Raw genomic sequence first — 72,089 nt, 5'->3', positions numbered from 1 at the left:
GATAAAGGGGGAAAGTTTGACATTTGACTTCACTCTGGAATGCAGGTAAAGGTTTGAAATATAAACTCTGAGATGAACAGATTTGATTAAGATATAATTTTAAACTACTGTCCTTTTCCTTATTTATTTGTAACTTTGAAAGGAAGATAAATAGCCTTATCTTTGTCATTGGACCAAAAAAAAAAAAATGCAAGCTGGCAGCTTTCACTGAGAAAATTTGAGTGACTTTGATGGCTGCCATGAAAGCACCATGGTCTGTTTGATCTTTTGTTGACTAACTGCAGGTTTGGGGGATGTTACAATGCATGTTTACATAATGCAGGCTAGCTGCAAAGCCTCACCTCAGCTGAAAAGACACAGCTGGTTTTAAAAGCAAGCTAGGCTGGGACATAAAGTAAAAAAAGTTATGTAACACGTTATGAAATTTCAAAGGTAACGCGTGAGCTGCACAGCGAGCATGAAAAAAGACAAAAAGATACTACACTACTGGAAAGGAGTGCAAATAGACTGGGATTTTGGGGAATCCCTTGTAGTTCAAAGCCAACTTAGTGTTCAGAATAGAGCCAAAAACTATTCCCTTTGAGGGTTATTTGTTAAAGCTAATTTAAACATCATCACCAAAGTCCTACACTAATCCTCCTCCTCCTCAGGAAAATTTGCTTTTACAGTTCCTTTCTTATTGCACTGTCCCAGATCCAGGCTGCTCCCACCAGCCAGATTTTCTAAAGCTGATGCTGAGAGTGGAACCATTTGTGTCACAGGGTGTAACCAGCTCATGTCCTGTCTCTGCCCCCTGATCATTCAATTCCAGTGTCCGGTCACCCTGTGCCTCTGCTGTGCTCAGCTGTGACCAGCAGTGCATTAACACATGGATTTAGAGCAGATGACCATTAGGTGCTTTTGCTGCTTCAGGTAAGTCAGATTTTCACCTAACTGAGGTACAGGGATCTGCAGGAAGCTAAGAGCTGGATCACAGGATCCATAAAGAAAATGAAGTAAAACTCTTCCAGAAGAAAATGGCAAAGACAGAGTTAGACCTTCAGCCCTGCCCACTGTAGTCTGTGACTAATGCAAAGGGGCAAAACTCTTAATTAAGCTTCTACAAGATTGTTCCTACAATAGCTTAACAGAAATGGGTTGGATTACTGTCTCCAAGGAGTTGTTGCTGAGGTTCTAACATGCACACATGACGTGGTTCAGGGGTTATTTCCACTGATATGTGGTATGGTTTCCTGCACAGAAGGTGCCATCAGGAACATGGGTTAAAGTAGTGTCCAGAGGTTGTAGTTTGGGAGCCTCACATCCCTGCAAGAGAACTCTGGGGTGTGCTGTACCAGAGGCTTGGATTTTGTCTCCCATAAAAGGAACCTGAGACCACTGTGTGAACTGAGCAACCTCTGTGAACTCTGTGGCAAAGGGAGCCATGGGGGGTTGCTTCCAAAGAGCACAACTCTTCCAAACCAAAATCCTCATCTAACGTGGCCAGCACTTACAGAAAGGGAGAGGGGCCAACCCACTTCTCTTCAAAACACAGAATGTCCCTCAAAACCACAGTGGTGAGGCTTCTTGCCAAAGACTATGAGTTTAGGTTTCCCCCCTGGCCTGCAGGGGGTTGGACTTGAATTTTCTTGTGAGTCCCTTCCAGTTTTGATATTCTGTGATCTTGGTATCAAACTGCACTGGAGGTAAGTGTTGTTATCTCCATGCACTGGTCCATGGCTGGAAGCTGTGGGAGTCAGTTCATGCCATTCTACTTCACATCAGCTTTACTGCATTGTTATTATTTCTTAAACAGCTGGTGCCAGAGAAGAGCACCTAATGGGCCACTGGGTCTTCTTGATGGTTCTGAAATACTCACATCCTTTTGCTGTTGAAGATTCACACTTTTCCATTGCCTCTAGAAGGCTGTGGGATTTGGGCTTCACTTACTGAAATAACCAAGAAAGGATACTCTGATTTTTGCAGCGTTGATTATAAGACAACTGTTTATTCCTTGAAATCTTATCATAACTGGTAAAATCTTGTCAGTGTCTTTGTGCTTCATTGAATATATTGTGGATTCAAGCTGCCTGTTGGTGTGTTCTTAAAAACAATTAAATTTAACTGTGTTCTTTAGAGGAAAAGCGACATTTCAGAGACATATAGTTTGTCCATGATTCATCCTGAAAACTTGTTATGCAAGTGGTGACAAACTATGCTGGTAAACAAAGAGGGAACAATTTTCCAGTTTTGATGTGGGTTATTTTCAAATTTACTGTATGAAAATGAACCCTGCTCTTATCTCAATGGAGATGGCTGCCCTCCAGCTGAAACATTCATTAAGCTCCATATGGACACTGCCTTATTTGGGTTTGGAGAAACCCATCTAGGAGCTCATTGGAATGACAGCTGCACAGTTCCTACTAAAATATCAGCTTGATCCATGGGCCAGTACAGCGTATCCCTTTTCAGAGCTCTCTCTTTAAATTGTGCTTTAATTTTTTTGTTGAACCTCAAAGGAAGCAGCCTGATAGCAAAAGCTCCTACAAAATCTGTTGTGGAAGCACTTGTGCTTCAGCCTTGGAGGCAGGTGGTGTGGAGAAATGGGGATGTGCTCACAGTTTGGTATTCCTGACAGCAAAGGCTGAGCATGGAGGGATCTGGGGGACAGGTGAGAGCAGGAAATCTGGGAACACTTTGCAATGAGTGTTGGTTCTTGTTTCCTTGGTGGACTGAGTTTTAGTGTTACTCAGTCAATTTTTTGACATGGTACCATTCTCATTAAGGACTTGGAGTACTGGTTAAAACAAAGGGAATACACCTGAAATCCCTGTGAGAAGTTTCAGTAGACAACTTGAAGAGCAAGCACAAAATGAACACTCAGCAAAAACCTTGAGAATTATTTAGTTAAACTGATAGAGGTATTTTAAATTGAGAAATGAGTAGAAATACCCATATATCTTTAAGTAATGGGGGAACAGGCAAGAGACCTTTGTTAAATACAGAGAATTCCTTAACTTTACCAGAATTTATTTAATATAAAATCCTTGACAGTGTTGTAACTGCAAAACATTTCAGAGTGCCTTGGCTCTGCTTTCCCATCACTATGCCTGGCTGAATGTGGAAAATACACTGGGAGCAAGGATTTCTCTGACTAAACACATTTGTGTGAATTTTCTCCCATCTATAACTAGTTTTCAGAGTGAAAATTGAATTCCTTTTCATGAAACAAAGTCCTGTTGCCTCAGGGATAAAGGCAGTTTTCAGATTGCATTTCATAATTCAGTCTGCAGCAGACTGGGTTTGACCATGAGGACCCTCCTGGGGACCATTTTCGTCTCTACAGCCTGTGGGCTCTCTTCTCTGGGCAGCAACTATTTATTCAATTTCTGAAATAAGTGAGGAAGGAGGGGATGGGACCAGTGTCCCTGAGCTGAAAATGCCCAGCTGATGCATTGTGAACAGGAGAATTAATTTCTGCACACTGCTCTCACTGGATTCCCAGAGGGCTGCCTTGCCTGAAATGTAATACAGTCATAGCAATTGTAAAAAAACGTGTCAGAAAACACCATTTAAATTAGGCTCAGTTATGGCTTTGAAAGTAAAACACATCCTGCAGTAGCTCCTGGGTAGTCTCCTGTTCTTTGCAAAGTGCAGGCTGTGTGAGGGCTCTGATATGCAGGGTTTTTACAGCAGATTTACCCCCAAACCCTCCCTCTAATATCAGTAGATTTACTGTGCTGAGCATCTCCTTTAATGGCCTGAACCAAAGCCTGTTGGAATCAATGAGGAACCTCTCCTGCCTCAGTCAGCTGTGGTAGAAGGCCTAAGAGAGACATCATGGGAGTTCCTGAGCATTTCAGGTGTTATTTACAGTGGTCTGCTGCTAGGGGAGTGCTAAATCACAGAGTTATTAATCTGCAGGGGAATTTAAATGGCAGCTTGCTCTGCTGCTCACACAGCTACAATAGCTTTCCTGTTGCAATGATTCATGACAGGTCAAGGGAGAATTTGCAGTGGAAATACACTTCATTGTGTTTTATCACTTGTCAAGTCTTATAAACTCAGGGGTTGGGGATTTTTTTATTTTATTTTGGGGTATTCTCATTTTATTCTGGCTGATAGCTATGTGGAGAGCTAGAGTGTATCTTCATGTGAAAAAATAATGCTGGATGCTCTTCTCATCTTAAAATTTAGTATATTTTTCATTTGAAGTCTGTTTCTGCTTACCTCTCTGAGTCCTGGTGTCTCTGGGAATTATGCTTGAGAAAGGAATGCAGCACAAACCTTTCCAGGTCCCAGTGGCCAAACTGCTATGGAATGGGACTGGGACAATCAGCCTTGCCAAAGAACATGTTTAACTGAAAAAAGGGCCAGATTTAGGCTCCAAGAGCAGAAATTTTCCATCCGTGGGGTGTTTCTACACCACTCCTGCTGTGCTGCTATCCATTGAGCCATTTTCAATGTTCCCAAAGTATTTTCTCACTCCTGATTCCTACCTTTGGACAGTTGCCTGACCCTCTGCTTACAGCTGCCTTTCCCCAGGGAGAAAGGTCACCACAAGCTGCTCCTCAGGCAGGATTTGCTTTGTCCTTCATCATCTGCTTAACCTGGATGGGAGCATGGTGCACTCCTGTCCCCTGGGCTAGAAACTGGTGTGAGGAACATCATTGTCTGTCAGCAAGAGAACACCTTGTTTGCCAGGAACAGGGTGGCAGTGAGGATCTCCACGCGCTCTGCAGGGCACTGCTGTGCACCAGCTTCATCAGTTTTAAATTCCTCTTGGTCAGCAGCAACCCATGGCTGTCTCTGCTGAGATTCCCCTGCAGCACCACGAGTTGCAGCACAGTTCATGTGTCACCAGCTACAGTTGGTGCTGCACCTTAGGGTCTGGTGAGAGCACAAGGTACCACATGATGATAAAACTATAGTCAGACACCCTCAGCATGGACTCCAGGTTGAACTTAATGCCAGACTTTTTTCTGGAGTCACCTCACAAAGGTGGAGCCCTTTAGAAACTCAAACAATGCAGCAAAAAGCCACAATCATTTTCTTAAAAACTTAAAAACGAAGTTGCTTTTCTCCACAAAGCTTACTGTCAATCTCCAGTCCATATGGAAAAATTCAGGCATAAGGCTTTAATTGATTTGTTTTCACCTGCCTCACATAATCTATTCTACCCCAGTTTTATGAGAAAATGGTTTGGATCTTTCTAAAATGGAGGAAAAAAAGAAAGCCAGACCCACTGGGTTGTTAGCAGTCTTGTGGCTGTCAGACTCAGCCAGAGGATTGTCAGCTCCCTCTCGTGGGTAGTGGAGCCCTGAGCAGAACTGGCTGGAAAGGTTTCTGAGGCAGCTGCAGTCCCACATCAGGACTAATTTATTGTGCAATGGTTCATTTCTGTGTGTGACAGCACCCACGGGGCAGGGGGAGATACCTCTTAGCACACACATTTGTGCTGAATGCACATACACAGTTATATCCACAGTGATATCCTGGTGGGCAAGGCAAGCAGAACTCAGCTCTCAGCTGAAAAATCAGTCTCTTCCACTTTGCTTTGGGCAGATCTCTTCCACCCTTCTGGCTTTGGGCAGATCATCATAGCTTGCTTTTAGAGCTCATCTCAGCGATGGACAGTGGAGCAGCACTGCCCTGGATGCTGTGGCCTTCATCAGAATATCTGCCAGTGTCATAATTCCTACAGCATCTCAGAACCTAGGAATACTTTTTGTGTTGAGAAACATGGAGATAAGCAGTGAGTTCAAGGATGAGGAGATGGAGCCTTAAATTCGCTATGACCACACATTAGAAAAAATGAAAGTTATTACAGCACACAATATTAACTCATATACTACCAAAAGTTGTAACACCTGAAATATCAATGGACCTAATATAGAGCTTGGTCAAAGGAACTTGTACCAGAGATGCTCTGATTTTTCTTACTCTTCGAGTGAGGTGGTAAATTTGGGGTAAGCATAAAAAAAAAAAGTGCCAAAAAGACCCTCTTAAACAAATGCTCTTAACTTCTATTGACATGAGGGGAAATTAGGAGGCACAACAGGGTGTCTGAGGTGCAAAAGATTTTTCAGAAGGTTTGTATGAAGAAGTGGAAAATGCTCCTTTGGAAATCATGGTCAAACATAATGGGGTTTCAAGGTCCATAGGTTCCTTCATTGTTATATTGTGGATTTATGCCCAAAGCCTGTGCTTGTGCCTTGCCAGCTCTTAAGCCAGGCAAGGAATGTGCTGCAGATGCTAGTGACATATTTCTACTGAAGCAAAACTTAGAAATAATGTTTCTCTGACAGGTGATCAAAACATCTCGGTGACTATCAACCCTGTTTCCTACTATCAGAAGGAACTGCCTTATCTAGACTGGGAGCTATTAACACAGTGTTATTGCACTGCCATTCACAGAGCCCAAGGGAGGAGGGAGGGTTTTTTTTTCCCTTAAATTGCAATCCATCAGGTGTGAATGAAGATCTTTATCTGCTGAAAGATAACAGCTGATGTCTTCCCTCCTGCTCTCAGACAGGGAAAGTAATATCTTACATAATGGAACAAGGGAGCTGTAGTAGCTCCGGTGAGAATAAAGAGAAGGGAGTGGATTGTGTTTCAGGTGTAGGTGTTGAGCTATTATGTTTCACGGAATAATGATGTCCTATCCTGTAAGACAGAGTAGAAAGAGGTTTTTATTCTGCCCTCGGGGGCACGGCGGGGCTGTCATGACATTCCCATTGTGTAGAGGGGCCAGGGGATGCAGCAGCCACAATCTGTTTTCCTGCTCAGCTTATCTACGAGAAGGGGAAAAGTTAACACTCTGATAGTCAAGATGAGCCTCTTTGAACGCGGTATTGTTTTGGCTGGGACAAGTAGCCCCAGTTAACTAAAATGACAGAGTTATTAGAGAGCCACAGGAATGGGGTGGGCAGGGCATGTCTTGCTTCAGTCAAGGCTGATCTTTGAATCACCAGCTCCTGTAGTGGTTACGGAGCTGTCTTGAGTTCCGTGATGAGCTCAGGCTGGGCATTCAGTGGAAGAGCTGCTCTGGGGGGCCCTGGCACCGTCTGGCTCCCCATATCCCAGCCCAGGACACAGTCCCAGCCCTGCTGCTGAGCTCATTGTCTTCTTAGTCCTGGGGAAGCAGAAGGAGCTGTGGATTCGGAGCAGAAACTCAGCCCTGCTTTGATCACAGCGTGCAGAGATAGGTTTTGGGGTAGCTCAGGTGTCCTAGGAATGTCACCACAGCAGGTTGGAGGACTGGGAGCTTGCAGTCTTGCTGTTCTGCTTCTTAATTATGCCTTGGTGTCCCTCCTGAGGGGTTGCTCCATGGCCAAGGAAGACAAGTCAGCAGCAATGCGGGGGATGCATGCAGCTGGTGTCACAAAAGTCACAAAAAGTCTCACTGGTTCAGACTGGGGAAGTGTGAGTAAACCTGGGTTATCAGAACTGACTGCAGTATTTTGAGTGTATTTTTCTGCCTTTTTTCTCTGAATCTTGCAAGAAGCTGAAAATGCACTAAATCACTGCTGAAGCACCACTTGTTCACACTCGAAGGCCAAGTTGTATCTGTGCAAATATTAAAAAATTTTTTTGTACGTATTTCTTGCTCTACCTCTGATACCTCTAGCAAATTCTTTCATTGAATAGATATCAAAGAGGAGGTTGTGTTTTTCCTCACAAAGGAAGTGATACAAGAATGAGAATTTGTTCTGCTCTTCCCCACATGATGAAAGGCTGAAGTCAGTTTAGTGCATTACTTCAAAATAGAAAGCTTTCTTTTTGTTTTCTGAAACACTTGACAATTACCTTTTGCTGTAATTTACCTGTAAAAGTACCTTCACCCGTAACTTGAGACCCTTGTTCACCTACCTCGTTCACTTACTGAAACGAGGTGCAGTTAAATGCCTTTCTGAACCGGAGCACAAAAACGCGTTTCTCTGAAGCTGAGAGAGCAAAGGAGTTCAAGGTCATCAAGTGGGTGGCAACACCAATATCCTGCTTTGCAGGCTTTGGCCTTTCATCCATCTTTAACAAAGACCTCAGAAAAACTGATTTGGGTGCTAAGTGTGACCTGAAATAGATGTGGGAGAAATGCACATCCAGGGAGTGATTTGCTCTCTGGGGCTGTGCATGTCACGTTCTCTATTCAACTTTCTCTCTGAGCTGCTTTCTGTCAAAGTAGGTTTAGAGTAGATATTAGCGAGAAATTCTTTCCTATGAGGGTGATGAGGCCCTGGCACAGATTGCCCAGGGAAGTTGTGGCTGCCCCATCCCTAGAAGTTTTCAAGGTTGGACAGGGCTCTGAGCAAGTGGAAGATGTCCCTGTCCATGGCAGGTTGGTTGGATCAATAAGATCTTTAAGGCCCCTTCAAAAGCAAACCATTCTATGATTCTATTGTACTTCAGAGTGTTCTTTTCCATCAGAGCATCCTGAAAATGGTTTGCATCCAGCATGGCCTCTGCAAGACAGGTGCTCTCAGACAAGCACCTGGTGGTGCCTTCAGCCTTTTTGCAAAAAGTAAATGAGCCAAAATGGGGATGTTGGTGACTGTGAGTGCCATGTGGTTCAGTGGTCTCTATTTTTTGTGCCTGCTGTGTTACTCTCACATGTATTATAGTCTACAGTGTAAAAAATAAAAATAAAAAAATCTATGTTTAAAAATCAATCACCTTGACAGATGGTTTTGGAGGCTGCCTTTTATACTATGCTTCTTAAAACTTGTCAGATGCTGCTTCTTCAGTTTCAACCTTCCCACTCTGCTTTGTATCCCCCGTTTACTATCATTAACTCTGTAGTTGAATTGCCAGACATATAAATCCTTTTTTCCATTAAGGTTGCCACATTACCAAATAAGTGCAAGTTTTAAGGAGGGTCATGAATTTAATTTCTGAATACCAGTGAGACAGATGTTTCTCTTATGAGGAATTAGCACTCAGAGCTTCCTTTCTCTTAAAACAAATAGTGGTGTTGCTGGCATTCTTATGTAATTAGTAAGTATCTGCTTGCTCTGTACATTCTTTCTGCTGAAAGTTTTACACATTAGGGGCTCTGTCATTTTTGTTTTTTGGAGCACTGTTTAATAGAGGAGTTGGCTTGCCAATAACTGCTTGTAATTTCTTAAATAAATAAATTATATTAATTTCTTAAGTAAATCCTTGGCTGTTCTAAATGGGGCAAAAAACTCTTCTGAATCCAAAGCACTAGATGATCTAAGGTCTGTGTGGCTGGAGGAATCTGCAGAGTTTTTCAGCTGGCAGATGTAGCCATCTGCTCCAGGGCAGCTGAATCACTTGCCTGCTCATTTGACTGTGCTGGTGGCACCTCTGCCTGGACTCTTGATGCCCTCTCAGACACCTGCACTGCACACCTAAATTAGGTGCAACAGCTGAGCTCTTCCTTAGTGGAATTATTTGGCTGTTTCAGTGAAGGACTTTTGCAGTGCAATGGGGTGCTGAGACCATGCAGGACTAGTGGAGGTGGCAAGGGATGTCCTGGAAACCAGCTGGGCACTGCAGGAGTGTCTCAAGTGACACAAATGCTGAAGTTTGGCAGTGGAATGGAGTGCCAGATGTCCACTGTCAGTGGGAAAAGTTATACTCTGGAGATGCCTCTCTGTTGGCCAGAGTTTAGAAGCCATCTTAGATTAGACTTCTAGCTTTTAGGCTGGTGAAATGAATCACACTTTATGAAAAATTGGAGTACTAATGGATCAAGTGTGTAATTTATATTTACACTGTAGAGACACTTAGCAGCCCAGCCTTCATTTTACAGGGGCTCCCACAAATAAAAAATGAGTGTTTTCTTCATCTAAACAAAAGTTCAAATACATTTTTATATGCATTTGCACACTTAAGAAAAATGAGGAACCATTTTAGTCCTCATCCTAGAGATTCAGAGTTAAAAGAGAATTATGAAGTGGTTTGCTTAGAGTGACATTGAAAACTTTGGACAGAACTAAAAACTTCACCTGTCCTTGATTCTATGCCTTAATCTCAAAAATGTGTTTTCTTGTTTTCAAAGAACAGAGTTCTTAAAGAAAAATCTGCATATAAATCTTCTGTGAGTAAATGCATGTTCTCTACAAATGATATTCAAACATCCGTGTTAGGCTTCTAAGAATAGATAGGTAACAAGAGAGAATTTTCCTTTAGTGGTATTATATGCAACATGGAAAATGCAAAATTGTGCAGAAGTTGCATGTATTTGATCCTGGATTTAAACTGAATGATTTAGATTGAATGAAGAAGAATCTGGCCATGTGCAGGGCCATGGCAATCCATGACAGACAGATTGTATGCAGTTACTAACCTCAAAGAACATGCCCTGAAAATCTTTTGGTAGTTCTGGCAGGATGCTTTACACAGGTTGACCTGGGGTTTTTGAATATTATGTGCAAAAGTGACCTTGAACGTGTGCTAGGTTATTATTTGTTTATTGCAGTAATATTGCAGTCAAGCCCTGTTCCTTGAGGTGCTGATGAATTTTATGGTGCCATTCATTTGAACTCGTGTGAATTCCTTGTGATATCTGAGGCATCACAAAACTTATATCTCTTTAATACTACAAGCTCTGCTCTGCTAGAGTCTGAGTAAGAAAGTTTCAGGCTTGTGAGATTGTGGGGTTTTCTATCATAGGCCACAGAGTTCCTATGATATCTTAATGGATTTTTCAATACTTTGCCCACCAGGTTGTATTTACGTGCAGAAACACATTGGGAAAAGATCTGCAATTATAGAAACTACCTGGCTAAGACTGGAAGTATTTTCCAAGTCTGGAATTGACTGTAACAGACTTAACCCTAATTATTTGTGAATTCTGATGTTAAACCTGAGGTTTACAAAAGTCAGTGTCAGAAGACCATTGATTTTGGTCAGGCTGGATTTTTTTTTTTATTATTTTGGTCCCAGGACTCTCAAGGGAATAATTTCCCCAGTACTATTTATGGTTCAATCAATGATGTGATTAATATCTGTGTTATAGGTGCATGTGTGGGCAGCCCAAAGCTACCCAGACCTGCATTCTTGTTGAGTTGCTTGTTATCACCCCCTTTGTCTCTCTTCCCTTGGTAGCTTTTCTGCTTTCTCCATTCTACTGCTCTAATTTTAAAAACTTTGGAGAATTGCCTCATTTCATTAAAAAACTAAGCATGGCACAAAACCTTTCCTCTAAGAAGATATAATGTTGTCTAGCACATGGAGCCCCTAATGTGCCCTATTTTTAAAATACTGGCATGTATTGCTAAAGGGCTCTTTCTGTATATCCTGGCATGCAGTGGATGCTTAACACTCATTTCCTCTCAAGAATCTAAGCATCAAACCCAGATGATGAAAGTTTAATCCTTTGGCCCAGGTACTGCTCATTGCATCTTTCAACACAATGGAGCCCATTCTCTATGGAGGAGAGGCAGTGAAAAATGCCCTGACCTGGGCTTCAGTACAGGATCTTGGGTTAGAAAAGGTGCAGTTTTGGCAAATAAAGTTCTATTTCCGAAGTACACATCCAGCAGGCCAAGGCATTGCTTAGCAGGAGAGCTATAGTGCCTTAAAGACATCTGCACAATTTCTTACAGCTTCACTTTGCTGATGGATAACAGATGGAGGAGGAAATTTATACGTAAAAGATTAGAGAAACTCTGTTTATAAACAGGAGTACTAATCACTCTGCCTTTGCCCTGGAGACCAGATTTAATCCTGAGGTTTAACTTAATGCAACTGTCTTGTTTCTGCTGCTAACTGAGATCATTCAAGCACTGCCATGATAAGGGATACTCTGGGATGATACAAAGCTAAACATTGCTTAGCAATTGATGACCCAGCATTTAATCAGTGATTGCTCTCAACAAAACATGGTGAAGTAATGGTCTGGGTAGTTTGTGCCTTTAACATTTGTCATCTCCCAGTGTTTAAATCCATTTGCTCAGCAGTTCTCCATTGCATTTATGCTAGTTCAGTAGCACCTGCACTTTGCACCCTCACCTGATTGTTGTATTCAGCACCCACTGAAATGAAAAGTGAGTGAATGAAAACCTTCAAAACCTGAAAGGGCTGCAAGAGAGCCAGAGCTTTTGACAAGGGCAAGGGGGCATGGCTTTAAACTGAAAGAGTATAAATGTAGATTAGATATTAGGAAGAAATTCTTTACTGTGAGGCCCTGGAATAGAAGCTGTGGAATGTCCAGCCCTGGAAGTGTTCAAGGTCAGGTTGGATGAGGCTTTGAGCAATCTGGTCTAGTGGGTGGCACCACTGCCCGCAGCAGAAGGGTTGGAAATGGATGATCTTTAAAGTCCCTTCCAAGCCAAACCATTCTGTGATTCTATGAATAAGTCACAGGGCTGTAGATTTGCAGGATAAGTTATTGGGTAGCAGATTTTCCACTCTCTGTTTTCTATTTTTATACCCCAGTTTCTGTGCTGTGTTCTGGAGTGTCGGTTAAAGGAACACAGACAGTGCAATTAAACCTATGATGAGTATTGATTTTTCAATTTGCTGCCTGAAGTGGAAATGGAAAAGGAAAATAGTCCCAGTCTGACCTGAAATGAAAACATATTAATTTTTCTCATGGAAAAGAAACCAACCACTGTGCCTGCTGCACCCCTGTTAAAACAAAGTACCTCCAGCATAAACAGAAGAATTCCATTCAGAATGGATTTTTTTCAATCTGCAATTGCCTGTATGAGCAATTGGTGAGACATATACTTAAGAAACCTGAACCTTTCTATGCTCCCTAGATTTTAGTATACTTGTTCAACTGATCAAAAGAAAAGGAATTAGTGCAATCTCTGGTTATTCTGTGTATGAATAATAACATGCTGCCATTTTGCTTTTTTGTTTGTTTATTGAAGAAACAAAGGTTTAAGGATCATCCATGCCTGTGTGAGAATGTGGGCATTTAAGTATTTTCAAGATCATTTGTCTAGAACCAAAAGGAGTAGAAACAGAATTCTCTGTGTCATGAAAATATCTGTCCCAGGAGGGGACGTGAGAGCACGACAGGATGCAATGTGAGCATGTTCTTTTACATTTTGCACAACAGGGTTTACACATTTTGAGAAAAAACTCACCACAAAGTGTCAGCAAGACTGTGAATCCTGTTTAACTATTGAAAATCCACTCCAATGTATAAAATAATGGGAAAGCAGATACCAGTAGTTGTGTTGCTCATAGAATGTCTTACTTTAAATAAGATTTGGAACAAATTAGTGTGTTTTGCTTGATTCTTGGAGATTGGCAACACTTAACTGATGGAGAATGGTTCACTAGTTATACTCTCCCTTGGTCATGAGAAACCTTTAAACCTTTATCTGTTTTCTTATTTGTTTCTTAAAGGATTTCAGAATTTCTTAAAGGTTTCAGAATATGGGATATTCCCATATCATATTCAGAATATGGTAGTGGTTTCAGTCTGGGATATCTATGAAAGTAAAAGGCAAGGAAAATCAGATTAAATCTCCATGTTACAAAGTCACAGTACAATCTAGGTTGGAGGTTTGCATGGATTAAAGGAGATCTGCTCTTCCTTGTAAGCAGGAAGTAAATGAGCATATCCTTGATACCTTTCTCTCTAGAAAAATGATGCAATTTCAGCACTTAATATTATAATAGTAAGGGCATATCTCACTGCTAAGGATTTCAAATGTCTCTTTATCAGGTAAGCTTCACATCCAGTGAAGGGAACCTTTGAGGTTTTTCTTTTTCAGGAGAATGAAAATGTATATAAATATGTGACTAAAATATTTCCTTTCTAGACTTGGGGGAAAAAAAGAGGCAAAAAAATTCCCACAAGAACCAAGTATGTCTTTGATAATCATGTTTATACAAAGACTGAACAGTAGTAGTTTTGTAAGAGAGATTTTATTTTACTGGACTTCTTCTGTCTTGCACATTTTCTCCTGTTTCTCTCTGTTTCTTTTAGACATCCTGGTCTCATAAAAGCAGCTTATTTAGAACAGACCTGGCCATCTGGGACTGCTTTGCTATAGGCTAAGCTTAATCTATTAGGTACTGTCATCCAAAGCAAAAACAAAGAAGCTACTAATGCATTTTTCATCTGTTCTGTGTATTTCATGTTCTCTAAGGAAGGGAGGAAGGAAGGAAGGAAGGAAGGAAGGAAGGAAGGAAGGAAGGTGGGGGGAGGAAGGGAGGGATTGGAATGAGTTGTCTGGAATCTTCTCACTTCAGGATGAGCTAAATTCAGTCTGTGGTGCTGCTCAGCTTTGTTGCCTGCTGAGGGGGAAGAGGAAAGGGGGGATGATACGTAAAGTGTCTGCTGAAAGCTCACCCAAAAATGTGGGTACCAAAAGGGTGAGATACCACATCTGCTGAGGCTTGTTTGACTTAAGGAATACTTCTCAACATCTGGAGCAGTAATGGCTGCTTAAAGGAAGCTGTGATGTCCGTTTCAGACAGAAAGCAAATTCTCTTTAGTGCTGCAGCATTTGGATGACATGGAAAAGTGATTGCTACTGGAGCTTGGGCAGCAGAGCTGCCTGTTTTGTTTTTTATGAGTAGTTGCTTCAAGTTGCTTTACATCACCTTGTCCTCTCTGCAAGATCAGTCACAGAGATGTAAAACCCAAATACCCAAGAAAGTACCAATGTGATTTTCCCTAGAGATCCTGGGCATTCCCTCCAGACCCTGCTGGCAAAGCCATAGGCAGAGATGGAGACCAATCACATCAGTTCATTTTTTCTTCTTTTCTTTGCAGGACAATAGTTGTAGCCCTCTTTCTCAATCTACAAGCACTGTTTTACATATTACATCCTCTAGAAACACAGTTATTTCAAAGTAGGAAGAAATAAAGCAGAAAGTATCAGGTTATTCAAGTGGGACTTGCCTGTCACTGACCTGTGCTGGCTGGGCCTGATGCTCTGCTTGTCCTGCCCATGCTGTGGGATAACATCCAGATGATCTGTCCCATGATCTTTCCTGGCACATCAAGGTCACACTGACAGGCCTGTAGTTCCCAGACCCTCCTTCAGGCCCTTCTGGTAGATGAGTGTCACATTTGGTGACCTCCAGTCACCTGGGACCTCCCCAGGGAGCCAGGACTGCTGGTAAACAACAGAGTGGCTCGGTGAGCCCATCCATGACTCCCTCAGTCCTCTTGGGTGGATCCCATCCAGCCCCACAGACCTGTGTGGGTCTAAGTGATGGAGGAGATCTCTGGCCATTTCCCCTTGTGTGGGAATCCAGGGTTCCCTCTGGCTGCCCTGGCAGGTCTGGGACCCTGGCAGGGGTCAGGAACCCCACTGGACAGAGCCCCCAGAGACACTGTCTGTGATCTCTGTCCATGGAAAAGAGTTTTCAGTCTTACAGCATGAATTACAAGCTCTGAGTGTTTGATATGAGTAATAATTAAGTGTGGCACAGGTGCAAAAGTAGAATTTTAGGATTCTAGATAAGGGGTCCAAAGGGGACAATACGTAGGAAATTGGGTGTGTCTTGTCCTTTTTCTCCTTCTTCATGCCCTCCATGTCTCACTGTGGTGTTGGCATTTTTCTGTTGGTTCAGGCTGGGGACACACTGTCCAACGTAGGTGACAGATATTGGCACGTTATTGTAAATGCAGCCCAGGGAGTTTGTGGTATTGAATGTTTGTAACATCCCACTGAAGGCAGAGCCCCACACGCTGCCCTGCAGGACAGAGCTGGGCAGGGCAGCAGAACATGTTAGAGATAAACAGAATAAACAGCTTTGAAGCCAGCACAGGCGAATGATGACTTCTTTGGCAGTGGGGCAGAAAACAGAGACTTTTTACAATCTTGGAATCACCAATACCACGGATTCCGACACCCTTGGATTATGGGGGCTTCATTCTGCTCCCCATCCCTGTCTTCCACCTCAAGGGTCTGAGTACACAGAGAACAACTGGTCTTACTGTGACAGACTGGGGCAAACAAGGCATTAAATATCCAGCCTTTTCTTCATCCCATGTCACTGGCACTCCCCCCCATCCAATAAAGGATGGAGATCCTTCTTAACTCTTCTTTTCTTGCTGATATATTTATGGAATTAGTTTTTTTTGATGTCTTATTGAACACAGGTAATCTGTTTATTGCAAAAGTTTTTTTCCTCTCCTGAACAGCCAGTAGTTTCCTAGATTAAACCTGTGAGACTTTAGAGCTTTTTATTTTTATATTTTTTGCTAACAAAATGGCCTAAGTGTATATTGTTCAGCAAACCACCCAACTTGTTCAACTCTTTACTTTATAACAGACTTTTGGCCTTTGATGTGCTAAAATCAATTATGAGTCACATTAGTGACATGACAGATATTTTAAAAGTGTACAATTTAATGTATTTATAAGGCTATCTGCATTCAGGCACTTTGTACAAACATGGGTGTGAGAATCTGGTCTGAAATATATTTTCCCCTGAATCTTATCAGGATCTCAGACATAAAATTCCTTCATTTCTACTGGGACTTCTCGCTCCTCTCCCACATTCCCTGGAATCATTTCCCAGCAGTTCAAAAATAAGGTACCATTTCCTGCAAAACTGACCTTGGTAAAAAATATCATGTGAGAAAAATTAATTGCTTACCCCTGATGAACCCCCTGGTCTGAACATTCATGGCCTTTAAGAAGTGGGAGGATTGTGGAAGGAAAGAATCTGCTGTTGGTTGCAGCTTAACATGCTATGCCTGAAATAAAACACCGAGGGAAGATTTCTTTTTGCTTTCTCGTTGGGGAGGAAAAGTTTTTGAGAAGGCTAAAGACAATTCTGAGATTAGGCTGCTGTTGTTTCAGCTCAGTGGCAGACGTTGAAGCTTTGGCTGAAAGCCCATTGACAGGACCAGATGTTTTAGTCCTGCACTTCCTTTGCAATGGGAAATAATGAAAATTGAGCCTTGCAAACGAAACGGGACTTTGCTGATTTAATTCATTTCTTGTGTCATTGTGATTCATATAATTAGAAAATCTCCCTGCCAGGGGTTCAGACCAGCAAAACAGGAGCTCATGAGGGAGCTGCTAGTGGGGTTTCACAGGTGCCCTCTCATCTTGTTTTCAGTTCTCCAATGTCATCTTTAGTAACTTTCACCCTGAGAAACCTGTGGGAATCTACCAATTTTTCAAAGGTAATTGCTTTCTGGGAGTTCATTTGGTGTGATGTGTGAGACACAACCCCTTCCATTTTATAGACCAGTCTATAGGAGCTCACAGAGGACTGGAATTCAAAGCACAATGCTCAGAGGAGCTGATGACGTTGCCAGAGCTTTGCCCTGGGTGTGATGAGGAACATCACTGGTGACCTGGGTCACCCTTCACGGATTTTAGCTCCCAGAGCATCCTCTGTGCACAGCACAGAGAAAGATGCCTCCAGGTGGGATTTAGATGTTTTTTGTAGGGAAATCCTCTTTTGGAAGTGTCTGGCTCTGTGTTGGCTGTGTACAGAGTGTGGGCAGCTCAGAGCATAACCACAGAGTGAGATGAACTCAGGGCTAACTCTTCTCAACAAAACACAAGAATTCTTTTTTCCCCTGTTTTGCCCTGCACCTGAATATGAGTAGCTTTCTTCCTCTGGCAGACTGTGCTTTCACACACTGGATTTCTTCATTAAGTGACCTTATGTATGAGAAATTTTTCAGTGGGTTTAATCACTTTTCAAACACAACCAAAGCAAAGAGGTACCTGAAATGGTTGGAAACAGAGTCAGCAGTGCAAAATTTCCTGTATTTCTCCCTCAGAGCAATGTTTGTATTTGTCATGACATCCTGAGCTTTGTTGAAGCTACAGCTGGAAAGAGCCATCACAACCACCTGGCTGGATCCCTCTGCTCTCAGTTTTGCCCAGAGGCTTCTGCTCTGAAACATTTCCCTGCTGGGAGCATCAGCAATGCTGCTTCCAGAACCTTGGTCCCACCAGCCTGAGCCTGCCTGTGATCACCAGTGCTGATGCTCTCCACAAACCCAGAAATTCAGCACAAAAACCTTGTGCACCCTAGAGTAATAGCAGCAAAAGCAACAGAGATAGGGCCATTGTGAATAACTGAAAGGTAACATAAAAGAAAGAGATGACAGAAACTTCATACTTTGCAGCAGGCAAGTAAATTTCCTTTTAAAAAGTCAACATTGGAAACAAGATGAAATTATATTGCTTTATTTCTGTGAAAGATGATTTGTATTTTTTTTTGTTTGATGTTTTAATCACCTATATGTAGTTTTCCTCTATTTCACTGTGTTGTAAAACCATCTTAGCAACAATTCATTCTTTAGAAAGCCAGGCTTCTGCAGGTTGTATTCTCATAACAGAATAAAAAATTACTGCATTTCACCCCTATTAAACACAGTTGGAAATAAATATCTATTTCATGAAGTGAAGAATTGTGCTAAAAGTATGCCTCAGAACATCCAAATTGCTAAAATCTTAAAATAGAGGCAATAAAATGTAAGAGATTTGAAAGAGGGGAGAGGCTGTAAATGAAAACCAGAGAAGTCCTGCAGTAGGAGTATATGAGCACCCCCAAAGCCAAACTCTAGCAAATGTTACCCAGTTCAGTCCAACAGGCTGTCTCTTGTGATTGCAAGCTCGGTAGCTTAGATGAGTTATTGGAGGGTAAGCTCTGATTAGGGTCTGTTTTGTGGCAGATATGAAGAATGGGATTTCTTGCAGTCCTTTAGCTCCCTTCCCTGGAATCCTTCAGCTGGCTTCAGTAGCTGCAGTGCTCAGTGGAGACTGAGGCTTTTGCTGTCTGCACATACCTGGTCACAATGGATATTTTTAAGGTGAGGATGCTAAGGACAATCAGTTATTGAGGCTTTGGAGTTCTCCTATTCTGCATAAAACAGGGGGACAGGTTCACATTAAATACAGCAAATAGTCCTTAGGGTAAAAGGAGGGTGGGATGCAAATTCTTCAGTTAGCTCTGTGTGTGATGATTATATCACTCATTTTATTTGCCTGCTTTCCTAAACATTTATTTCTGCTTGGAGTTTGCTTGTGGGACACTTGGATTCCCTGTGGCATCCCATGAGGTCCAGTGACAAGTAACCCTTTGGAAAAGTGCTTTTCTCCTGCATGTGAACACAGGGGCCTGTAGGCAGAAGCAATTTGGCTGTGTAAAGGTTATCATATTGTTTCCAGCACTTTAGGCACTATCATAATAAAAGTTAAATAATAATAATAAACAGCAGCATAGATTTTGGTAAATCAGCACTGCCAATTTCCCAGGACATTTTAGGGAAGGAGGGAGAACAGAGATTGATCAGCCTTGAAGTTATGGGGAAAAGATTTGTTTCTCTTCTATCCTTTGTCATGACAGAGTAACCTGTACACACACCCAAGTGCCTTGTTTCCATGAAGATTGCAACATCTGGGGGACTCACCAGGACTTGGGAACCTGCCATTTCCTTTCCCAATTCTTTTCCTCAGACTCACCCGCTCTGTTAGATAATTGTGACATATTTCTTTATGGGTTGTCTTTGTCTTTAACTTTCAATCATTCTGTGCTATGTTAAAATGTCTTTTGATATCTGATATATACTGTCTTTGAAGAAAAATGTAGTCTTTTTGACACTGAAATCACATCACCCCCTTGATCTTTTTGAGGACTTCAGAAGAGTGAGAGCCTGACATTTCTCTGCAAGGCACATTTTCCCAGCTCTCCAACCATCAAGATTTGTGTATACATCTATGCTCTGAATTTCTGTGAGTGTGGTATTGAAAACATGTGCCCAAGATTTGGTATTACATTTTGCACAGTAATTGTGTTTCTGTACCTTCATATGTAGAAAAATAGGAAGCTAAGATACAATATGTGTTAGGGAGAAGAAAAAGAAAGAAACATCTTTGTGCCTATTGTACACTAACCCTTTAGTCTTACAAGAATTTTTCCCCCCACCTAAATCTTGTAGCACTAGGTAAAAAGGCATCAGGCACTGTTCATTTTAAAAGGAATAAGGAAAGCAATAGTTTTGTCATATTCTTTTCCCACAAAAGTTTTGATGTTTTATGACTTGCATCTTTCCACTTTTCTTCCCCCAAGCAATTGCTTAAATGATGTTTTGGCAGCTTGTGGTATAATCAATGTTTTTTTATTCGAATGGCTGACAAGCAGTTGGGAGAAAATGGGCCATTGTGAAATATTTTACATGGTAATGTTTTCCTGAAGAGCTGGGCACCTGCCTGCTGGAGTCCTCTGCAGTTCCCAGGAGAAGGCCACAGAAACAGGAGTCAGACTGCTGATGAAGCAACATTTAAATAACAGAAGTAAAATCCTCACATTTTCGCATTGCATTTCAAAGAAATAAAGAAGGCCATAAAACTGTCCTCATGGCAGTGAGCTAACCCCGTGTGTGGGAACATTACACTGTTTCTTACACACAATTCGGGTTAGAACATTACTGAAAATTGCAAAGCCATTTACATCCTGTCTAGCAAAAAAAAAACCCAAAAAACAAAAAAAACCAGCATTTTTCTCCTTAATGTAATCCAAAACATTCCAAACCACAGACAAATATAATGGCAACACTGACAAGCATTTACTCACAGTGTCACTGGGACATCATTGATGATTTAACTGCAGCTAGAAGTGATTAAATATGCCACTTCTATTAATTTCTCAGGGTATGGTGGCTCTATAATATTGCACACAGGGATATTTCAGTATGTGTAAAATCTTATCGCTATTAAGGGCATGTCAAGGTGAAAGTGATTTTTTTTCTATCCAGAGCAATAAGAGATGTGATTCTCCTTGGAAAACAGGAGCAGCAAGACTGAGTGGGGGATGTGACTTTACTTCCATTAAATGCTTTAATTAGACAGACCCTGGAATGCTGTGCCTGTACTATCCATATTTTAGTAGAGATATTAGGAGATGGGAGAGAGGTCAAGGGGAAAAAAATAGAAAAGGTTTCATTGCAGCAAAATGTTTTTCACAGCCAAAGAAAATAATTTGTAATGAGAGATTTATGAAGCAAGTTCTTAGGTTATCAGAAGAAGTCTGAAAACAAAGGTCAAGAGATGAAGTAATTTCAGTCTCTATGTTTCACACAGAAAAGTACTGAAACCAATTGTATTTCCACTCTTAAGGACAGAGACATGGCCCAGTTGAAGCCAGACATATTTTTACAGAAGGACAATTAACCTTTGTGAGAATTTCCCATGCAAAATGACTGGTCTCTCCACCTCCTGCCATTCCTGGGAAGTGACTGAAGCCAGTGCCTGCTGGAAGACCTGCAGGGAGCAAAAACCTCACTGGACCCACCTTTGGGACAAGAGAATGTCTGTGTCATATGGACACACTGATGCAACGATGTTCTGCTCTCAAAGCTCACAAATGGAAAATGAACTGCAAGCTTACTGCCTCTGCAGAGATCCAGCACTTTCAAGTCATGAGAGTGACTCCAGTGTGGTGGACAAATCCAGCATAGGTCTAGGTCCTTCCCTTTTTGGGAGGAACTGCATGTGTCGCTCATCACTGCAATGGAATTCAACGTTTTAATATGGAGATCAAACAAATCTTGAGAGAACTTTTCTGGATATAAAACTTACACATGTATCCCACTCCTTCATGCATTTATGGATTTACTTCAACATGGGGAAAAGGTGCTACATTTCATTTGTCACCTCTTTACTGATCAAGAGCAATCCCCACACCCAAGGAATATGATTTAATTTGTGACCTAAGGACTTCTGCAGTGGCTGAGGCAATGGAAGAGAGAAATCCATAATGACCTGTTTGTTCAGTAGAAGAACAGTAGTTTCATTCTGTCTGCAACAGAAACAGAAAATCTTTGTAAGTATACACGTATACAAGGCAACTGCTTCCAACCAAACAGCTTGAGTGCCAATATTTAGAGATGGGACACAGGGCTGCCCTTTATTAGTCTGTTAAAACACCAATGCAGCTCCTAAATAAGACTTATTTTGGCTGTGAGATCTAACCAGAGAAATTGCCTGCGCAATGAATACGATACTCATCCAATTTCTATATATGAATAGGGAGTAACTATAGCTCAGAAGGAAAACATCCATGTAAATGTCTGAACTTTGCAAGTACTTATTTTATTTAAATATTTATAGTACTTTGGAAAGTGTTGGACCAGTGTCACACAAGCAGTTTTCCATGTGTCTGCCTGCGATGTTTCTAGACTTTGCAATGTCAAGCATACAAAGAACACTGAAAACTAGATCCTTATTCACTTTCCCCTCTGCTGGAAAAAATATTATATAATCTGAAGCAGACTTTTAAATGACAAATGAGATTTTCTCAAGGGAACTGTAATATCTCCTTTTCCATGTTCCAGTCTGAGATCAACAGAAGCTTCTTGGCTCTAGAAGAATGCATTGCTTGTACCACAATCACACCAGCAAGACACCAAAATGTGCAGCTGCTAAGCTGGATTTTCAAATTAAAAGGTAAGACAAGCTGTTTGGAGAGGAGTGCTAACTTTGTGTTTTATGGGTGAGAGCTGAGGCAGAGAGAATGGTTTGTCCCAGGTGATGGCAAAAGGCTGTCACCAGTCTGGGATGCAAACACAAACCAGAGCTGGGTGCCTGCAGTGTGGGACTCATGGGCTTCTAGCCTTGTCTCTCTGCAGGCTCCATCTGCAGTGTGAAAATGTTGTTCAGGTTTGTTGTGTAAGGTCTCATTCTCCTCCCCTCCTCGCATCCCACCCACCACTGGAGGTGGGCAGCTCACCCAGTGTGAGGGATTAAGGTGGACCCCATCCAGTGCCTTCCCTTAAGGTTATATTTAGCATTTGCTGGGTCCCAAATCATGGGGTGTTCATGCTGCAGTACTGTGCACTGTGGAGCTCCAGGGCAGGAGAAGGTTTGCATGGATGCACACAGAGTCAGCATTGACTGCCTTGCACAGCTGTGCTGGTAGGACACTGAGAAAGGGTTGGGACAAGTCATGTTATCACTGTGGAGAGATGTTCTGGAGCAGGGATAGCTTGGAGGTGTTGCCCTGTGATCTAGACTCAGCCTGCATTTGCTCTGAAGGATGGAAAGCACCCAGTTAAACTGCCTTAAAGCCTCATGAGTCCTTAAAAGTCCTATCATTTTAATTTGAAATACTTTATGTAATTAGGATCTGAGCTTTTGATGTTGGCATTCAAACACTGTGCACATCGGTGTTATTCATGCACGGTGATCCTGAGTTTTGGGGTGGAAAGTTGCACAAATATATTCTTATTACTAATTTGATATGCACTGCAGCCCACAGCAAAAAAATACACAACTTGAGAGACTCTTTGGAAACGTGGGCACGTGTGTATAACTTGGCTGAAAGATCACGAAGGTGTTGGTGCAATAACTACTATAAATATTTGAAAGGTGTCAACATCAAGGTCTCGATTTTACACACAGATGTCAGCACAATGTTTCCATTGATTAGCTGTTCTGTAATATAAACCGTGTATGGAAAATGTACGCTAAAAAGAGTCTCATACAGATCATGCCAGGATTTCACTTCCCCTGCTTTTGTTGTATCAGTCTGAGCTTACTAAACCCACTGGAAGTTTACACACATTTTTATTGCACGTTAAAATCAGGAACTTATTGCTAAAAAATAAAAGAAAATAAAAATTTCTGGACTGGCTGAGGCTCAGAACATTATTTGGGGCCATTATTTCCTGGATAATACTCACTTTTGATTAACAAGTCATCAAGCAGCTTTAACTCAACACTATTCAGGGTATTAATATGCCTTGTATGTGGATCCTGGAGTCTGTTCTGTCTGGAGAGCTAGCTGCATTGTGTAGGTGTGCTCACACCTCTTAGGAACACTTAGAAATTCCAAATCTTGGTTATTGTTCATGCTTTTGAGCTTCATTTGATGCTGTTTGTCTTTGTAACATCTGTAGGTACAAAAAGCCACCTGTCACATTTATGGCCAAGGCAGGAGCACAGATCAGATCTTCTGAGACTGGGTTCTTATGTTGCAACTCAATAAAGCAATTCACACGGGCTGCCTTTTTTGGTGTGGAAAAGGGTCCTGTTAGTCCCATTAACTTTGTGAAGTTCTCTGTTTGAAGTGAGCCAAGTGCCATATCTAATGCTGTCCCTAATGGAAACAGGTCTTCAACTGTGCTCTTAACTATTTTTATCCTGTGATGCTCACACCTATCCTCACCATCAATAAAAAGCCTTTTTAGTGGAAAATGTTTTACACATGCCAGTAATTAGTGCTGCCTTTATTATAAAAGGATTGGTCAGAGAAATTTGGAAGGAAAATAATTAGGTTGAAAAAGATGCAAAAATCAGTACATTTCATGATGGGTAGTCAATTGTTTGCCTATCAGGTAAAAAAAAATCATTAAAATATTACAAAATAATTCAAACTTTCCATTTGTACATTTAGAAATTGAGCCCACTTTCCTTTTATTTTGAGCCATCTTCAGATTTCTAATTTTTTTTACTTTGTGTACAAGTAGTGTTTAAAAGTTGAAATTAAATGAAGTTTTCTAAAAAATATTTTGGTCAAAAAGAAAGGTAATTTTTGAGATAATTTTTCACTCATGTAAAGTCTTGCAATATTTGAGGATTTGCTCATATTTGGGCAGAAGCATGTCTGGAATTTCCAAACTGCTTCACAAAGTGGAAGTTTGGCGCTTCTGTTTCCATTCTGCTTTATTACAAAATTACTTAGTAAAACCCAGAAAAAGAAACCAATGCATTTTTCTGTTTAATTTCCACTTGAATTGAAACATGACTGAAGCTGTTCCAGGACAAATTAAAAAGAACTTCACCATAATGGTTTTAGTTAAGGAAAAAAAAAAAGAATTAGAGATTGAAACTTTTTTACAAGTCCCATCCATAAAAGACAAAAAAACCCCCCTTACTAGTAATTTTAGTGCTATCAGTCAACAAGGATCTCCATCTAGTGTTATGAAACTGTAGATGAGGTTGAACTAAACTCAGTCAGTTTAATCTATTCAGCACTGAAATTATGTCCTTGAAATAAAATATTGAAGAAGTTATTTTGGGCTGGGTTTTTTCCCCTTTGTTTTATTTTATCTAACAGTAGTTAATACACCCACAGATTTGTACCCAACAGAAATAGCATCCAGGTTTTACAAATGCAGGGGAAATATTCCATAAAGGCATTTAATTAAGTTGCAAATAGTCCAAGGGTTGTTAATATTTACCCTGCAGAAGATGGGCTTCCTTTGTTTGCAGACCTTGATGTGAAAATTATTCTGACCTCACTGTGAATAATGGGGGTGATATTTGGTTAATGGTGCTGGCAGAGGGACATAACCCAGGTGCCCTTTGACTGAGCTGGTGCCTGGCAGGGTGACATGCTGAGGGTGACAGGGTCTGACTTGTCCTGGAGAGCTTCAGGCTCTGTGTGAGGGATGAGGAATCCAGGGAAAGCCACAAACAGATGCTTTGCAGCTGCAGACTGCAAACCTGCTTGGATCACGGTAGCAGGCTTTAATTTAATGGACTCTTTTGAGGAATGTTATTTGTCTGTTAGCAAGAACATTCTCAGCTGGCCTCCAGGTGAGACCATGTTGTGCCACAGCAGAGAAAACCCCAGGTAGGTCCCCAGTGGCCTCTGTATTTTGAGGTGAGAAGACAAACTGAATTTGGCATTTTTATGTGTGCTGTGTGTTCTTTCAGGTTGTTTTATTACTCTTGGAAGTGCCTCACCTTCCCATAAAAAGCAGAATTCCCTGGACTTTGTGCACGTGTTGAAAGAGAGCGAGAGTATCGCCATCAGGCACTTCTGCAGCCTCTGTGCCCAGCAAGGGGTTCCTCCCAAAAGTGTGAGTTTCCACAGCAAGGAGGACTAAGCTCCTGGTCCCAGCACACCACCATGCCCTGGGGCACTGTCCTACCACACTCCTGGGGCTGGTTATTCAGTGGGGCTTCAGGCAGTGCTGTAGTGCTGCAAATGATGTGTGTACTCTGAGACGTGTGGAGAGATGGTACCAACCTCTTGTGTTGATTTCAAAAGGAGCTGAAGACCTTTCCTTGTCATCAGAGCAGTGAGAATACCCTTCTAGTCAAGGTAAAATAGGTAAAACAGTCTGAAAATGAGGCACAAGGGATAGTGGAAGATACTGTGCATGGTTTGGACCTGTGTCCAGAGATGAATGGATAAGTTTCCTCTTATTTTGTGCAAGATGAGGATAACCAGGTGAATAACCAGGATAACCAGATGAGGATAACCAGATCTCTGATATGGCTGGCTGCAAGGATAGAAATCTCTGGTGGCTGATGGCCGTAAAGCTGAGATGATGCCACATCTAACCATGGCTGAGCAAAAACCCAAATGTGGAACTATCATTTGCTTTGTTGGTTTTTGGGCTAGTGTTTTATGGTTTTTCAAAGCAGTTGAATGCAGTAATTCTAGTTTTCCTTCTGAATCTTCAAGATTGCTTCCTAAATCTCTGCAAACTGCAGCAAGTACCTGAAAATGGTGCCAGTCACCATATAATGTATGTAGCATTTGCTCCATCAGAATCTGCTCAGAGCTTAGCCATTAGGCAACACAGGTCTTAGAAACACTTTCAGAAAAGAATATTAGCCTCTTTCCAAGATTAAATGTGCACTTAAAATGCTGTCTTCAGATGGTATTTTGTTCTGGGGTTGAACTCCAGAGTTAAATATGGTGTATTCTCTAAATAAGCATAAAAACTGGACAAACTTGTTCCGAGGAGTGATAAATCCTGGCAATAAATACCATTCCTGAGGAGAAACCGAGACCTTGCTGTACTCCAAAGGAACAGAAATAGCAGGTCACTGGAAAATGTAATAGGAGAAAATACATGGGTTGCCTTGGGAGAGAGGGGAAGGTGGCCCCTTAAATCCCTTCCTACTTTTGACTTCTGTGACTCATCCAGACCTGCCTGTAATGGGCTGCTGCATCGCCACATTGTTAGTTTAACTTCTTTGTATCCTGAACAGCCAGCGGGTCAGTAAAAGAAGCTCTTTGTGCCTTTGGTGGGAGAGAATGGCACCAGGGTTGTTCTTGGAACAGGCCCAGGGAAAGTGTGGGGTGAGGAGGGAGAAGGGAGTAAAAAACTCCCCAGTAAAGGGAAAAGAAGGAAAAGGAAATAAAAAAGGTATCTGTTTCACAAGCGCTGACCTTCGGCAGAACTGCCATTTCCTGAGACTGCACAAAGCGTCCTGTTCTCAGGCCTGGCATGGAGGGATGGAACCAGACACTGGCAGTGCCTTCCCCAGGTCCCAGGGAAAAGCTGAGGGGTCAGTGAGTACCTGATCCTGCTGTGCCACCTGAGCAGAGGCGCTTGGCTTGGTTGGGAGTGGAAGGAGGAGCTGCAGTAACCACTGCCTTTCACGTGGCAGCAATTCCAGAAGCTGTGTTGGCTTTGAATCATGTCACAAACCAGCACGAACAGCAATACGACCCGAGGGATGCTGTGAAGTTGTGTCAGGGGAAGGTTTAGGTTGGATATCAGGGAAAGGTTCTTTACCCAGAGGATGGCTGGGCACTGGAACAGGCTCCCCGGGGCAGTGGTCACAGCCTGAGAGAGCACAAGGAGTATTTCAACAATACTTTCACGCACATGGTGGGATTTTTGGGATTTTCCTGTGCAGGACCAGGAGCTGGACTCAATTATCCTCTTGTCCCTTCACCTTGGGATGTTCTACAGTTCTAGGATTCTTTGGTGCTTCATGGGTGAATCTGTTGCAGAGAGAAGGAAAAAGGTTAAACTGCTTGGAATATAGAGAAGATCTGGGGGTATTCCAAGAGAAGCAGCCAAGTCAGATAGAGACCATCTTTCTGGTAATGGAGTCCAAGCAGTGAATAGTCAGGGAGGAGCCTTATCAGTTGAGAATAACTTCATTCTCCCTGCCTCAGGGAGCAGTGCATTTATTTGGGTCAGCAGCGATAGTGCTAGCACTGGAAAAGAAAGGTGGGAGGGAACGGCCACACACCATGTTCCAACAGCCCTTCTTCAGTGCCAGCAATGGACAATAGTGAATTTTTATCAGCAACACTTTTCCCAGAAAACTTTAAGGGATGTATTTCATCCTAGATAGAAATGAATCTTGAAATGTTATATAAATTGAAAACTTTGTGGCTGAGAGGGAATTGGGAGTTATAATTATGGAACAAGCATTATCTGCAGAAAGACAATGGAGCCAGAAGCTGTTGCACCTTGAGGGCAGGTGGGTCTGTCTTTTCTCCTTCATTCACTGGGTAAAATAATGTGCTTGAACAAGAGAATGAGTGGAATATCATCAGGCAGATATCTTCTTTCTTTCTCTGACTGTTTCACAGAAAAATTATTCTTTTCCCTGGAAAAGCATGACATTTCTTCAAGGGAGGGACACAGGCCTCATCTTCCCTTGTGCCTGGAGATTCTGAATAGTGCGATCCCTCCAGAACGTGAGGTGTCTCTGTTCCAGTTCCAGCTCTGACTCAGAAAAAACAAATTCCTCATTGCTTGCAAGACAAAGCAAACAGAAAATAGTTCAGATGTCTTCCATGTTCCCTATTTTTTCTTTTAGTGTGAAACTTGCATTTTTCCATGGCTCAAATTAATGGTGAACATCTGCTTGGCTAAGTTATCTGGGACACTGCAAGAGAGAGGGAAACATCTTGAGAGGTGTCATAATCTACATCCATCATGTATGTAGTGTTGCTATGTTGTAGTTTCATAGTTTTTGCCAAGCTTTTCACCAAAACCCAGGAACTGAATGGATACACCCAAATGGTGAGATCCTTTCCCAGCTTCTGGATCTTAGGCTGCACTTACCACATCCTCATTATGCACTAAAAAGAGACACGTCTGGTTGTCTGCCCAGGTTTCTGGATGAGGGTAATATGGATAACGAGGCAGCTCAGTATGGCAAATGCTGTGGAGCTCACCCTCCCTGCAGCGAAGACACATCCAAAATCAGCACAGACAGAGACTTGCAAATTGTCATTGGCACAAATATACTAATTGTTATGAGCAGCAAAAAGTGGATATGTCTGTAAATGCCAGATGGGAATTTGACTCCTCTCCTCAATTAGAGAGACTTTTCTCCTCATTTAAAGCCTCAATAAGCTGTTTCTTGAGGAGAAAGGCTCTGTGTGTGTGAATAATTTTTTCATGACTCCAGGGCATTTGGACAAAGGAAGTTTGGTGAAGGCCAAGCTTATTTTGCTATTTGTTTTCCAAGTGTGTTGAGTTGTTAGTGGTGTGTTAGCAGCACGTTGGTTCAGTCAATCAGTCTGGGTGTCTTGGCTTTAGTCTGACTAAAGAGTTCTGCAGAGCTGTGTTTTTCTCACTGCAGCCTGTGCTTCCCTTGCCCAAACATTGCATTTCAGCTGACACTGATGCCAGCTAAATCAGAACAGAAGCATTCAGCTCAGTATCCTGGCTCTTAGTTTCGTCCTTGACGCTCTTCTGCCATGGCACACTAAGAAGGACCAGAGGCTGGGCTGAGCTGATCAGTCCTCATCCCTGATTGCAGCTCAGTCTGCTCACACCAGTTTGCCCTGCTGGCTCAACAGCCATATAAGAAATCACATTTTGGTGCCTCTTTCATCTCCAAAACATATCATGAACATTAATCATAACATCCCTGTTAAGTACCATTAGGTTCAATGGTCAAGATGTAATAACTTGCAGACATTCTGTTATCCAAGACAGCAGTTTCCCACTGTGAAGAGCTGAAAATAACTTGGCACATAGTGGTAATGTGTGTTATATCAATGTTACCTTATGAGACAGATCCTGACCAATATTTTAAGACATGCATCAGTTTGGTGGCAGCATCCAGAATTATGTTTCATGTCCAGAGTATTAAAACCAGGTGCTTGAGTATGTGAAAGCTGAGTTGGTGAGAAGACAATAATAAAAAAAAGATATATTTTTAGAACTGTACAGGTAGAATAGATATTGCTCTTAATTTAACTAGGAATAACACACTATTTACATGATTTCATGCAGTCTTACACGTGGAAAGTTGCTGCTCAGGACCAAAGGAAAGCTGTAACACCAAAAGGGTGTATGTAGCTGAATATCAGTGCTCAACCTGGTCCTCCTGTGAGGCTGAAGTCTGATCTAAGACAGCTCAGGTCACTGCAACACCACATGCAGCAATATTCTACAGTGAGGGAGAGACCAGGAACTCCTCTGAAGATAAAATAGTCTCTTGATGCAACACGTCAAACAAAACTCCACAAAAAAATGGGGTTCAACACTTGCTGAACTGCAAAACATTTGCCAGCTGGATTTAGCTCACTTTGGGCTGGCTGCTTTGAAAACCAAGTCTTCTTTGATCCCAGTCCGAGCAATACTGTTGGACCTCTGCTGTACAATGAGCTCGAGGTCAGTAAAACATTTTTCAGTTGTGGTGGAAGCATTTAAGTTGGAATTTGTTAAATCAGGGGCACAATTCCATGGGTAGAAATTGAACTCTACGTGTGACATTTCTCTTCTTATTACACTTTAAAGTATTCAATGGTGCAGGTTTTTACTTCCATTAAAAACAAGTTGCCAGATTTAGCATTTTGTTACTTTGAAGTCCCTCTTTTATTCTTCCCCAAAGGGCTTTAACTTTCAGACATGGTTATCCTTAAAAATATATTTTAAATATTGGTTTTGAAACCTTAAAAAGGATATGGCATTGGAGAAATTCAGGATGGAATGACTTTCCAGGGGCAACAGTCAGGGAACAGCAAAATACCTCCACTTTTCTTCCACCCCCACATTTCCCTTCAGTTTCCAGTATATTTAATTGGTAGTCAGCTCTTTCTAACTCATGTACAGAGTTTAATGTTGAACTTTTAGATAAGCTTTTCTTAGGATTAATTTCTCCTGAAACTGGTTTCAGAGGATTTGCCCATTCCCAGCAACAATCTTAGTTGCTGCTCCTTCAGAAACAAAACCATATTTCACATGTTAGAGCAATGTTCCTAAAATATTGAAAAGCAAGCCAAACTCTTAGAGATCAAAGTGTGCTTTTTGATGGATAGGAGTAGTGCAGGCTCACTGTAAGTGCAGAGAAATGTAAAGGACATTGCTACACTGGATTTGCCATCTCTAATGCTACTGTCCTCCTCTGCCCCAACCACACAGTGCCCTAGAATCATATTCCAGCTTCTACATGTTAAGAGGACACAAGACCAGGGATGATCCTCACCTTGCTTGCATTACCCTTTCTCTTCAGAGAAGCCAGAAATCCTTCACTCTGTTTTTCTTATAGGTTATCCTGGCTTAGCCCCAACCTTCCTGAGTCTGCTGGAAGTGTGAATATAACTTTTGTGGAAATGACTACCCCAAAAAAGCAACTGGAATATATGTGTCTGTGAGCCAAGGCATTCTATACAGTCTGAAAATCTCAAGTGCCTTCAATGACATGACCATAAAGCCAGTCAGAGAAGGCTGGAAGTGCCATGCAGCCCTGGAGTATTTCACAGTGATCAGCTCAAAGCAGAGATTTCCATTGCAGAGACCTCAGTGCTTGTGTCCACTGAAAGATGACCTAGTAGAGAACTTAAATTCTTACAGCCACCTTCCTTCCCATATCCTTTTTCCCAACAGCCCTTAAATCTCTGGGGGAAATGGAAAACTTTGGAATTATTTACTCAGTGACAGGTAAAATACTGTCTCTTTGCAGTTACCACTATCTGTGCAATATTTATGAAAAAAAAAACCAAACACACAAATAGTTTCTAATACAGCAAAACAGGAGAAGAAACATTTATAGAATCATAGAATGGTTTGGAGATGTGGAGGCTATAGATAGAGTTAATTTATATTTCTTTTAAGATGAAATAAGGTTCTAGAGGTACATAATTTTAATTATTTTAAACTCCCCCAAGTAACATATAGAGGGGAATCACTCTGCTTGTTGCCAGTTCTCACTTGTGAAATGTCTTTACAGACTTACAGTGTGTTACAATATTTTTGTTGTTTCAAAACTGACAGTTTCCACTAGTTGAAACTAACTCCCAATTCAGAGAGCAACATCTCTGCTGCTCAGACTTGCCAAATCAAATTCCTTTTGCAAACTCAAAAGAATTATGTAATCTTCTATATCCAATTTTCCTTCCTCTTGCTAATGTCCTCATTGAGGCTCTAACAATGAGCCTTTCAGGGTTAACATTGTTTGGCATGCACAATGTGGCACATGCAGAATTGTCCCTTTTGCCTTGGCAGTCCTTCAAAGCCTGGGCTGTTCTGTGACTTCATGTAAAGTTTAAATCAAAAGTAAATATGCCACAAAATGTGCCTCACCTGATGGGCTAATGGTTTTGGGGAGTAGAATTGTCTTTCTTATGGTGTTTTCTCTTGCTTGATCTCTGGTTCTGAGATGTCAGAGATCCCAGGAGCCTCACTTAAATCTGAGTCTTTGAATTTGGCAAACTCAGTGTGATACTAAAGGTGGCAAGAAATGCTAAAGGAAGGTTCACATTAAAACTATGCAGAAGTAGTTCAGAAAAAAAATAACATTATTCAGATTGTGCTTTGTACAGAGGCCTTTTACTGCTTTCATAGGGAAGATGTGATTGTTAACAATAATTTTCCTTACTTGAATATCTGCAATGCACCTCTTCTGCTCAAGACAGCTTTTTACATATGTGGGAAGTGGAGAAGTTGCTGAGCTCCAGTTTTGCTCACATCTCTGTCTATTCTGCTGGCAAATATTCTGGTCTGTCCTTGGTCCTTTTTAATTGATCCACCATGACTGTGCAAATGCCTGAAATGAGATTTTCATGCTTAAGCAAGGATCTGAGTTACTGAGTGATGTGGAAAATGAGAAAAGTAAGAGAGCTGAGTAACATGGGGGGTGTAAAAAAGTGTGAGCAAGAGGAAGAAGGTGAAATGTGGGATTCTCAGAGGTGGGAGAGCAAACAGAGAGCCTGAGGAAGAGTACCAAACATCAGAATTTTGAGCTGGGAAGGGAAGATAAAGAAACCCCATGGGAAGAAGTAAAGGAAGGAGCTAGAGTTAGGGGAAGATTAATTTTGCCTGAAGATTTGGAAGACTTATCCCAGAAGCAGACAGAGCCTTGGCCAAGCCAAAGATTCTTGTACCAAATCAAAAGAGAAAGCTCCTATCACATACTAGGGACAGTCCATACTCCTTTGGGACCATACGGTGCCATCCCATAGCAGAACTGAAGGAGATGTGCTGTCCCTACTCTGAGAATGTCTCCTGCATAGGAGCACATGTGAACAGTGCTCTTCAACAAAATTGATCTTTCAAGGAAACAACTTTAAATGAGCTCAGGGTTTTGCAGAATGACATGCAGGTCCTTATCATACAGGATATTATCATCAGCCAAGGAAATAACAAGCTCTTTTTTCTTCTTATAGACCCTGAAGTTATGATTGTGTTGTTTGGATGGTTATCTAAGGAGCAACAGTCAAGATTTCTTCTGCTCCCTGAGACTCAACCAACACAGAATTACTCCTGTAAATTGATAAGATGGTTGTGGGAAAAAAAAAAAATCATCCCTAACTTAATTTAAGTGTGTCCATTCTAGAGTCTCTGCATGCTTAAATATATGCTCAGAACAACTGACTTAAAATGAAATTGCTCATGGCAAGATTTTGACCATGTAAGTCTGCCACTGGATGGAAGCATGGAAATGGCAATGCTGACCTTTTTATTCCCTGTGTCCTCAACTACCATAAACTGCCATGCAGAGGAACTCCAATTGCAGTTGCTGAGAACAGTCCCCATCAGATAGCAAGAACTTAGATAACCATCCAAACCAGCAAGAACTGGTAAAAGAGCTATTTCATAATCTCCTTATTCACAGACGCCATCCCAGAGAGTGTGAGGAAATACTTCTGATAAATCTTCATCCTTAAACACATTGTTGATGAACATCTAATGGTACCTTGACACAAGGCAGTTGCTAAATGACAGTGGGTATTTTCAGATGCTGTTTCCATTTTTCAACATGGTACTTTTGCACTTTTTCAAAGGAGCAACCAGGGACTTCTTAGCCTTTGAAATGAAAAATACAGATACAGCAAAGTGGTGGATTTAACCTCTGAGCAAGTATGTGTTAATTTCAGTTCCTGAAAATGTGCTGCATTAAACTGTTCTTGACAGATTCTAATAGGAATTTTGGACATTGTACATTAATAAACAAGTATTACCTTTGTTATTTTAAGTGAGGTGGTTTTCCTTAGTTGAGAAAGCCTGGCGCTTTCATTTGATTTATATGATGCTGTGTTAAAAAAGGTAGTAATGATACGTGTGTTATTCGTGTACTTGGAAGTCTCAAAGGATTTTAAATATATCTTGACATGTATGCTCATAAATTCTATCTAAGGTAGACATTTTGGCAAGCTGGATATGGAATTAATGTTCCTGAGACTTCCAAACACCATTGATCAAAAATACTTTCAAAATTCTCCAGAATGCCAAACTGATTTCTTTTGAACCCATTTGTGTGGTCAATGCACCATCTATCAAATTGTCTTCAGCTTGGAGTCATGGTCTGTGGGCCCAGACTGCATTTCATTGCAAATTCTTCACACCACAAAGGCTGGATTCCATCAGTTTGAGACAGAGCAGTTGAGTGTGAGTGTCTAATGAAGAAGTGAAACGTGAGTACAGAGCTCATTGTTCCAAATGTGCATCTGTTTACAAGTTTCTCAGGGGTGAGTTTTTACACTCAGTCCAAAGTGTGAAATGTAAAAGCTTTTGCAAACAGTATGTTCACTTTCACCAGTGAGCCACTTGGTCTTTGTGGGGTGGATTTGGGAGATTGTTTGGGGGAGGCAGAATCAAACGCAGCAGTGGGCTGAGAGCAGTATATGGGCTTCCCCCTCTGTGTATGGGCTTAATGCCTCTGGGATTTTTGGTACAAATCTCCTGAAACTATTAATACTACAGACTGCTTTGGGCACAAAGATTAGTTTCTCCTTACTATCTCTATGTGCTGACAGCTACAAAGGTGGCCCAGGTGAGGGTGTAGTTCCATTAAGCATTGCTGCATCCTGGTCTACACAGCTGGCCCAAGTGGGGGCCATGAAGGTTATTTACCTCAGGAAAAGCAGATGACAACCTAGTATTTATTTGGCAGAACGAATTACTCTGAATACAGCAATAAAAAAAGGTCAGTGGCTTATAGTTCCAAGACCTTTCCAGACCTTTCTCCCTCCCAAAGTATGCCCTTGATATCTCTTCAGGTGTGCTGCGAGGGCTTCCTCACCTGCTGCCTTTTTGATGCTCTCTGCAGCTTTTGGAGGCCAGTCTATTACTGGACCTGGCTGCTCATGTCCATACCACATCATGATTCCTCTGTAATTTAGGGTTGATAGAGATTTAAATATTTATAACAGGGTTTACTCAGACACACCCTCACCTCCCAAGGTCATTCTAGCTTCCACTGATCTGGCCAGATATCATACAAACCTTCTTCTTGCCAGATTATCTTTTAACCATGTGGAATGGGTCTTTCTGTCTCTGGAGGATCTCCATTGTTTCTCCAAAATCTGCTCATTTTGGATCCTGGAGCTAGTTTCTTTCCAGTAAAACTGTTTCAGTCTCTGAAATGATACTCTTGGCTCTTGTGGCAGAAACCTGAAATAGTGCTGTGACACTTTATTGGGTGACCCCACAGCATTCAGAGCCATCTTCCAAACATTATTCAGCCTGTTCTTCCTTATAACTCTGCCCACACCAAGCAAAACACCTCTTCTAAAAGTTCACTGTTTGCATGTGTGAGAAACCTTCTATAAACTGAAAATTTCTTCTTCAGCAGAAAATAACATTTTTTCAGTTTGCCATGTAGAAGGCTTGTTCAAGATCCACACTTCTGTGTTTCTTTTCAGGAACCACATATAAGAATTTATGAAGAACCTGAGTTTACCCAGCACTTTGGAAAGTGGTGCGATATATTTTACTGTGTTTTTAGAGTGTTGTTTTGATTTTTTTTTTCTATTTGAAAGAATGGAATATACTGTTCCCAGTCTTTTTTGGGAGGCTTGATGCACGTAACCAGATGAACTGCTATTGAACCTTGCTATTACACGATCAGCTTGCTGGTACAGAGGTAAGTGTGGAAATTCTAGATACACAGAATTTAATAAACCAAATGAAATTCTTAGAATTCAAAGTTTAAAAGGCTCGGGGGCCACCTCCAATATTCGTGTATCAGTGTTTGCCTATTTCTTTACAGAAGTACACATGCTAGTGCTTAGAGTGAGAGGACAGCATTAACATATGAACAGAAAGGACTGGGAGCAGAATTTGATTATTTTTTGGGGAATAAATTTCTCAAGGACAGCTTGTTACTCTACCAGGCAGTGCCAAAGTCTGTATTACATTTTTTTTATGATTTGTATGTAAAGTCAAAAACTTGTGTAAGCAAAAAAACTCCACAGAAAACTGTGTGTTGAAAAACATTTGCAGAGCTGAATCTTCCATAGAATCTTTGATTTCTTTCTGAAAGAGAAGATTTTTCCTTCTCATTGGGTTTCTTAGCAAATACCTGTTTAGCCTAACTCATGTTTCTTTGCTCTCACTTTCCTATTGACAGTGCACTTGCTTGGCCATCAGAGAGCAGCAATGAAAATACAAGTTCTTCTCAAAGACATTAGAAAGCTTCTGTGGTGTTATCTGAATTCCAAAAAAATATCCTAATGCTGGGAACCTTAGCCATCCAAACCTGATCCATGGGTCTCACAGATGGGACACACTTTTCTCCCCAGGACTAAAAGTTGTCACTTCACTACAGGTCTTGTTCTGGTGTATTTTCCCCTTGTTTGGGGCATTTTCTATTTTAAGACCAGCACAATACAATAGACAGGGTGTCTCACGTTCCTAAAAGTGAACAGAAGTCCCTTAGGTGGACTGTGTCCTTCAGGCAGAGTTGAACTCTGATGCCTTTTCAAGCCAGCTCCTTCCTGAAATTTTGTTTTCCTCTGTCCAGCTCCCTGGGTAGAAAAGAAGCTTCTGCTGAAGACACATGATGCTTCGTCTGGCCAGCCAGAGATATATAATGGTCTTGGCCACGAAACAAAGAAATTTCATAACAATAACTTTTATCTGATCTGTTCTCTAAATTTGCTGCACCTGCCAGTTTTTCACTTCTCTTCTCTCCTTCTCTCTCTCCCTTAAAAAAAGGAAAGAAAAATAACAGAACTGAGCAGAACTGAGTTTCATTGTTTCCCTGTTAGCTCAGAAGAGCTGTGAGCCAAGTTTGAGTCCCTTTGCTGTTAGACATTCCAGGGATGGAGCATCAGGATGGATTCAGCTCGTGGATACCATCTTCCAGCCTCTCTGCTTTCTCCTCCCACTAAGGGACTGTTGACTGGAAAGCAGGAGCACCACAGCAACTTCTTCCATGTCCTGAGGTATCCTGGGCCTTTTTCCTGATTTAAGAGACATGTTTGACTTTGGGCAAGCATCCCTGTGTCCGTGTTTTGTATCTTAGTCGGAATCCAAGCCTGTGTAAACTGAGATTGCACAAGACTCCTTGGACATCCATCCTGTTACTCAAGGTCTTCTCATGTGCTCCCCACCCAGCTGTAACCCCTTACCTGTTTTTTACCTCAGACAGGAACAGATGAATTTACAGGTAAAAACAGTCGCTGTCTGCAGCGATCAAAGTGGGATGCTCAGGGTGATTCTGTTCAGACATAAACCCCTACCAGTCTTTTGGAATGTTGGCTGAGGTATGTGTGTCTCCAGAAAAGCCTGACCCAGAGCTGACACATGCCTCCTGTCCCATTTGATGTTCACAAATAGATCTTCACACTGGAGTAGGAAGAACCACCAGTGTCCTCTGAGTGAAAGTCCTTTAGATAATCTGAATCCACCTTTCACTTATTTAGAAAGCTGGTTTTTTATTTTTTTCTTGTTTATTTCCAGGTCCTTGAGCCCATGTGTCAGCTGAAGTGCATTAATAGATTGGAAAAAGGTCTCCCAATTGTAATGAGAAGCTTTGTGATCCATCATCTCTTGTTGCCCACTGTTATGTCAGCTCAAAAGTCCCTCCACAGCTGAGTGTCAGAATCTATGTCAGCAGAGCAGAAGTAGAAGAATCATCTTACAGGTTTTTTTTCCCACTCTTTTGCCCTAAACTTCTAATATTGGCTGTAGTTAAAAAAGGATACAATTTTACATTAATTATTATTTTTTCTTGGTGCAGTTTTCTGCAGTTGTTTCTTCATGTGTGGATCAAAACTGTTTTATGCTAGTTTTTCAATCCGCTCAGACACACTTCATTCTGCCCCCAAAGACATGGTCATATTTCTGCCTTTTCTGGGAAGCTATGGAATTTTGACTCAGATTCTTTACAGAGGGCTCCAGCAATTGTTTAGATCTTGTTTTAATTATTTTCTGGCCATTGTTGAGCTCTGTGAGTACCTCCATTGTTTGTTCCAGTTTGGTGCAGCTATCAGCTTATCTTTTCTCTTCTGGGAAATTTGATTCCTCTGATGATATTTGCCTGCCTCACAGCCAGTATTTCTGATGTGCAAGATTGATTTCACTGGAAGGAGATATTGGTGACCTGTATTTCTTCAACGCAATCATGTTTCCTTGTGGACAATGTTTGCAGAGACCTGCAGTAATGATCCAGGAGTCACTGTCTTTGTTCACAAAGCCACATTCCTTCTCAAGTAATTCTGCCCATTTTTGGTGGTTTTATTTCAAAGGTATTCTTTGTGGTGTTTTCTGCCTGCCACTGGTTGTTTCTGTCACTTCTGCAGACACATCCAGGTCTGCCATGCCATTAGCAAACTTTTTAAGTGTTAATTCAGTTCCCAGCCAAACCACCAAAGACAGATCTATAAGACATGTAGATTAGTTACACAAACAGTAATTACTGTTGTTAACAAAATAGCTTTTTTCCCTCTTCCATTTAGCTTGAATAAAATGTTACTACAAACCCATCATCTTCAGAGAGGTTTGGAAATATCCATATACCAGAAATAGTACCCTTTGAGACTGAGTCTTTCAACTAAATAATGAGATATTTTGACTCCATCACAAGCCTTTATACAGACCTATTGGGTGGCTGATAATGCCCAAGGCTTAATATGCCTTATTTTTCCCACTTGGATAAACTGAAATAGAAGAAATTAATTATTCAACACTCATAAATCTACAGATATTAGTGTCTATGAAGTGTATTTGAATCTTTCACTGTAATCCAAACTGCAAATCTAAATTAATTTATCAGAATGGTGACAGGCACTCTTTTCACATTATAAGCTAATACAGAACTTTTTTTATTCCCCATTTTATTTGAACTGGAGGAGACACTGCAGACTTCAGTGGTGGCCTCTTCTTTCTGAGCCTTCAAGTCTTTCCGCATTGAGCTTGTGGGAAATCTGTTTGTCCATTCATCTGGAAGAGAAATAGTCAAGGAAATCAGAATTTGGGGTCTGGTCCTTGCATAATGAGCAGTTCAGGATATGCAGGATAATTATGCAGCTATCAAAGAGGAATTTCTTAAAACAACTTAGCCAGGCAACAGGTGAACAAAAGTGTCATTAAATGCACAACTGGGGAAGTTTAGAAGTTTGAGGTAACCCCTTTCCTTTAGTGAAAATATGGGTTTCTGTGAGGTAGGGAAACCAAGGGTTCTCACTTGTGTTTTCTCATATGCCAGCAAGAATAAAAATAATTAGTATGTGGTTTATTTTCTAATGGCAATAAGAATTGCATAAAGCTCTGCATCTCTCTGCTGACCTGAGGGCTTGGACAGCTGCCTGCTGATCCTTGGCAGATCCTTGATTTTGCAGAAAAGCTGTGGTGTGACTTCCCACGGGTGGGTGGGGTGTCTGCTGACAGTTCTCACTGCAGTCAGCATGACCTGGGCCATGGCACTGCTGCACATCCCTGCCCATTGGCCCCAAACAGGCTCTTTGTCACTACAGCTGATGGGCTTTGTGCTTTTACATGACAGGCCCTTCTCATGGTGAATCTCTAATCTTGACTCTTGTTTTCTGTCCAATCTGAACAAACATTTTTGCTCAGCTAGAGAAATATGGAGGATAGTGTTTTGTCTCTAGTTCATTGATAGCTCTGATGCCACACTTAGTGCTCTGCTTCTCTAACCTGTCTCCTCTCTCCTGTGACTATTTTAAATATACTTCCACTTATTTTTGTCCCAGATTTAGAGCTTTGTCTTTTCCCTTTTCTAGGATGTTCTTTTACACTGATCTGAAAACCCCTTCTTTGCCTCTACTATTCTTTGTTGCTTCTTCAATCCTGCAAGGACTCACTCACTTATCTGTTACTGGGATGTCTCTGAAAAATCTTTCTTTCTCCAGAATTACCTTTGAAGCAAACTGGCTCTGAACTATCACAGACTTTTCCCAAGGGGCCAGGACATATCTTTGAATTTCAGTCCATTTATTTCTCTCTCTTGCAGTGACATTTTTTGTGGTAATGTCTCCCAAAACAAGATAAGTTTTTATAAACTGCCTTCCCTAATTGTTTTCAGATATAAATTATCCATCTTAAAACTCACAAGTCATTATTAATTGAAGGAACTTTTGGCATGTAAAATATGATGTTTAAATGCTGAGAGGAATCTGGCAGAACATTACTGCCCTACCTTTCCAAATGTTGCAAGATATTCTTGGCTTAAAGCATATTATATAACAGAGCCTTTAAACACAGATTATCTTTAGAAAGAGAGTCAGTGATTATTGTCAAACCATAGTGATGAATTAGCTGAAGCTGATGAGATGCATTTGCAAAAGGAGCTGAACAAGGGTAGTGAGAAGCAGTCAGCCTGTTTGGGGAATAACAGTGTTCCTAAAGATAAGTAAACAATGCATGTGGTCCCACATTTATTGTTCTCTTGGAATGAATTTTCTGACTTCAGAGTAAATAGAAACTCTATTTACATTATGGCTGTCTGCTTTTCATAGGGCTAGCTGAGGACTTCTGTCTGTAAGTGTAGCAAAGCAATTGGACCAAACTGGGGTCAAGGCAAGATAAAATCAGTTTTCTATTGGAAATCCTGCCATACAAACCATTTCTGACTAGTGGAATGAGTGTTGCTCATGTTTTTGTAGGACTCTTACTGGCATCAGAAGACCTGTCCTGGGAGCAAAGTTAGAGGAACAGACTTTTTATGACTTGGTTTGCTCATGTATTTTAAATAGATATTATCTCTGAGCACTAAGATTTTAGACTTCAAAACCATAAAGAATGTGTCTTGGATGAACATTTTCATGCTCTTGTAGGGATTTTGTGCACCTTAACAGACTTAAAAAATTGTTTCAAACCTGTTAATACTTTCCCCAACTCCTTACTTTACTTATCATTACAGTCTTATGGTTTCTGGAAGGAGTAAACTACAACCCACTTCTCCTGTGAATATTTAATAATTCTACATTTTGTGAATATTTAATCTGCAGATTAAATATGAGTCCAGACAAAACTCCCATTCCTGTTGGTGAGATTTTGCCCTATTTGTAACGAGCAGTTTGCCAAAGAATGTGGTGGATTCTCAGTTGCTTATAGTCTTTAAATCAGACTGAATGTCTTTCCAAGAAAGATGCCCCGAGTCAACCACAATTTATTGGAAATAATTTAGGAATTGCTGGGCAGCCTCCTCTGGGCTATGTTCTGCAGATGTCAGAGAAGGTGACTGCAAAGTTTCCATATGATCTTAAAATCTACAAATACACGGCTGATTTTTGAAATACCATGGTCTTAAAGAAGTTTTTCTTTTTTTCACCTGGGATGTTTAAAGATCTTTGATGTGCTAATGATCCAAGTTGTCTGGCTAGATGATAAATCTCAGATGAAAGAAGTAGATGGTGAGTTAAGATTTCTTTCTCACCTCTGCCTGGGAGCTATGGCACATCTTAGTAACTTCCTTAATAAACAGTATATATTTTCAAGGGATTGGGCATGATTTTAATTGCAGCTCTGTAGGAAACTTTTTCTATTTCATGAAAGATCTCTTGATTTTTCAAAATGTTCTCATCTCCACATGGCTAAATAGTACCCACCTCAAACCCCCTCCCAAAACAAAGCTGAAGGTTTAAGGCTCTGGGATTATAATGCTGTGTGTTCTAGGTCAACAGGGCAGGAGACTTATATTTGTCTTCTGAGATGTTCTGAAAGAGCTGGGCTGGGGACTGTGGAGTCTTCCCTGGGAAAAGTCCATCTTCATCTTGTTTTGAATAGCAGTTCAAACCTGGACCAGGAAATTTACCCGGGAAAAACTGGACAGCGCTTTCTGGTGAAAATGTCATGTCTGACAATTTGATATTTCTTGGCAGACACCTTCCTTCCCAAATATTAGAGTATATTGTCAAAAAATTCATGCTAAATCTACTAGCAATGATCATGAATAAAGCCATGCTGGGATATAGAGATCACAGAAAGCCATGGTGCTTTAAGAATCTCAAAAGCTTTGTGGGCCACCAGAGATAACAGATCATAGCAACTCTGAAGGCCAAGATGAAAACACTAGCAAATAGAATACAAATTGTGTCTTCTCCTTTAAGTGCTCAGCAGTTTTTTAATGAGTATGTTTACATAATTTGAAATAAGGATTTTCTGTCAATGCTAGTGTATACACAGGAGGGGAAAAAAGGAAAAAAGAACAAAACTTTTTCTTCTCAAAATCAGATTTATTAAGTATAAACAAATTTTGTTCCCAGTCTGTCTGAAGCTGGCAGTGCTAAATTTTACCTTTGCAGAAAGTATTTAATATAGAGTGTGTAAATATTATGTTAAAGGATTCATGTCCTGTTTTAAACAGTGGCAAAAAATTTCCTTTCAGCCTTTAGGTTTTCCACTAATTTATTTCATATTAAATCAGAGCAGACTAAAAAACTGCTGATCAGATCTTTACTGAGCTTTATTGTAACGTAGTTTAAGTGGATGCAGACGGCTGGTTTTTCTTTTTCTTTATTTCTTCTATTTTTTTCCCCTCCATGTCTGAAATATTATACAGTAGACTGAAGTTCTTGTGGCATTAACATGAGAGTCTCAAAATGGGCTGAAAAATAAATATTATAAAAATATGTCATCCAAATTAAATACTGTGTGAATAAGGGAAACTGGAGAGGTCACAATTGTGGTTCAAGGTTTAGCATGCAAGGTACCTCAAAAGTTAGCTAAATACATTTCAGATGGATGTAAAATGCAGAGGAAATGTGTTAAGTATCTTCTCTTGGTGAGATCTCGAGCGTGGCTCAAATAACACGCTCGGAGGTCAAGTTCCCACATGGTAACATATAGGGTGATGGGAATAGGCTCAGATCCCCCTCTTCCTTAATCAACAGCATCCCCCTAGTAAAAAGGCCTGACAGTGCCCCATGATCATCCTCATGCTCATCAGCAATCAAAACCCCAAGGGTGCACAGGAATAATACATGGAGCCTTTAGGTTTCCTTACACTAGGGCAAAAAATGGCTACTGACTGCTCTTGGTGTTTAACTGTGTAATTGTCTTAATTATGCTAAATTGCACAGTGCAGTCCCTTAACAATTATGTGGGTTAGCAACAGTATTAAATGACAAAAATGACATTCATGTAGTCACAGCATTGCCTCGCAGAAGCATAAAAATCAGAAAATACAGGAATCTGCACAGGTTTCCCTTGAGGAACCAGCCTCACCACTGCCCACTCTGGCAGCTGCAGGAGACTTCAGCACAGGGGGTGATCATAATATCACTCATTTTATAAAAACTCTTTGCTTATGGGACAGCTCTAGCCACATGATGACTTTGAAATGTTCATTAAACAGTGAATGTTTGGGCAAACAGTTCTCACCCCATGATTCACCTCAAAGGGCTGATGTTAGCTATCAGAACTTGACTGAAAGAGCTTCAATTGGTTTGGAGTATAACTGTGAAAACTTACCATGACCATCACAGAGCTGGTCCAATCCAATATTCCAGGACAGTTTCCATGAGCAGATTACTTTCAGGGTGCAGTTCTGGTCATCCATTTTTCTATATTGCTTTGCCTGGAAGCCAGGGACACAGACCCCTGAAATGAGTCTCAGCTGTGAAAACTGAGGAAGAACTTGTTCAGTAATTCTGAGGACTAAAATCTCAATATTTTGGCAAGTGTCTAGTTTGTGACTCTGCTAAGACCTTCCTATTCACTGCTGTTGTAATCCAGTTTCCTGCCTCTCCTACCCGAGGCAACAGGACTGCCTGTGGCACCCTCCCCATACAAGTGGGCTGTTGCTCTCAGAAAAGGTGCAATTCCTCCCCTTTTTCCCAAAACAACAACCTGGTACAATATCTCCAATGTGGTAAAGAGGTTCCTTCCCCCTAGCAATTTTTGCAATATTATCTATTTTAATATAGATACAACAAGCACATTTAATAATGTGAAAAATGCAAATTTACTGTTTCTACAAACATAGTAGTAGTAGTAATAATAATAATAATAATAATAATAATAATAATAATAATAATAAAAATCACATTTGGTCAACAAGCTGTGAACTACAAAGCTGGATTCTCTGTCATCCACAACCTTCCATAGGACTTATCAGAGACCTGCATTGTACAACCTTCAGGGAGTTTACGGGGAGTTACAGAACCAAGTGCTATCTTTTTTTGAAGTAAATAACTGCTTGATGTAAAAAAAAAAGAAGCTGCATATGGAGTATTTAAATATTTGACAAGCTTCAGTGTGAAATAATATCAGGAATTAATAGAAAGGAGCTTGTTCTGGTGGAGTTTTTATGTTCGTGTTCTTTAAGGGGTTATGCAGGATCCTCTGCAGCTAGAACGCTTATTGAATGTCTATTTTAAAAAAGATGTTTTTAAGTTATGTATATGAAATAGCATGGCCACATCAATAAATCCCATCTTAAATATTAGTGAAGCATTTATGCTTGTTGTCCTAAAGTGCTGCTAAAATCCAGAGCAAGGCCCTTCTTGATTGACTACATCTGCCACTGAATCCATTTGTAGAAGCCAGGAATAATTTATATTATCTCAAAGTAATAACAAGTGGTGGAGAAATATTTTTTCACATAACCATCTGTGGAAAAACCCATGCATTCCTCTTTTTGTACTGTGGGCTAACCTATAAGTTAATTCCTTAGGTATTTATAAGGATAGCTCAGTGTGTGTGGGATTTGCTAATAAACCCTCCTAAGTTCCAGTTTGGGTTTCCTCTGGTGAGGTGAGCACGCATATCCCAACTAAGCCATCTGGACAGACTCTGCTCAGTCTGAAGAATCTGACACTCCTGTAAGCTTTAAGCGTTCCTAGAAAATTTTGGATTCCCTTACAAATTGTATTTGCATTTTTTAATAGTGTGAGTGTAGCCAAGATGGTCTCTATCTGGAAGAGGTCTCCCATTTATCAACTGAATACTTACTCTTTGAGCAGTGAAGAGGGCAAACCCTAGAAAAGCAAAGAAAATCTGTTTGAAAGGAGGAAAGAGTGGTATTTTCTTAAGCTGGTATGCCTTTTTGCATTTGAAGTCATATCTTATAAAATATATGGCCAAAGTTCAACATGATGTGGTTTGAGCTTGGCTCCCTTTGGTAAATAAGAGTATGTATTCAGTGGATGAACCTTACTTTAATTTCAAATTCAGACCCAAATTCCCTCCAGACTCTGGGGAATCTGAGGTCATAACCTCCCAGGGTTATGACCAATAAAAGGAAAAAGGGGAGAGCTGTATGCAAAGCTGCAGGATCTGAGATTTTGGCTTAAGGACATCTCTATCATGGACAAATAATTCCATATACAATCTCCAGAACCAACTAACAAATAATCTACAAAGATTTATAAAAAATGCATTGCAAAAATGAATGTCCTGGTTTTATCTAGGAGTTAGGATTCTAAAAATAATCTCAGTCTGTCCTTCTGGGCTCACACTCAGTAGTGCTTCAAAATAAAACTTTGCAGTTAAAGAAATGTTTTATCAGCCAAAATTATCTAGAAGAAACTTGGGGAATTTTCTGGTGGATAAAATATTGAACTGCAAATATTTGCTCTGCTTTAACCTGGCACTGTGCCTGCTCTGAATCTATTGACAACCTGGGGGAAAAGACACATTATCATTTTGAGCTGTGTCTCAGTATTCCTGGTCTAGCTTCTTCATAGAATATGCTACAGCGGAAATTATCTGTAAAATTGCATGTGATACTTTGATAGAAGTATAACAGTGTGCCAGTTCTATTTCGTTGCAAAATACCTTTGATGTGGACATAGAACTTAGTAAGTGCAGCTCATTTAAAGTCAGAAACCTTTCTCTGGTCCCAGCATTATTCAGCTTCCATATTTAATGTGCCCACCCTGACAATTACTGCTGTCCAAAATGAAATTATAATTAAAAAGTTACTTGTTGAGAAAATGGTTTAAATCAAAGAACACATTCCTGCAGTGCATTGTAGGTATGGCTGGGGAGGGAGCATGGCTGGGGCGCCTTGCCAGCATCCCAAGCAAAGCATCTCCATGCCTCATCTCACTTGCAGTTTTACGTGTTTGTGTTATTTTGGTTGTCTCCTGCAGGCTGTGGTTCCCTTTGGACTCCTGGCAGCTTCAGAAGGGTCAGCTATGGTCAGCCTCAGCACCTGGGGCCATGGGTAGTAAGGTGCACTTTGTTTTTTCCCTCTGGAAGCAATGACCTTCAGCCTAAGAGAGAGCAGAGGTTTACAGTCTGTGCTCTCTCTTGCCCTACCACTCTCAAAATGTAATTTCAAAAGGCTCAAAGTTTAATTTATTTGTTTACAAGAGATGTTCCCTTAAGAGAATGGGCTGGGTTGATATCTCACACCCATGCAAATGTGGAATAATGGCTTTTGTCTTGGAAATAAGTTTATGCTGCTGCAATAAACCAGGAGTTGGCTACTGGGTTCTTTTCTATCATCCTTTTAATTCCAGTACATACTTGTATGTGCTCTACAGAAAAATTAGATTAAAAAAAACATCTGGCAAACAAAACCATTACCAAATAAATGTTGCCCATTGGCCCTGAATTCACACTCAGGATATTGAAAACAAATGTTCTGGTGCTGTTGAGATCTTGACATGTTTGTGTTTAGCTTGTTGGGTCAGCTGAAATTGCTCATGTTCACAGTGATCCCTGATGAGAGATACTTTGAGTCACAGATTATTTAGACTATTCTCAGTATGGGGTACAACTCAAAGCTCCTTAGCAGCATGACTTTCATAACAATGATATAACCCAACAGCAGGTCCTCTGACCTGACAACATACCCCCCACTTCCAGGGAATCTGTGTAGCTAAACAAAATATTTGTGAACTAGTAGGAAAACAGGAGTCACCTGTCATGAATCTGTCTTTATTTAAGGACAGACAGCACTCTGTGGCCTGTTTTGGGTTTCTTGCCTATTGTATCAGGGTTTTCACAGAGTTGTTCAGAATCACAGAATATCCTGAGCAGAAAGGGATCATCCAGTGCAGCTCCTGGCCCTGCACAGCACCATCCCCAGGAGTCCCCCTGTACCCCAGAGCTTTGTCCAAACACCCCCTGAGCTCTGCCAGGCTGGTGCTGTGCCCACTGCCCTGGGGAGCCTGTTCAGTGCCCAGCCACCCTCTGGGGGAAGAACCTTTTCCTGATCTCCAGCACAAACCTCCCCTGGCACAGCTTCAGGCCATTCCTTGGGTCCTGTCCCTGTCACCACAGAGCAGAGATCAGTGTCTGTCCCTCCTCTTCCCCTCTCAGGAATTTGTAACTGCACTGAGGTCTCCCCTCAGTCTCCTCCAGGCTGAGCAGACCAAGTGCCCTCAGCCTCTCCTCTCACGGCTTCCCCTCAAGGCCCCTCACCATCCTCGTGCCCTCCTTTGGGCACTCTCTGATAGTTTAATGTTTTTCTGACATTGTGGCCCCCAGAGCTGCCCCAGCACTGGAGGTGAGGCCGCCCAGCCCGAGCAGAGCGGGACAATCCCCTCCCTTGCCGGGCTGGCCATGCTGGGCCTGCTGCCCCAGGACAGGGATGTCCCTCCTGGCTGCCGGGGCACTGCTGGCTCAGCTTCCACTTTCCACTGGCCAGGAGCCCTTCCGGTGTTTTTCAGAATAATCTTCCAGAATAATCTTCCAGAATAATCTTCTCCATAACTTTACCAGGCACTGAAGTGACACAAACAGGCGTGTAGATACTGGGGTTCCCTTCTTGGCTTTCTTTCACCAGCTTCCAATTAGTCAGAAATCTTATTCTTCACATGCATCTTTGTCTTCAGGCTATCCACATTTTTCTTCATCTCTATCCTTTAAATGGTGCTTTGGAATACCAAACACACTGCCTAAAATAGTCTGTACCCATTAATATCTGACTCTGTATTGTATTTTTACCAGACACCTCTCACCTTTCTGGATGGAGTCACAACAATTCTGGGTGTTGTTTGGTTTGGAGTTTTTGTCTTTATTAGAATAATTGCTCTATTCAGGGAAGACTAAGTCAGTCTCGGTAGACTTGTAGGGGCCTTAACCCAAAAAAGAAAAACATGCAGCCTCAACTATTCATAATCAGTTTAGTGGATCCACTATTCTACCAGTACATGCAAATTTGGTCAAAATGAAACACTTCAGAAAATGTATTGATTTTGTCAGCACTTTAGTTTAAGAAAATAAAAAGGGAAAAGAATTTCCATCCTGTTGAAATGTGCCGTTTTTAAAATACTGCTATTTTGGGCTTGGCTTTGTTTCTGAATAACTTTTCTCTGGCAATTTAGCATCATGTTGTTGGGTGGTTTTGTAACAAAATCAAAGTAAAAATCAGAAAAGAAATTGTTTTGTTGAATTCTGAAACTTGCAGGTTTAATTTTGAAAGAAAATAACACATATCTAGTTCAGCAGCAATCAGAACTTGTTTCAGCAGAGATCTACTCTAAGCCAAAAAGCTCAAGTAACATCCTTACCATCTCCCCTCATCCAGCTCTTTCTGGGGAAAGTGGGATTGCAGGGGATTCAAATAACAAATTAACATGGAATCATTACAAGTAATTTAACTTTTGAAAGGAGATCTTTCTGCATGAACAATAGATCCATCTTGAGCCCCCTTCTTTCCCACAACTGTCAAACATGCTTGTTTTTATGAGGCCTGGGATAAAACTCAGTTTGACTTCTCAATAACATCTTCTTTGTATCAAAGCAAGTAAATGCGGTATGGATTCTGAAAAATTACTATGTACATGCAAAATCCAAACTAATTTTTATGTCAAATTTCTGCTTTCTCTTTTCATTTCTCTTCATCTCCCTTGTATATCTAGAGTTTAAGATTTTTAGTGTAAAAGATTTTATCTAGAAAACACCTATCAAAGAAAACATGGGGGTTTTAAATTAAAATCTTCTGATGCTGACAATATTTGATGACTTTTGACTGATCATTCCTAAGCAATCAATTATAAGTAAAGCATTTGATAATTTTTCAGATTCCTCTGGGGAAAGCAGGAAGTTGTATCAGCAGTAATGGACAGTATATATCTAATTTTTCTTATGCAAACACAATAAAATCAGTCATTAATTATAATGTTAGAGCAAGATAGTTTTATAATTCTTAGTAACATGACAGAGTGTGGGAAGCTAAAGAAAAAATTACTATATGAGAAGAGTTTGTTGTCCTTAAAGTTCAAAAATGTCATAATTAGGGAAGTCTAGAAAGAACAAGGTGGTTGTGTGTCATCCCATTAATGAGCAATTAAAGTGTAGTCACATGGATGTAAATGAATATGTTTAGGAGTGAAAACTTACCATGCCCCAAAAAGAATTTTGTTTCAATTCATAAAGGAACTGGTTGTTTAATTATGAACACAGAGGATCAGAGTTACAATCAGATTTACTACGTATTTTAATTCATGAATCAAGCTTTTGTGTAACTGAAAAAAGGAAGAAGTTGTGATTTAATTAGTGGCATGAGAGTTGGACAACCCGATCTCATTAGGACTAATCACTTTCCAGGAAGCGCCGGGCGCCATCTCCCACAGCATCTCCCAGAAATGATCACTATTCTGCAGGACTGAGCTCAGTGTTTAATGCCACTGTTGCAGGAAGCTGTCATTAGCTGTGTTAGGGAGGACAAAATGGGGACAGAAGGCTGCTATTCTCAAAATGAGTGTGGCAATACAGCCTCTCACAGCTTCCTATTGCTAATTAATCTCGCAATTCGCCATCTCCTCCAGTACAGGCTCAAAGAACAAACTGGATTTTGTTAAGAAGGGAAATAACAGAGGACAACTCCAAACAAACAAGGAAGTTGGGCAGGAAGGAGTCAGATTTGGAGAAGGTGATGCACAGATGTTTTCAGGAGTTAATACATCCATGTGTATGGATCAGCCATCAAAAGAATCATGCAGGGCAACAGAGGGTGCCATTGTGCCACTGTGTTGCTGGTGTATGCCTTGGTGGGAATGGTTTCCCTCCCAGATCTAGCAGATAAAAAACAATCATATATACATTTATTTATTTATATAATACAAATATCATATCTTTATTTATAAATATCTCAAATTTTTTTTTGATGGCAATACAGGCAGGAGGACATCACACATTTTCATGTAAATATATGTATATATATTTGCACATATATACAAATAAATAAATATATTGTTGAGAGGGTGAGTAAATATAAAAAAAGCTCAGGTACTAGGTAGGCTATGATAAATGTCTTCACAACACATTCTTTCCTAGCTTCATCTACAATCCACCCCCTAATTTCTTGATCTGGCAACATATAGGCTCCCAGCTGAGCCCTGTCCCTTCCCCTCTCGCAAATGCTTTGTCATTGGAATTATTTGCCCACTCTGGCTCGTGGTCTATCAGATCAAAGTACTCAGTCATTGACAGCATTTGTTTATAGTAAAAAAATGCCATAGCTTCATATCCAGATTTAGCCCTTGTCTCTCAGTGCTGTCAAAAAGGGACATTTTTAGATATCAATGCTCATTCCTGGTTCTCAAGTTATCAGAATTTACAGTTGTAATGTTCTTATGAAGAGTGTAGGCTATTTTTGGTCAGAATGAAGGCACGTGATACACCAAAGCAATTAAGGCCCCTTACTTTATTAACAGGATGGTAAAAAATAGTCCCAATTAAATATTTTTCAGCTCTCCTAAACATTCCTAAAATAGCCCTTTCTGCAAGGGAAGGGGCATAAGCAGAGGGTGTGACAGGGCGGTGCGGGTCTCATGGCACTCCCCTGGCTGCCTGCATAATTCATAGCACTTGTTATGTGCCCAGCCCAACATTCATCTGATAAAACCCTCCCCCCCGCCGTGTGCTCCTTACCCATGTCCCAGACAGGCACTTGCACTCTCCATGTGGGATTTGCTTCACGCTGCAGGAGATGCTTGGGGAGTAAAATCACCAATGCCCTTTAAATCGCTGCAAAGCAGGTCAAGGTCTTAAAAGCTTAAGAGGAGAAGCTGAGCCCTGCAAATGTTGGTGTAAAAGCTCCATTGTACAAACAAGAGCCGCGTTCCAAGGATGCTGTCACCTTGGATTTCACTAAAAACAACACCCCCTGCTCCTTTACAACTGCTGATCTATTTAGACTGTGAATCCTCAGGACAGGCAACCTTTATTTTGAACCTGGTGATCCTCCAGGCTCATAATCCCTTCTCCCACCAAGGCACAGACTTAGGTACACGTTGTGTTGTTGAAATGCAGATCTGAACACGAGTTTTGGGTTCTCTCTGTGTTTGAAAGGCAATAAAGACCCAGCAAATGACAGGTCCTAGTTGTTGTTTATGGAATATATATATATACAATATAGTTTTTTGAGCTTTCAGAGGGAGCAGCAATGAGATCAGCTAAGCCCCTAAGTAGTTTAGGAGCACTGAAGTTTTTACTCTGGAAGACATTTTTTTTAGAAGTGCATGTTTTAGTAACAAAACCATGTGCCACGCAAGTTATTCTTGCTCTAAAAAAGGGTATCTCATCACAATGCCAAGAATTACAATGGACTGAAAACTATGCACAGTCTTTCAGTGAAAATCAACATGAAAAACCTTATGTCAGAAAAATGGCATCACTCTTTTTGTATAGACTCATTTGGAATTACTTCTTTATCTCGAGTTTTGCTTTGAAGGTGAAGAGGATCAGGTCTGCAATAAAAATGTCTCATGGAAAGAGAAGTAGAATTTTTCAGTTTGAAAAGGTCAAATATATATATAAGAAGGACCCTAAAATGTCAATTGTTAGGAGGTAGAGGAGAACACTTCAGCTCCTCTGGTGAATGTCCTAAAGTGGACTGAAAAACTTTCAAACTTGAAAAATACAGAGTTTTTTGAACACAAATTAGAGTTATTAACTTCTAAGCAGCAAAAATCTCAATGTGACTAGGGAAGCCATAGGAGAAATAACAAGGTTTATTTTCCCACCATATGCCAAATACCAGTATCTGGAAGATGAACTGTAAACCCAAACCCTAAAATCCTGTGGAACAGTCTCTGATGGCCAGGACAAAAGAGAAAAAGCCCTTCCTGGAAGTGTTCAAAGCCAGGTGGGAAGGGGCTTTGAGCAAACTGATCTGATACAAGGTGTGGTTGTGGGTGTGGAACTCGATAGTCTTTATGGTCCCTTCCAACAAAAACCATCCTGTGATCCCTTGAAGTTGGTTGTGGAAAATGTTCACCCACATTGCTTTCTTTACCAGCAAGCAGTGGTGTGTCGGCCTAATCAACAAACTGACCACTGCCACAACACCACTGGGCTGCCAACATAACCCACAGTGTGAAGGAGGAACCATGGGGTTTTTTCTGCTGATCATCTTGAATAAAATTTGTGTTGGTGCAGGGGAGGCATGAACCTGTACCTACTATAAATTCGTAGAAGCTGTCTTTGGAACAAAGGAAATTCCCCCTTTGAGACCTTTATAAGTTACTCTGGTGTCTAATGTTGCCATTCTTGCCTTTCCTGTCTCCTCCTCACCTACCTTTGATGGTGAGCCAGGTATTGTTTGGATGACTTATACACTGAAGTCTGTTAATTCCCCATTGGAATCAGCCACAACAGGTCAGCCCCTTCTTTACCTGAGCACATCGTGTGCATGAGGACTGATAATCTTGCTCATTTTCCATAAGCTCCATGGAATTTATGTTCACAAGTGCTCTATGAAAATTGTTGCAGTAGCAAAGAGTCACCATGGTCCCTCTCAGCCAGCAGCAGAGATTGTCAGTGCAAGACAGAAAAGTGGCATCTTCTTGGGCGTGCGCCCTTGAAAGAGACCTGGACGACTCTAAGGTTTCCCTTTACACTTAAGAATTACTTGACATCTGAAGTACCTGTATTTATTCTTTATGAGTGTTTAAATCTGTTTTGCTATAACTTTTCATCTTCATTTCTGTCTTAGTACTAAGACAAAACTGGAGTTTCTATCCCATGGAAAATTCTGCCATTTCAGATTCTGTTTTGATTCTCAAGCAGAATTAAAAGTATGTGTCTAGAAATTCCAGCTTGGGAAAAAACCTCACCCCTGATGCTCCCCATCACCTGAGCTAACCACATATAAATACAGCTGAAATATTTCTGCCAAACTGCTTTTATTTCCTCTTTCTATAATAGATAAAATAGTTTTAAAAGTTTCTATAATCTTCTTAAACCAGTTAAATTTATCAGAAGAATTTTTGTTTTGACTGAACAGCATCATTCTAACAAAAGAAAAATTACCAGTTATAACAGTTATAAGCTATATAAATATAAATCATAATCTAGTTCTAGTCTTTTCCTTACTTCTGCCAAGTTCATGAGAACACAGAGACATGGAGGAGACCCACACTCTTCTTTCTAAAGGTCTTTTTGCCTCAGCAAAATCTTTTGCCACAATAATTTTTTGCTGTGAATGAGGCCTTTCATTGATTTGATCTTAACTCTCTGTCCCAGCAAAAATAGAGTCCATAGAGAGTTATTCCCAATCAAAGGGGTTTGTAGAATTTGGGAAACATCTGGCTGTGGCCAAGATGCTCAGACTTTCTTACCTAGACAATTGCACCTTAACTTGAAACTCTAGCACTTAACACTGCACTTAGTCTACCATGCTACATCCATCCTATGATCTGGAATACCACAAAACCCCAAAGTGGTGTGTTGCCTCTTCTGTAAGAAATGCTGTGCAATCATTTCCCAGAAAGGGCTGCTGTCATTCTCTGCAGAAGCACAGTCAGGGTTGCTTTCTCAATCCCAAAGGTACTCTTGCCCCTGCCCTCCCATGGCTGGAAGAGAAGAGTGGTCAGGAAAAACAGAGGCTATGGCATGGAACAATTGCACAGCACTGCAGTTATAATTTTCAAATGGGATAACAGTAAATGACATGAACAACATACTAAAATTGCAAAACTGCAGTTACCACTAATTTTGTATTGGTATACTTCACCCCTGAATATACATCTGAAATATACCCAGATCATGATGCTGCTTTCTACTAGCCCAATGATTTGGCCTTTTTGCTTCTAAGTTGAGAGAGAAGGTTTTATCCTAACTAAAAGGGAGGAGAATATCCAGATAATTTTTCTAAAGAAAAAGGTATTTAGGAAATCCTTCACTAGCCATAATAATGAATTTTTTACAGGACATTCAGGTTAAATATTAGACAGCTGCCATCACTATTGAATAGATAGGGAAAAATGTACTTGACCTTGATGCATCCATGAACGTGCTTTTCCCACCAATAAACCTGGAGTTTATAGGGTGCTGAAGTGCTACCTCTGTGCTGTGCTAGGTGTTCCCCTGGGAAATGGGCCTCTGGTGGTGAACCTTGCAGGCCCACCCCATCACATGCACTTAGCCAAAGGGTCAAACATGGTGTGACCAGAGCATGGGGACACTGAGACACCTCCATGAGTCTGACAGTCCTTTAGACAATTATCTGTTAGATCTTGAAACTCTCAGATCCCCTGGGGCTGACATGCAGCGAGAAGGTGGGTACCCATCCCATGCCATCTTTCAGCAGGGGATCCCTGTGCCTTCTCTGGCAGATTATCCACGTGCCGCTGTCCATCCCTGCATTAATCACATGCCATTATCTAGCTGCCATTGGCTGGAGTCCTGTCTCCAGGGTCTTTTGGTGGGAAAGGCCCCAAATGACCTAGGTCAGGATCCAATCTTAGTGTAAGAAAGAAGCTTGTCTAAATTCCTCCTTTTCTAGGCGTAGTCCCTTATTTGACACACATGGAAGATATTTTAATAGTAATTATCATGTCCTGATGCCGAAGTCTTCTCTATAAATTTCTCTAAACCCACTTTTTAGCACACTTTCTCTTCCACCCTCTCTCTATATGTATATTTGCATGCACACACATGAAATTACATGCAGAATGAGACCACACACTGCCAAAACAAGGCCGTGTTGTGTTTTCACCACGTAATACAGTACGAGTTAATCTCATCCTTCAAAACTCAGCACTTCATCCAACTTTCTGTCCTGAACAATTGCTACGTGACCTCCTGAGCCATGGAATGAGCCACAGTGTTACACCATGGGGCTTCCAGGTACAGCTTCCAGGCCTAGGGCAGGGGGAATCACTGCTTGCTCTGTGGCATCTGTCAGCATATTGCCACAAGCTTTCATTCTATATTTATGAAAAGGTGCTGAGGCGCAGCAGGCATTATGCATGATCTTCGCCATAAAAAAGGATCATGCCCTTATCAGTTTTCTGCAGTAATTTGCTAAATGTCATTGGTGTTACCCAGGTCTCCTTCTGCAGAGCCCTGGCACGCCGTGGTGCTGCTGAAATGTGGTGCTGTCCTCGCACTCGTGTGAGTGTTTGCTCTGTCATGAGATCTCCCAAATGCTGGATGTTTGATAGGCCAGTTAGCTGCATGAATAAATATTTTCACTTTCTTTTATTCAGTGCTAGAGCCAAACATTCAACTGAAAATAGCTTGGGGTAAGTATTGTTTGTTTAAAATTAATTTTGTAATAGATTCTGTTTGTAGAATCATTGATTGGCTTTTAAAACACAGCTTAGAATATTGCAAAGAAATAACATTTTTACCACTAGAAGTGTTATATTTTAGTTGTGTCTGGTTTTGGAAGACTATCCTAAACTCTTCATAGAAAAGTAAAGCAAAACAGTCTAGCTCAAAACCAGAGTTTTGAGCTAAGAGGGATTTGATTTTTTTTACCTTAATGGCCCATTTCAGTTACTATCTACATTTTCTGAAGCCTAAAGACATTGTAAATTTAAAAAAAATAAAAGAACAACAACAACAAAAAAATCCAAACAAAAAAACTTCATCAACTGCAGATTTAAGGAAAATATTTAAAACCTCAGTAAGAGTTTTTAAAACAAATAACAAAAAGGTAAGATCCTAGTTTGGACAGTGAGTTATTTTTGACATTATTTGATACAAGAACTCAACATAGATATTTTTGAAGTATGGTTCTCATTAACATTTGGATAGAGTACATTTCCTTTCTTGATTCAATCATGAAAAAATGCCACTTACAGATAGTCCATACAATAGTGCAACCTCTTTCACACATTACTACATCATAATCCATTTGGCTGCACTTGCTTCACAGGTCTACTCTACCCATATGTCCTGGCTTAAGTATTTCTTTCTCCCATCTGTTTCAAGTTATCTTCTTTGGGCTGTGTTTTACTGAGAGATGCTCTTCAGCCACATGCAGAAAGGCTGTTTCTGGGAGAAAATGTGAACAACAGGAGACTTTTCTGCTCTCACATCTGTGGGAGTTCATTGGAGTCGACTGAGCCTACTGCTGGAGATGTTGGCTCTGCAGTCTGTTAAAGCCCATTTTGTCTGCGTGGTCTAAGTTTTCACTACAAAGCCCTAGAGGCCTGTTTGGAAATCCTTGATTCGTGTGAATATTCCTGCTGAAGAGCAGTCCTGCAAAAAGATGTCTTTTATTTTCCTTTTCCCATTCACCTCTTTCCCTGTAGGATCACATTTTATACCCTGGAGAAGCAGAACAGTACTTGCTCCAAAGCTTTTTCATCCTCAGAAGACAAGTAAGTCAAAATCTACCAGAGATTTCTACTGTCTTTCTCAGCCTTTGATGAGTCCCAGGTTGGGCTGGGAAGCCAGGAGGAGCAAACCCAGCTCACAAGACCTTCCCCTACCCTGCAGCCTCACTGCATGCTCATGGAGTGGTGGGACCATGGAAGTCAGTGCCTTGTTAGGAAGTCCACAATCTTCTCCTTTCTTGTTCTGTCCTGAAACTCGATGTTCCTGACACAGTGATGCCACTTGACATTACTGATCCCTCCTAAACACCTGCTATCAAATGCATCAAATCTTTTCTTGTCAGCTTGCGTAATGCCCCAGGTCTTTGCAGCATCAAGCAAAACTGATACCACACAGCTGTTGTAGAGCCTTATTTTTTGTTTTGCGGACCTGTCACTGCCCCATGCTTTTGCCCTTGAATTTATTTGCATTGATATTCACCTTATACTGGTCAGGCTTGAAAGGACACTGGATGAAATCCAGGCAGAGTGGTCCAGAGTACTGGAAATGGGAATAAAATATGAACCCTGCCATGATTGTGACTGACCTCAGAGAGGAAGGACAGAGTAACTATTTCCTTTCCTCAATAGACTCAAAGCCATTATTTAATCATAAGCTTTGATGTTTATTTCTAGTGAAAGCTTCTGTTTTTAGGATTTTTCTTTTAAGGTGATCACTGGCCTTTGGGTTCACCAAAGATGAGTCAGAGGATTTTCAGTTCTTGTTAATAGCTGGTCATATATTTATAAATACCTTTAAGAAAGGGGGACAGAATGCAGATCTTAAATAATGTATTAAGAATGAGGTATGGGCTTTCGTTTTCAGAAACAAAAATCTGTCTGAATTTATTGATGAAGCTCTACACCAAAAGTTAGAAAAAAAATAACAGAGAAAAAAAAAAGGAATTAAAAACTCTGTGCATAATTGTTTTCATTTCTCCAGAGGGAGTAAGACCATTTATGACAATTTTAAAAATACTTTCTGTCTGTTTTTAAAGTTACCTAAAGAATGTAAAAGAAAGCAGACATAGCTCAATCCTCTTGATTATGAAATTAACATTTCCTGATTTATTTTGTCTGCCGTTAAATCTTTCTTTGAGTGTGAAATAATAGAAAGGTGTGTGTACATTCTTCTATAATATTGAAATAATTTGTAACAAATGTAAAAACAAATCTGAAAAAGGCTAGAGGTGTGTAGAATGTATTTGTATTTTTCTTATATGCAATTTCACGAAACCTTCACAAGGCATACAACCAGACTATGCCAGCCCGTGTGGGGTACCACATATATTCAGTAGCAGTAACATTGTGTGACAAAATAGAGAAAAGTTTCTTCTTAAAATTATTGAATTTTATAGGAAAAGAAATTAATGTTATGTGATCTGGACATAGAAGCACAGGCCACTAAAAAAATTAGACTATTCTTCAAAATTGAAGAGGATAATAATATGAAAATATAAGTTAAAATAATATTGAAAATATAGCTATTAAAAGTAGAAAAATACTAAAAAGTAATAAGCAATTTAAATGCAATTATGTGGTTACATTTTATTTATATGACATGTTGTTGTGATAATATATATTTAATAATACTCTTCTTCTGATATAATATAATAAATAATATAATTATATTTATTATATATTAATAGAATAATTGTAATAATAAATCAATAATATATTTTTTTAAAATATTGGAACAAGTATATAAAAATAATATTCTGTGAGTAGTCCTAATTTTATATAGATAATATATAAAATTATATGAGTATATAGCTAATTTTAAATTATAACATTTTTTGCATAGTATAATACTGCATACATTATATATCATATTGTTAGCTACTAAATTCAGGAATAAATTCTACATTTGGCATTGCCACATCTCTGGTGTTTATCATAAGGCTGTATAAAACTTGGGTATAGTTTAATTTTTCTCCTGCTTTTTAAAAGTCATGTTAACATAGAACTATCCTGTATCAGATTAGAATTTATAATTTTTGCCTATCTTTTATTAATTTAGACCAGGTTCAACATTTATGAGAATTTAGACCAGGTTCAACTTTTATGAATCCTGAAAAAAATATCTTTTTTTTTAGATATTTCAGGCTATATTTCAGATACCCTGAAATATCTAAAAAAAGAGATACTTTTATCTTCCACAGGAATTACCTTAGCATGAAAAAAAGGCACAAAATACATTCAACAGCTCAACATGTGAACCTTTACTGTGACCATTTTTCACTCTGCTTGTTCCACAAGTCTGCCTTAATATTTTACATATCTAAAAATATTTAAAAAAATTAAATATAAAAAGCACATTTGAGAAGCTATTCCTTAATTCCTAGGTAGTTAAATGAATTTAAATTGAAAATTATTCCAGCCTGATCTACAAAACCTCTGTAGAGCAAAGATTTCCATTCACAGGGGCAGATATTGTAACTTTTATGGTTGTTTCTAGATTTTAGTCCCAATGAAGACAGAAGAAATAGATTAATCATGACTGTAAGAATAAAATCTGACAATAATCAGATATCAGTTCTTGTAATTTTTTTTGAAAACTCTTATGTAAAGATTCAAAATATTTACTTCTCTAAAATTAAAAACTTTAAAAAATTAATAATCTTGATCAGAATTTTAAAAGTTGTTTGTCCACTTGATTTTGCAATTTTAAGTAGCATTTTTTAAGGGGGAAAATATTAATTTCACCTCAAGGAATAAATAATGAGTTACCAGTACTGCAACTCTGATTTGAAAATAAGTACAAATTCTTCCTTTGTAAATAGTCTGCTTTTTTAAATAAAAGTGCTATTAATTTTTCACTTCCACCATGTTTTCTTTACAAAATGGAACTCTTGTAAATTAGTTCTGTAATTCTTAAATCCCACCTTAGCTGAATTTGCTTTGAACCCGACAGTAGCACTGTAATGACAAAGAACATTTTCAAAGCTTTAAAACGTGGGCTGGACACTGTACAGAGCGTGTCCCTTAATAGCAACAGTGACAGGAGATGGAGGTGCCTTTCAACTGTCTTTTCATCTTGCCAAGACCATGTCAAATGAACTGAAAGGTGACAAAGTGACAATGGGGTTTTTTGTGTCTAAGGCCACCATTTCTGGGCAATGAGCAAACAAATTCGGAGCAGGAGTTACCTGTGTAAAGAGCAGTAACCCAGGTGATTTTTACATTTTAACTATAGTTTCAATAGCATGCAACATGATATTTCTTCACTGCAAATAATGAGGATATTTTTTCCTCTCTGCTTTAATTTTTTTTTTTTTTTTTTTTAATTTGAAGACTGTTGGATATGGCCAGAAAGAGCAGCACATCCTTGGCCCAGACTGGATGCCATGACCACCTTTAGTCTGGAAAGAGATCTTTGCATCCAACAGAGCTGGGGAATAACTCAGCCTAAAGAAGACAACAGATGAACAAGATAAATCCCACCCCAAAATGAAGGAACAGCACACTGAAAATGATACAGTGGGTCATTGAAAAGACACCTCAGCCTCCAGTTCTGGAGGATAACTGAGCTGAAGTAACTGCTCCACCAGTGAGATGAAGATGTTGGACTTGGGAACATGAGGGGCCATGAGCCCAAGAGTGGGCAAACATTACTGCCATCAGAAAAACTTCTATTTCTTGCAGAAATGAGTTTTGGAAACACATACACATACACATACAGACACTGTGTGCAGAGTGAAAAATTTGATCTACAATAACACAAAAAGAATATTTCTGTGTGGGGAATGCAATGTTGTCCAGCTGAATTGCTCCCCAGGGCACAGGCAGTGTGGACAGGGCTCCTCTGTAGGGGCTGCTGGCTATAATGGTGCTTGGCTGAATCGCTGCCCTCCTCCTCATGGGATGCCCTGCCAGCTTTGATCTCTGGATCTGATGCTCCTGTGGCTGAGCAGCTGCTCACAGGGAATTTTCCAAGAGGGCTCTTGTCTCTGAGCTTGTTAGCCCTTCCTTTTAGCCTGAAGCAGCCAAACCCCAGTGACATTTACTGCCGGCTTAAGAACCCCACCCGTTACTTGGCTCTTCCAGTGGAGGATGAGATTAAGAAATTCATACAGCCTTGTGGTGACTTTGGATAGATAGCTGGAGTAACTTGGGGAACAATGTGCCAATTTTGACTTTGCACTTTGCACAAGAAGCCTGGTGAGCTACAGGCAGATAAATGGGATTATCAGCTATGACACAAAAACTTGGTCTTAAAGTTGTTTTATTTCCTTGTGAATAACGCCATAACATGTGCTCAGGCAGGTATCACCCACAAAAGCAAAATAAAAGGCTTCACTATCTTTCAAACTGCTCAAACTTTGTCTTCTCTCCATCCCAAATAGGAATATTTTAATGTAGTTTTTTAGGTATTTTTTTTATTTACCTGGGACCCCCAAAGGGAGCTACTATGAAATATCCCTCACAGGCAAACATGATTGATAGATTGCGAAGAAATGCCATAAACATAGATCCTAAGGTACTGTAGCAGAGGAAAGGTCAAAGAAAATTGAACTGAAGCAATTGGAACAGAAGTTGTCAATGCAGAAAAAAAAATGCCATCAGGATAAAGCATCTCAGTACACCTTTACTCACAGCTACACCATAGATTAAGCTAGATAAAAATATGATTCTCCAGCTCCATATCCAAAATCTTCTTTCCCTATTCAGTATCCCACAGTCCCATACACACCAGTGTCCTCTCCCTGTGTCAAAGATGTCAGCAAGAGCTGAACCTTGGCTTTACTCCATTCCAAAATTCCCATGGGACTGAAAGAGGAACAGAAACTGGCTACTGTCCTGGACTGAGAAGAAAGCTCTGAGGTCTGAAGGAGCAGATTTGGTGCCGTTGCTCTTAAATGCTAGAGACACGAGGGTGAGCAGTGCAGACTCTGGAGACATCACAGAGGAATTATGTTCTGTGAGTTCTGCCCTGCAGAGCTTACTCAGGTGGACAGACTCATTAACAACAATTAACATCCCATTTCCAGGCAAGGCTTGTAAAAGTACCAAAGTAATCACTTGCTCAAAGCTGAAGTAATATTTAAAAATCAGTTTTCCTGCACATCCAAGCCAAACAAACCAGATCTGAGTTTCTGCAGACACTCAGTAGTCTCATGTGCTGTTTCTGGGCAACAGGGAGGTTGTAACATAAACAGCCTTGCTACAACTTCCAGTGGGCTGAAAACAGGTTTTTGCAAACCATTGCTGAATTGCTTCCTAATTGCATTTTCCCTCCCTGCTTATTAATTATTTTGCATTAGGTGACCCTGCTAGTGGTGTGGCATCACATGGGTAATATCAAAAGGAGGGTCAGAAGTTATCACAGCTCTTATCTCATGGGCACCATCATTTCCCAACCACTGCACATCTGCCTTGCATTTTGTGAATTTTAGCACATTGAAATCATTTGGGCTCAGAAAAGCTTTTCTGGAACCTGCCTGGCTGGTTTACACTCAGATCACTGCTGGTTCATGTCCCGCTCTCCAAGAGCTCCAGTACTTGAGTTACTTTTCACATCTGAGCAGTGCCATTGACACAGGGATATTTCTGAACAGGGGAGTGTCTGCAAGCCCCAGACCCTAAAGATGAAGTGAGGCTGAAAAGCACAAGAAAAAGGGGTCACAGAGAAGGAAGGACAGGAAAAAACACAATAAGTAGTGAATAAGTTCAGTCTGTGAAATATGGTGTTGCTATTTAAATTCTTATAATAAAAGAGTAAAGAACTTTTTGCAGAACAGGTAAGAAAAAAGAAGGAAATGCCAGCCTTGAATCAAATCACATATTTCTCTCCTGATTGTAATAAGTAATTCATGGTGGAAATTAATAAAAAATGCAACAAGGGAACTAAGCAAGGAAAAATATAGTCACAATAATGGGACAATTTTACATCATTGACTGGAAGATGTTGCTAAACTAGTTGACACTGATTTTAGACTCCCTCTACCACCTACAGCAGGTTAAAAATAAAATATCACAAATTTTGGGTTTTGGAGAGAGAGCAGTGGCAGCTGAGACACAGCAGTTTGTACACACGAGGCTGGAAGGCAGTTTGGGGCAGGGATTTGTGTTGTGATATATTTCTACACCTGAACCCTATTGTTATTAAGTCATGAAAAGCTGATTAAAAGAAATAAAATCAAATTGTTTTTGTAAATAATACTGTTTAAGACTTGCATGCTCAGGAGTACTGTTGCTCATTCAGAGTCTAATTTGAGTTTCCAGGATTAGAGACAGAGCAAAATAAGCCCTTCCATTACCTTGGGCAGCCTGCAGTGAGACTCAAGAGTGACTTGCTTTTGACCTGCTGGTCTTGATTTTGGCATCATGCCCTGATTTGAGTGACTCACTTGTGTTCTACAAAAATACAGTTTCTGGTGGGGTGATTAATTCTTTGTCCTGCTGCAGTCCTTCCTACTCACCCTGTGCAGTCCCACACTCCAGGGTGGCAGGAGGGATGAACTGTAAGTTTGCTGGAACAACACTGCCAGCAAACCCAGCACCCTGTGACTTGCATATCCTAAAACCACAGCGTACTTTAATATACGTTATAAACCCACACTTTCTCTTTCAGTCTGGATGATTGCCATAATAGAGACACTGAGGAGTAAATGCTGAATGTAGCTCTGAATGGTGTCAGAGCCTTTGATATTCCATCCTTTGTGTCACTTTGGGTGTTTCTGAGCCCCCCATTTGAGAGCCCATGGGGCTGGAGCTGATGGGCACAACCAGAGCCTTGGCTCCTGACATCAGCAGCTGCCAGAGAAACCCAGAGAGATGGAAACAGGGAGAGCAGCAGCTTTCCAGAGGGGAAAACGCCTGTTTGTCCCAGCTGAAATGCTGAAATTCTTTGCAGCAGCTTTCAGACTTTGACAGCCGCCTAGGGAAGCCTGGGGGCAGCTTGGGGGGATGCACCTCACCTCTCTTTGGACCCCAAACAGCCCCTGATGTGTTTGTGCACCAGCCCGAACGAGCCCATTGCAATCCTGCGAGGGTTTTTCCCGAGAGGAGCAGTAATCCTGGTGGCTCCACGCACTGGGGATCAGGTCTGGTTGCCTCAAAAGACTGAACATCAAATCTTGGAGTAATCGGGGCTCAGCAGAGCCACGCAAATTCAAATCCTTTTGCTTGTTTGTGTGGAGGGTTCTCCATTAACACAGATCTGTGACACTGCCTGGTTTAGCTGAGAAGGTGCCAGTTTCTGTGCATGGACACAGACCTTCGAGACCTTATCAACATCCCCAAAATTAAATATTCTCTTACTATCTATTATTTTCTTTTCACACTGTGGGGCTTTTCTAATGCCATAATTTTGTTTCTGAAAATCATACTGTTATTGCTATGTACCCATACAAATCTCTTATCTATTTTCATATTATCTGAGATATTTCATAAATTTATATTCTTAAATTATTGATTAGTTTGTCAAAACATCATCTCAGATGTGAATGAATAGCTAAAATACAGCATTTAAAGTTAGGACACTTCAGGGCTTTTTAACCCCTGTCTGGGCTCTCCTCCTTTAGATAAGGTGCCTGGCAGATCGCTCTAATTTTTTAACTCTTTTTTTTTTTCATTTATTTTGCAGAACCTCAATAATTTATCTCTTAAAATGTTGGTGTGAAGCTTAATTTATTAACTTTCCTTTTGGTGATGGAACACAAACTGTGATCACTTACTGAGCCTGGTAATCAAATATAATTTGAATATAATGTGGCCTCAAAATTAACAGCCCTGAAACAAATAAGAATAACAGACTCTAAAAAATTTACCATAATAAGAACCCAGCAGGCTCTCTTTAAATGTGTCTTTTAAAAAAATTGCATACGAATAATCCTATTATTCAATGAGAAAAAAAAATGTATCTTTCTATTTATTAAATGCTCTGGAAAAGCCACAGCTTTTTACAATACTGCTTCTCACAAATCACTTCAGTTTAATGATGTTACTGTACATTTAATCTCACATTTGAGTAAATATGTTTATTTCGTCCTGGAGAGAGATTTTATTTTAACTTCAAAATTGTAATTTCTTAGAAGTCTGTCACAGAACAGCATGAGATCTGCCAAATGGAAATACCCACCCCTCCCAACCCTGTATGTTTAAAAATTAAGGATTTTTTTTCTTCCAGCACAGAAACATACTTATTTATTCTGACAAAGAAGCGAAGGACAGCGATCAGAGACACTAAAGTTAACTGCTGCCTGAAGTCATAAACATCTGGTGGCTATTTTAATTGCATTGTGAACTAACCACCAAATCCCCCCTAAAGAATAAAAATATTTCCCCTGTGCAATACTGTATTTTAGAATTCTTCTCTTCTGAACCAACGTCAGACCTGATTACAGCACAATGAAATCTGTGTTTCATGCCTGCATCTTCTTGAAAACACCACACTCTATTATTACAATTGCAGGTTTACTCAAAGCATCTCACACAGACAAATTTTTCATGTCACTTCTGCAAACACTGACTTAGAGATAAAATATAATGCTTAAACCATTGCTGTTTGTTTGCAAGTTAGACAGATCAGTACATCTGCATAGAAATACTGGACATTAGAAAGCACACAGATAATTACACAAGCACACCGATTCGTGTGTATGAGATATGTGTGTGTACATATATGCATACACACACACACACAAAATGCAGATATTCATACATATATACGCATATACATGCATATATAAGAGGAATTTAAGTAAGTAGTAACACAACCTACCTAAATGTGAATAGAAATTGTTGTTAATAAAATACTTGCATGAGTTGTACGGGGACCTTCTAAATGTCTGTGCTTCCTGGGGAGACTAAATGACCTCTTTTTTACAGATACCAAGATCAAAGCTCTTGGTTTAGATACTCCAGCTGTCCCTCTCACTGGCATTTGACATGCTACCCGGTCCATTTAAAATCAGGGGGCATGTAAACATTTTAACCCTTGGCAGCAGTATCTGAGAAAGATGCTGGCAATAAATGGTCGTAACTGCCTGGGCCAAATCACATTTGGTGTCCTCCCTTTGAAGTCCATGCAGGCACTGTACCCTATGGTTTTGACAAAGAGCCAAGTCCAAAAAAAGGATGTAGGCTCTGAAGCTGTCCGGATGTGGACTTTGGGATCCAGAGTGGCTCCGTGCTGCTGAGCAGTTGCCTCTGAGCTTGCCACAGGACTGCCTGCCTGACCTTGGAGGCTTTTTGCCTTGGCTGTGCTCTGGTGCACTCCCTGCATCACCACAGCTCCCAAATCCCAATGTTTTTGTGCAAACATAGGGGACCTTCATCCCTCATGAAGCCTCCTTTGGTGGGTGTACACAGGGGTAACACATGCTGATAAGATTAGACCCTGCTCTGAATTTAGTCGCAGCTATTTTTTTTTTTTTTTTAACCATTGCCACAGGAGGGTGCCATTTTTCTGCTTAAGCTCCAGTTGAGCCTTGGGGTTCAAATAGTCTGGATCCATCATGCCCCAGGAGAGCAGGAGATGATGGATGTGAGCCCAGGACAGGTGTCCTTGCATGCCCACACCCTTCCCACCAAAGCCAAGTCATGTCCGTGGAGATGGATAAACAAACAGCATTAACAAGATCCCATGGGTAAAAGTGCTACTTCTGGTCCTTACCAACAGGTTGTTTTCTGTCACATTTTTGGAAAAGAGAGATAGCAATGGAAAACTAGGGCCCTTCTCTTCTGCAGCCATGCTTTGACAGAGTCAGTCTTTTCTCTCCCTCTTTCCAGTCTTTGGAGAAACAGTGGTGGACCCCATCCTATTTGACTCCAGAAGGTACTTGGCCTCTGCACTAGGTGCCGATGGTCTGGAGGAAGGATGAGCTCCACTCCCAGATAAAGTGTGTCACATGGGCCTGTGTGTGGCCTGAATGCCATTCTCCCATGCTGAGAGTCCAATTGCTTGACCCACCTTCATTTTGGGTTCAGGTACTTAAATATATTTTCCCTTAAAGCACCAAAGTGTTTAAAGTGCCCCAGGGCAGCTGTGCAGCAGCCAGCTGTGGTGCAAAGGCAGTGAGGCAGGTTGATGTGACACTGGTTATCAGAAGTTAGAGCAGACCTGGCACACAGATGCCTCATTAGGTGATGCAGAACTCGTTCAACACCACATATTGCCATGAGGAAGAGGAGGAGGGCACTGCAGACAGGGGTGCAGCCCTTCCAGAGGCACCTCTGTGGTAAAGAGGGTGCTGAGAAGCCAGCTCTGATGGTGTTGTCTGGCACTGGAGTGGGGATGAGTCGCCAGGAACTGGTCCTCAGGGGAAAATCTGAGAATTCATTTCCTTCTTGAAGAACAGTTGATGTAGTCACCTGAAATGGCAGAAATAACGCCAGTGGCAGAGCCCCGGGATTTTCCCTTCTCTAACTACCAAACAGTTTCTGCTGCATCCACTCACTTGGTTTCTCCAAACATCTCCAGATGGTCTCTCTCCTGAACATCTGAGGTTCAGGCCCATCCACCTCCTTGCTACTCCTGGTGCCATTTTCCTTGTGGACAGCCACTTCCATGAAGGATTTTCTTCTTCAATGTCTGGACAGGAAACATCTCTATTCATCTGTCCCTGCACTGCCCCCTTACCCCTCAGGTCTCTGTGGAAAGCAGTCAGGCATCCTCAGGAGCATCCCTGAGACCTGATGTCTATGAGCAAATTCAGGAGCAAGGCCAACTGCTGTGTGACCGAGCTGATCTCACTCCAGTTCTTATTCTCAGGGATTCATCCAAGGTGGAAGCTGCTTCAGCCCTGGATGTGGCTTCCCATGACATGCTCACAACTGCTCAGGCTCTGGTGGCTTCTCCATTATTAAGGAAACAAAACTACACTCAGAGATGAATTAGCAATATTGAAGTCAAACTGATTGCAAGTGACTCACAGCACATTTGAGTATTTAAAGGCAGTGGCAGGCACTATGCACAGCATTCATTCTAAGTGGTGGAGAACACATATGCATTCAACAAATATTGTCAGTAATCATGTGAGCATTTTATGACAACAGAGATCTCAGCAAATGTGATCTAAGAGGGTCGTTGAAAGGGGAAACTATAAAATAATGCTAAGCTCTGAAGTTTTTTCCCCAATTACTCTTTCTTACAAAACAGCAGCTATTAACGTATCTTGTTAAATATGTGGCCTTTAAATAAGCACCCACTTCCACAAAATTTACTCTGGTTTAATATTCTTTTAAAAGTTAGGCTTCTACAAAGAGATAAAATGATCTAACTACACTGTTTCAGAGTTTAAACAGATACACTTAGAGCTGTAGTGGCAGGATTTGGTTGTTATTAACTGATTGTAATTGTAACAGTGCATTTATTTACACTTTGAGATGATGTTACAGAAAACTATTGGGGAAGGATTTCCTAATAGTGCCAGCATAGATGGAAATACTGAAAGAAACAATGTCCAGAATTTCTATAATTAGTACAGAATTGATTGTAGGTGTTGAAGAAATCGATGTAATACCTTGAATATTGGTGCTCTTTGAGAATCACTACCTAACCAGAAAGGCTGAAACCTGGATTCCAGTCGTACCAATCCTGCACTCCCTATCAGTTGCTGATATGGATCACTGGTCACAGCTCTAATTGACTGATTACACAAAAGCTCTTTGCAAAATCAAGACTAAGCCTCTACAAAGTAGGAGCTGCAGTTCCTAGTGACTGGCTCCAGCCAGAGCTTCAAAGTTCATGTAGAGTCACCAAAATTAAATTTGCAGCCTGAAAATCAAAACTTGGGGGATTTGTCCTGTTCATTTATAGTCTGAAGGAATAATGAATAGGACTAGAACAGTCAGATGAAACATTAATAGCCAGGGTGTAAATTGAGCAGCAGTGTTTAAGAATATATTTTGTGTCTGGCTTCAAGTAAAAAAAGGATTTAGATCAGAATTTATGTTAAGTTTGAAGATCAGCTTTTGATTTGCTGATAACAAAATTCAGATTAATTTCGGGAAAAATAATAGCATGAAGTAGCATGCCTCTGGAATATGATTTCAGTGATGGGGCTGTACACTTGTTTTCCTTTTATCTCTTTCAAAACCAATTAAATTAACTGCTGCTGTACCTCATTGCATCATAATCTCAAATTTAATTCTGCAGATGGCCTTGAGAAATCTTTTCGTCTGTTGCCTTGAAAACAGGAAGAAAAGTAGAGGCAGAGAAAGGGAAGTGTAATCAAAATTCCTGGTAGCAACTGAGGATCATAATATCAAAGTCTTCATTGTCACAATTATTTAGAACAAGTCATCTCACTTCCAGTATGTGCTATGATCTCACATGGCAAAGGGTGGAATATCAGATCAGAACAGAATGTATGTAATAAATGGCTCACATCAAGCACAATAAAGTTTTGTGTTCTATTTATTTTTAACCCTATTTCAAGAGATCTAAGGTATGCTGGAAGAGACCCTCAGAGTTTTCATGGACATTTCAGCAGACCAAGAAGAGAAGCCATTATAGCACTGCATCCTAATAAATTCTACCAAACCAGTGGGTTTCTCCTTCTCCTTCTCCTTCTCCTTCTCCTTCTCCTTCTCCTTCTCCTTCTCCTTCTCCTTCTCCTTCTCCTTCGTCTTTTGAAATTCAGAAAGAAGATAAATGAGTTAAAGGAACAAGGAATAAAATTACCTTCCTGTAAATCTTTGACGACTTCTAGTTTATGGAAAAAGACAAATGTAATTTGGGACAGCAGATTTGTATTTAAACTTGACCCTTTACAACTGGAATGTCCACAATGGGTGGCAGCTGAAAGATCTGTTTTATAACCCCAACACTTTAACAGCCTTGCATGCAATAATTTCTGCATTCAATTTCCTGTACACGTGTACAACATCTTGCCCAAGGGAATTGGGCTCCCCTACAATCCTTCTTCCTTTCCTGAGCATTTGCAATTTCTAGTTACTGGAGGAAAAGAAAGGGAGAAAAAAAAATCCATTAAAAAACCCTCACTGTAACACTTACTGTATTTGTGAAGCAATGAACAAGTTTGCATTTCTTGCTTCCAGGGAAATGGAAAGGATCACAGCAAGATCCCACCAGGCTGCTCCACAATTCCAATGGCTGGAGGACAAGCCCTCCTCATTGTAAGAGAAAAGCTCTCCCTCAAAAAAGGTGTATTCCCCTTTCATCTCTTCCAGTTGAGAATGGAAGAGGAAGGGGAAAAACAAGAGTTAAACTCTTCCTTGCACCTACTGGGGATAGTCCTGAGCCAGTTTTGACAAGAAATGGTGAAGATGTCATTTGGTTTTAATATTTACCTTCTTTGCAGTAGTACTGGTCTGTCATGGCACACACTGTATAACTTAGAATTTATTATTTGGCATGGGAAATCATAAGGAAATCCTTTACTTAACAATGGAAAGTGTTTTCAGCCCATTTAATAACTGACACTTCCTTGTCTATTGTTGCTGGGTTTGATGTGGGAACTGCTGGAGTGAATCAGTAGCCCTGGCTTTGCCCAGAGGACTGACCAGACAACTGATAAATCTCCTCTGGCTGTGTAGTTCTTCAGAGCATTAAAAATAAATCAGCTACTGGACTAAATAAGGAAATTTTATGCACTTGGTTATCTCTGTTAACTAAAGCTCCAGGCTTTTGGAGCTGGCTTTTGGCAGACAAGGAGCCTTATTGCTTTCAGGAAAACCATTTATGCCCTGTTCTGGGCACGAGCCTCAGCCTTGCTGGGGCTTTGAAAGGACATGTCATGCAGGGCTCGTGAGCTTGAGGTCATCTCTCTTGGATGATAGTGGTCCCACCCAGGCACTGCCAGCAGATGGGATAGGAGTCACTCCATGGATGGAGGTCGTCTATATTTAAAGTCTGTGTGTACATATAACTCCCTATCTATATGTTTGAAACCCATAAAATTTAACAGCTCCTCAGCCTGAAGTGTAACACAGGTGTTAAATCTTAGAGCTAAGACTGGACCATTTTTGGGGTTGCAACAGGCATCACCTCTGGTTTTGGAACAGTCACATTCTCCTGGAGCAGCATAAGGACCCTTCGCCCACTTTGGAATGAGGATGGGCTCCTGGATGGGTTAGCATTGCACTGCAGGGGGCTTGCAGATGCAATTGTGGCATAGATGGTGGTAATAACACCAGAAAATTAAACCCACTTTTATTTTTTACTTTTCTTCCTATGCTTTCAACAGACAATAGACATCTTAAAAATCATTTGACCAGGAAATGCTGCCCACTGCACCCAAATACAATAAGAAGTCCAACAAAGCAGTCAAGATATTAATTAATTTTTCTAATTCATTTTAAAAAGTTTGAGTCATGTAGCAAAATAAACTCCCATCTGGATAATTTTTGTTGACACAATAGTGTACATTGTGTAGAGAAGCCGCCTTCTTTGATTTGTTTCATCCAGCAGTGAGGCATATGGTTCTTAACTCTCCACCTGCATTATCAGGGAGAGCATTAGCATGGCTGCTGTGCCATTTATCTCCTGTGCCTCCTGACACGTCCCTTGTCCTGCTGTCACAACAAATATTTCTGCAGCTGGAGACACTCCACAGTGAGCACAGCAGCCCAGAGCAGCTCCTCTACTGCAAGAGGGGAGTGGGAGGCCTTGCACATCCTGAAAATATAAAAAGTTGTTGTTTCTCCTTCACCTCCTGAGAAAGGGAGAGCACATTGACAGCACCCTTTATATCACAGACACTGCTTGTGCACCTGGGAAGGGCTCTGCCCAAACACTGCTCATCAGTCTGAACCAGAAGACCAGGAGCAGTATTATCCATAACTTTTAAAAAAAATTTTTTTCAGCATTTTGGCAGCTGTAAAACCACATAAACCTTCTAGCTGGGCAGTCACAGAATCACAAATTTGATTGAGGGTGAAAAGGACCTCAGTAGATCATCTTGTCTGAATTCCTTGCTCACGAAGCAGCACTTAGAGGTGGTTGCTCAGGATTGTGTCCAGACAACTTTTGAGTATCTCCAAGGCTGGAGACACCACAGTGACCCTGGGCAACATTTGCCAGTCACCATCTCAGTAAAAAAGTGTTTTTTGATGTTCAGAGGAGCCCTCCTATACTTCAGTTTGTGCCTGATGCCTCTCACTCCTTTACCACCAAAAGAATCTCATCTGTCTTCTCTGCAGCCTCTTTTCAGTTATTTATTTACATATGGATAAGAACCCCCAAGCCTTCTCTTCTCTATGCTGAACAGTTCCATCTCTCTCAGCCTTCCCTCAGGAGAGGTGCTGCAGCCCCTCCAGGCTTTTCATGGCCCTTTGATTGATTTCCTCCAGTATGTCCATGTCCCTCTTTCCCTGAGGAACCCAGAACTGGACCCAGTTTTCCATGTGTGACCTCACCAGTGCTGAGCAGA

At 40.7% G+C, this 72,089-nt stretch overlaps 1 protein-coding gene across 18 annotated transcripts; it reads right to left on the bottom strand.

The window, feature by feature from the left end:
* Positions 1–38,976: 38,976 nt before the first annotated feature.
* LOC146767509 (uncharacterized) lies at positions 38,977–65,649 on the bottom strand. Of its 18 annotated transcripts, none has more exons than XR_014954620.1 (5): positions 65,474–65,643; positions 45,194–45,219; positions 43,712–43,865; positions 41,848–42,845; positions 38,977–39,220 (listed from the first exon to the last, which is right to left on the bottom strand). XR_014954620.1 is itself a non-coding variant. In XM_085577526.1 (4 exons), exons 1-4 carry the CDS (start codon positions 51,100–51,102, stop codon positions 39,042–39,044), a joined length of 366 nt encoding a protein of 121 aa, XP_085433652.1. In that variant the 5' UTR covers positions 51,103–51,749; the 3' UTR covers positions 38,977–39,041. The 18 variants fall into 18 exon arrangements, 3 of the variants coding, with proteins under 3 accessions (XP_085433652.1, XP_085433654.1, XP_085433653.1); XR_014954619.1 differs by having other exon boundaries at positions 43,712–43,840; positions 65,474–65,642; XR_014954616.1 differs by having other exon boundaries at positions 43,712–43,817; positions 65,474–65,642.
* Positions 65,650–72,089: the final 6,440 nt, after the last annotated feature.

Source organism: Lonchura striata, chromosome 4 (assembly GCF_050655825.1).
Source record: "Lonchura striata isolate lonStrDom1 chromosome 4, ASM5065582v1, whole genome shotgun sequence".
Classification (NCBI taxonomy): domain Eukaryota; kingdom Metazoa; phylum Chordata; class Aves; order Passeriformes; family Estrildidae; genus Lonchura; species Lonchura striata.
The sequence above is the reverse complement of the archived record's forward strand: the minus strand, read 5'-3'. Positions and strand labels throughout refer to the sequence as shown.

What these genes read in the sequence shown, in the direction of transcription:
- LOC146767509 (XM_085577526.1), bottom strand. Translation starts at nt 51,102, where the DNA reads ATGGAGAGTGCAAGTGCCTGTCTGGGACATGG. An exon ending in AGTGCCTGTCTGGGACATGG is followed by an intron (nt 45,220 to 51,070) that starts GTAAGGAGCACA and finishes TTGCTTTTCTAG; the next exon opens with GGTTTGCCCTCTTCACTGCT. An exon ending in CCAGCTCTGTGATGGTCATG is followed by an intron (nt 39,221 to 43,711) that starts GTAAGTTTTCAC and finishes TTTCTCTTCCAG; the next exon opens with ATGAATGGACAAACAGATTT.